The sequence below is a fragment of the Chrysemys picta genome, chromosome 1, assembly GCF_011386835.1.
Source record: "Chrysemys picta bellii isolate R12L10 chromosome 1, ASM1138683v2, whole genome shotgun sequence".
Classification (NCBI taxonomy): Eukaryota; Metazoa; Chordata; order Testudines; family Emydidae; genus Chrysemys; species Chrysemys picta.
This window is the reverse complement of record NC_088791.1, coordinates 301,887,937-301,960,025: the sequence shown is the minus strand read 5'-3', so window position 1 is coordinate 301,960,025 and position 72,089 is coordinate 301,887,937. Positions and strand designations below refer to the sequence as shown.

The window sequence follows — 72,089 nt, the reverse complement described above, 5'->3', positions numbered from 1 at the left end:
AGATCCATCAATGGCTATTAGTTAGGATGGGCAGGATGGTATCCCTAACCTCTGTTTGCCAGAAGCTGGGAATGGGTGACAGGGGATGGATCACTTGATAATTGCCTGGTCTCTTCATTCCGTCTGAAGCACTTGGCATTGGCCACTGTCAGAAGACAGGATACTGGGCTAGATGGACCTTTGGTCTGACCCAATATAGCCATTCTTATGTATTTGTAATAGTTTATTAATGCATTTAGCAAAGTCACAAACACTCTAACCCAGCAAGGTAGATGGAGATAATACAGAATGTACATCTGAACATCCATATACTCACACCATCCCTTGAGGAACAACCTGACATGTTAGCCGTTATCTTCCTCACCACCATCACCTTCCTCATCGGCATCAATGGCCATCATCCTGGCACCTCTCAAGTGTTACATCTCTCTCTCTCTCTCTCCCCTGCACACAGGCTGGGCTACAATTTTTATAATATGTTACACTGGCATCACTATGTCTAATGCATATTTAGTAGGGGTGTCTCCACTGTTCCTTATTTGTATTTCCTCACCCTACTAATGTTGGGGTGCCCTTCTTCTATAGATTAGGATATTAATTATCTCAATTTATTATCAGATACGTCAGTTCATTGCCATAGCACTCGTGTGGTCAGACATTTGCAGATGTTCCTATCCTAAAATATGCAAAAGCTGGTGTTAGCTCATGTTCCTGTGGTTGGCTGGTGTCGGTCTGGATAAACTTCCCCCTTAATCACTCTATTCCCAGGTCTCCAAAATTTAGGGGTGACCGTTGGGCCATTAATCTGTGCCTGGTTGTAGTCAAAGTTCATAGGCCTCAAGCCTTATGCTAACTGCTGAAGCCAGTGTCTTATAGGATACCAGTCTGTAGGTTCCTTGCATTACTGCTGAATGTTATAAATGCTAAAACTAGCTCTATATGTACAGTTTAAGGGGAGGGAGGATGACCCACTAGTTGGGGGCACTGGCCTGGGACAGAGGAGACCTAGGTTCAATTCCCTGCTTGGCTACAAATGTCCTGGATGACCTTGGGCAAATCACTTAGCTCCCCTGTACCTCAGTTCCCCATCTGTAACGGGTTGCAGGGTAAAAAAAAAACACCCATTGAAACATTATGAAAAATGACATCCCTGTGACTGACTTGGCTATGAGATACGTAGACAAAGGATAGTTGGAAGTTATACCTATTATACATACCAGGAATACCTATTAGAGAGAGAGATTATTTTTGCCACAAAGACAAAACAAAAACAAAAACAAGTTTTGAGGGGATGCAGTATTTCTCAGTGAGTGTTTCTTTCCCCAGCATGTTTTCACTTTGCATTTCTCTAATTATAACCAAAATGCATTCAAGAGCTGAAACATTTACAGTGCATTGTCTTGAGCAATAAATGCATTAAAAATACAGCTACCCCTCTGATAAGTAAATTAGTGTGTTATTCTGAATCTGTAAAAAGCAACAGAGGGTCCTGTGGCACCTTTAAGACTAACAGAAGTATTGGAGCATAAGCTTTCGTGGGTGAATGCCCACTTCATTGCGTCTTGCGTCTGATAAAGTGGGCATTCACCCACGAAAGCTTGCGTCTTGCGTCTGATAAAGTGGGCATTCACCCACGAAAGCTTATGCTCCAATACTTCTGTTAGTCTTAAAGGTGCCACAGGACCCTCTGTTGCTTTTTACTAATTTACTTGTTTTCATTGGAAAGCCTAGAAGGGATTAAAGCTTTGAAACAATGCTTTAAATTCATAAGTATTTGAATTGCTTATCTCCTACAATTAGAAGAATGGCAGCCTTGTCCGAAAACATACCTTATTGAACATATCAAACAATATTCACAAATCCTGCCCCCACTGACATCAGTGGATATTTTGCCAATGACATCAATGTGGGCAGGATTTCAATAAAGTTGAAAATTTGCCCTATTTCTCACTCGGCATATTTGGGAGACCTCTCTCCAAGAGAACTCTATGACTTTCTAAACACCTTCTCTTAAAGGGGATATTCTACAAGAAACTCAGGAGGTGTTCCTCCCTAAGAGTTTTCCTGCCTTCCTCTTCCCCTCCCATAGGTATCTCTATGAAAAACAGGAATTTGCCCCAGGAATAGATTTTTTTTAATGCAATTTCTTAACTTGCAAGAATACTAGGAAGTGGCATTCAGACTTTTTTAAATCTCAACAAAAGAACGGAAACAAAATTTTATCAACTCTTCATTAAACAATCCCCACTTTCCAATCAGCTTTAGTTATCATAATCAAAAGACTTATTCTTCTATAAATGAAAACTTGGATTCTGGAGTACAAGATTCAGGCATCACAGGAAAGAGCCGGTTCATTGAGATACTGAAGCAAGCTCAATGCAATCCATGCCACCAGTTAAACTCTAGACTAGAGATTGTGAAATGAAATGACGGTATTTAATTTTCTTTAACAAATGTCAATGCAAATGATACTCAGCATCAGGGTAGTGACTCAAACCATGTTAGAAATAATGCACAGGTGTTATGGGGCCTGATTCACCACTATGTTCTTCTAGTTTTCCACCAGTGTAACTCCATTGACATCAATGGAGTAGCACAGTGGTGAATCTTGAGCATTGTCTATAAAGGATCAAATATGGTGGAGAAGCCTGGGCAACACCAAGCATTGGAACTGTATTATTTGTCCCTTTGTACAGTCATAATAAGCATTTTAACATCACATTATAAAAGATACTTGTATGTGCCATATTCACAGAGAAATAGGTAGTTACATTAAAGGAAAATTCTTGGTGTTATATTTTTACTGCAGAAAAGTAAACATACATGAATTTAAATCTGGTCTATGTGAAATTTCATATGTTCAGTTCTTGGTACAATCAAGGAAAGAGATTTGGCTTGCACACTTTATCCCTCAGTTGTTTTATTAATTTTTACTTGTAATTTTCACTGAAGTATGTTCCTACTACAAAAAATAATCTCCTCTCCCGTGGATTCTAATGAAAGATTGTGTGCAGCCTAATGGTTTATATTGCAAATCCAGTGTGTTCAAATCTGATAGGAGGGGGTGTGATTTTCTTACAATTTCTTTGTATCTTTTATTCTCTCAGAATCAAATGGCTTACTAATGCACTTAAAGCTCTATCCTGTTGAAAATATCTGTGGCTCTAGCTGTGAAACAAGCCAATCCATTCAGTAGGGAGGTTGTCCTGCTCCCACCTCTCACACAATGCAATACTCTTTTATTCCCAGATGAATCTATATCATTTTTCTGAGCACATACAGCAGTCACAGAAGTAAGAGCTCTGGACCCTTTCTTGGCCCTAATACGTAGCAAGACAGATTAGTGTTCAGACAAAGGAATACCTGGAGAAGCAGGTTCTTCATTTCTGTAAATCTGTCCTATAATGCAGAACCATCAAAGGGCCAAACTTTATACCAAATATGAAGATGAGGAAACTGAGGAAGGAAGGTGCGGCAGGGCACTGCTAGGAAAGCCCTTAATTAGCTCCTGCCACCCCAGCCCCAATCAGGGGGAATGGTTTGGGGCTGGGTAAATAGCCGGTGCTTGCCTGGGAACTGCCCGCACCTGCCAGCCTCATTAGCAGGAGCTAAAAGGCTGGGAGGAAAGGTAAGGGGGGACCAGGAGGTTCAGGGAGGGGTAGGAGCCCACTATTCTGTTGCTGACCAGGCCTCTGTTAGGCCAAGCCATTGTAAATAGCCTTTATATAGTAGGAAACTGGTGGTGGGAAATTAGGGTGACCAGACTGCAAATGTGAAAAATCGGGACGGGGGTGGGGGGTAATAGGAGCCTATATAAGAAAAAGACCCCAAAATCGGGACTGTCCCTATAAAATCGGGACATCTGGTCACCCTATGGGAAATGGACACAAATAAAGAGCACGGGAGTTGTACCAGCTTGGAGTGTCCCTGAGTCTGTGAGGAGCTGGACCAAGGGGCTGGATATACAGGGGCATAATGGACACCCTGTTACATGTGGGGGCTTGTCTGGGATTTGAAGCCACCACCAGGGAATGGCAACCTGAGAATGGAGGGAACCGGGCAGTGGCTTGCAAAGCAGCCAGAGGAGCTGTAGAAAACCCTGCAAACTTTTCAGCAGTCCCACCAAGCCGAGAGACAGGCCTTACTCGCCTGGCAGGCTGAGCTACAAAAGACCCTCCAGGAATTCCTCTGGGAGCAGGCCAGTGTACAGCAGCAGCTCCTGCACCAGTTGGTGAGTCCCCCAGAAGGTGATGGAAACCATGCACCAGGGCTGGTACTCTGTAAAGTGGGCCCCGCTGATGACCCAATGCCTTCCTATGTGCTTTTGAACGGGTAGCTATGGATGCCAGATGGGATAAAGCGACTTGGGCCCTAAGACTGGCCTCCTATCTGGCCGGAGAGGTGCAGGCAGCCTACATAGCCCGAAGTAACAAACAGGCCAAAGATTATGAGGCGGTGAAGGTGGCAGTCCTGGACCAGATGGGACTGTCTGTGAAGAAGTACAGGCAAAAGTTTCAGGCAGCCCGGTGGACAGGGGGTCTGTGGCTCCGAGCATTTGCCCAAAAACTTACTGACTGGGCCACACGGTGGTTAAGGCCAGATACCCAGACAGTGGGAGAGATAATGGACTGGGTGATTCTGGAGAAATTTGTGCAGGGCCTTCTGGAAAACCTGCAAGTCTGGGTCCAGCGGCACCAGCCGAGTACGGTAGAGGCCGCGGTTAAATTGACCGAGGAATACGCCAAGATGGACTTTCCTCGAAGGGACAGGCGGACAGGCCGGGACCTGGACTCGGGGAAGACATTCCAAGAACCGCCTCCCCCCCACTTTTGGAGGAACGCAGAGAAAAAGAAGGAGGAAGCTAAGGGAGCCCCTAGTCACCCGGGCCAGTTGGTCTGCTGGCGATATCAGCGTCCAGGACACAAATGCAGAGATTGCCCAGACATGGAGTGTGGGCTAGCCAAGTTCTGAGGTTGGATGAATGGTGGAGGGAGGAAGCAGGCGGAACCTCCAGTAAGGGAGAGCCAGACTCCCCTGGGGCCGGACAACTGTGCCTGAGGACCTGGGCGGCCGGGGCGAGGTCCAGACCCACCCGGCTTCCCTGCCAGATAACAAAAGGGAGCAGCCAGTAGAGCGATTGAAAGGCTGTGACTGGTGCAAGAACTAGTGGGCAGCTGTAGACCTGTGGGGCAGTCCACCCTCTTCCCAGTGTACCTTTCGTGGCTGGGGGACAAACAAACCCCATGAGGAAGACCCCAGGAACCTCCCAATGGGCAGCAGTAGGCCTCCCCAAAGCAACCTCCGGGCAGGGGGAGAAGGGACCAAACCAGCCCCCCCCCCCCCCCGACAGTCTCTTAAGGCTGGAGGTGTGTGGCAGGGTGCTACTAGGAAAGCCCTTAATCAGCTCCTTCCACCCCTGCCCCAATCAGGGGGAATGGATTGGGGCTGGATAAATAGCCATTGCTTGCCTGGGATCTGCCTGCAGGAGCTAAAAGGCTGGGAGGAAGTGGAAGAAGGGGTGGAGACCAGGAGGGAAGGGAGGCTCAGGGAGAGATGGGAGCCTGCTACTCTGTTGCTGACCGGGTCTGTGTTAGGCCAAGCCATTGTAAATAGCCTGTATATAGGAGGAAACTGGTGGTGGGAAATGGACACAAATAAAGAGAACAGGAGTTGCACTAGCTTGAAGTGTCCCTGAGTCTGTGAGGAGCGGGGTCAAGGGCTGGATACACAGAGGCGCAACAGCACCCCATTACAGAAGGCCAGTATCCATATGCCAGCAGACTAGACAGATAGATAACTCTTTCTCTGGGAGACTATGCTCCAAACCCTACTTATGTGGATTTCCCAAAGTCAACTTCTGACAAAGAACTTGTTCCAAAGAGATCCTATGATGACAATATTCCCAGAAGGTAATTGTCACAGGAACCAATTGGAGTTGTTCAAATGCAAGGGAGGGTTATTGAAGCACCATCTTTCCACCTAGACTTTGACGAGGCAACTCCAGATAAACTGGAGAGAATACATTGAAAAAGGGGAATTCCTTCTCCAGGTATGAACTGTATTGTGAACATATCTTCAGGTTACCAATAGGAGCTGGCTGGAGGATGACTGTCTTTTCAGACACAGAGCCAGAAGAAGTAGTTTTTGAGGATTTGCATTCGACATCTATATGAACTAATGGTCAAATTAATCACTGAAGAGCCTGACAATCTTTATGCATCACTAGTAGTAATTCTTTGAAAGAAAAATAGAATTTTCTTTAAATGGTTATGGACTACTACATGCTTAATCATATGACTTGACTTATAAAGATGCCTATCGATTTCCGTGAATAGAGGACGTATTTGCCCTGGTTTCTTGTTCTCAATGGTTCCCATCTGGCATGGACCACTGTTACAAGACAGGATACCGGGGTAAATGGACCATTGGTATGGTCATTCTTATGGTTTTCTGTCCAGAATTTAAAGGGTGATTTACTACAATGTGAAAGTGGAGAAAGTATGCAAGGACAGCCTTATCTACACCTGTGGGGATCCAACAATTCAAGAGGAAGCCCCAGTTATTGACAGATACTTCATCATGTTTTGGAAGACAATTAGGGTAAGTCATGAGTCTCAAAGATGCAGTTACCTCCTGAGGTGACTCACTCTCTCAATAGTGGAGGAACATAAGGGTCACCTTGTGAAGCAACTACCCTATCATGTGCTGAACTTCTCCCCTTCAAAATGCAAATTGTTTCAAAGATCTGTCAAGTTTTTGGAACATACAAACTCAAAAGACAGGATAAACAAAACAGCTGTGACAGAGGAACGGCTAAGGTTTATTATGTCCAGAATCTACTCTCCTTCTTGGGATTTGCCAGACACTACCTGTATTTTACCCTGAAGTCTCCTACCATTGCAAAGCCGCTGAATGCCCTGCTGGAGGGACTAAGCTGTAAAACAAAAGGAAAAGGCCTGAGGAAGTGCATCAAGAAAGACATCATAGGTTTCTGGACAGTGGAATGCTAGCAGGCTTTCAATAAATACCTGGAAATGAAGTTAATCTCTACACTAGCACAGGCATTTGGAAGTTGCCTTATCCTGCATACTGAGGCAAGTTTCCCAAGATTGGAAGCAGCATTTCTGTCAGATTCAAGAAAGCAAGTTTGCAAGTGTAAGACGTGGGCTGATCTGAAGTGAGAAATTATACTGTCCAAAAGTTCAATTTCTTGCACAGAAATGGGGAGAGAAATTTCATGTCTTACCTATCTTATATGGTGTAGGATTTGAAGTAACCACTGACAACAGTTCACTAATGTAAGTTCTCACGATAGTTGAGTCAGATGCAGTGTGCCATTAATCGCTAGCAGCATTCTCAGTTTTGTTTTGACATCCAATGAAAGGTTGGGATCCAGAATGGTGATTCAGAGAGTTTGTCAAAGATCCCACAGGGGATGTATGAAGATGACTATGACTCAAGAAAAGTGAAAGAGAGGCTATGAAGGATGATCGCCACAGCTTGACGACAGCAGGAGAACTATAAGACTATAATCACATCACCTTTTGTGGTTCTCATAGATTTAAGTGTGGTACGGGACAAAGTTTTGAGAGTGACAACCTAGGATCAGGGTTAGAAGAATTTCCCTGAAGAAAATACTATGCTAGAAGAATACTAAACTCCAGAGAATAGCCAGATATCCTCTTTAGGTTACCTGAGACTCCATCTACTGAGTGAAGGCAATTCCAAAGGAAGGACAAATACATCTTAATTTTCAGTAATCTTGTTATTCTTGAAGTCCGGAAACAGATGAGAAATATGAACCCCGTGACATGCTCTTGTAGTGGAATGAGAGATGTTATACTGGATAGTCAGTGAGGTCCAACAATTTGGTCCAGCCAGTTGTGGTGCCTCCATATGCATTATAAACATTCCTTTTATGGAATCCATGATGCCACAGGCCATCAGGGGGTGTCTCTTATCACCAAGAATTGTTGAGGTGAGGTTCTCTGAAATTCCACCCCAATCTCAGTTTGGGGGTAATAAATGTTCAATCCAATGAGCCATTCTCCTTCAGTCAGCCAGGGAGGATCCTGCTTTTTGAAACCATTCCATTATTGTTGATTGCTATACAAGACAATCAGAGAGGATGGAGTCTGAGAGTCCACCACTGGCAGGGCTTCACAGAGTCCAAGGCTAGAAGGGACCACTTTGATCATCTCTAGTCTGACCTAAGTATAACACAGGCTAGAGTATTTCCCCCAAAATAATTCCTTTTGAACTACTATCTTTTAGCAAAACATCTAATCTTGATTTTAAAAATGTCTGTTGGAGAATCAACCATGACCCTTGGTCAATTGTTCCAATGGTTAATTATCCTCACTGTTACAAAATTGCACTTTATTTCTAGTCTGAATCTGTCTAGTTTCAACTTCCAGCCATTGGATCATGTTCATAGAATCACAGGACTGGAAGGGACCTTGAGAGGTCATACAGTCCAGCCCCTGCCTCATGGCAGAACTAAGTATTATCTAGACCATTCCTGACAGGTGTTGTCTAACCTGCTCTTAAAAATCTCCAATGATGGAGATTCCACAACCTCCCTGGGAAATTTATTCCAGTGCTTAACCACCCTGACAGTTAGGAAGTTTTTCCTAATGTCCAACCTAAACCTCCCTTGCTGCAATTTAAGCCCATTGCTTCTTGTCCTATCCTCAGAGGTTAAGAAAAACAATTTTTCTCCCTCCTCTTTGTAACAACCTTTTACGTACTTGAAAACTGTTATCATGTCCCCCCTCAGTCTTCTCTTTTCCAGACTAAACAAACCCAACTTTTTCAATCTTCCCTCATAAATCATGTTTTCTAGACCTGTAATCATTTTTGTCACTCTTCTCTGGACTTTTTCCAATTTGTCCACATCCTTCCTGAAATGTTATACATTTGTCTGTTACACTGAAGAGTCCATTATCAATTTTCTGTTCCCCATGTGGGTACTTATAGATTGTGATCTTAATCTTTTCTTTGTTAAACTAAATAAATTCAAGGTGCTCAATCTATCATAATAATGGAGGTTTTTCTAATCCTTTAATCATTCTTGTGGCTCTTTTTTGAACCCTCTCCAATCTATCAACATCCTTCTTGAATTTTGGACACCAGAACCGGACACAGTATTCCAGTAGTAGTCACACCAGTGCCAAATACAGAAGTTAAATAACCTCTCTACTCCTACTCGAGATTTCCCTGTTCATGCATCCAAAGATCACATTAGCCCGTTTCGCCACAATGTTGCATTGGGAGCTCATGTTCAGTTACTTATCAACCATGATTCCCAAATCTCTTTCAGTCACTGCTTCACAGGATAGAGTCCTCCATCCTGCAAGTATGGCATACATTCTTTGTTCCTAGATGTATACATTTACTTTAGCCATATTAAAACATTGTTTGCTTGCACCCAGTTTACCAAGTGATCCAGATCGCTCCGTATCAGTGACCAACCCTCATTAATTGCCACTCTCCCAAGTGTTTTGTCATCTGCAAAATTTATTGGGGATGATTTTATGTTTTCTTCCAGGTCATTGATAAAAAAGGCAAATAGGGTAGGGCCAAGAACTGTTCTCTGCAGGACCCCAATAGAAACACACCTGAAGTGAGTGACTTTGTAACGCTAAAATGTACCAATAATTAAGAAAATTTGCAGCCTCTTACATAGTTACATTTTAAAGAAAATTTTGTTGCACTATGAATAGCAAGGTTATGACTGATGTAACTGATGCTTTAGTTGTCTTTCATATTTCTTACCCCCAAAACTAACTAGTGCATAAAATCTAATTCTCATTCAGCTACATAAGGAAGTTAATGTAATAAGTCTTAGGTCTGGGTTGTGGAAGCATTGTTTAGCTTTCTCCTAAATTATGGTGCACCTATCATACTCACGCAATTGACACATACGTAACAGTATGAATCTAGGCTTAAATATATGGTCCTTGAGTTTGCAGAAGATGTAAGCAATGCCCCTGAGAGTAATGCGTCACAAAACTGTGAGTCACAGTTTCTTGAACTCTTGTGATTAAATCCCATAAGGGTTCACAAGAACCCTTACTATAGTTGCCCCTTAGGTTAGTTCCTCACTGCACATCTCAAAACATCCATTAAAGAGCAAATATAAAATAAGCATGACAAAAAGAGTAATAATTCTGCAGATAAGGCTGCCTGGAGGGGAGGGAGAGAGCGCTTTTCCAACAGCCAGTAGAATTGTTGAAACTGAAAATAAGGTGAGTGGGGATGGGAGAATCAGTTTGGATAAAATAAGAACTGACCAGGACAGATTTTTTGAAGTTCAAAGAGGTCAGTAATGAACTTATTTTAAATTGATTTCCTTTTTGCATGCCTCAGCATTTCCTGGCTTCAGATGGAAATGAAAGTGCCAAAATTCCAACAAATAAATCTATTCTGGAGGTATAGCAGGAAGCAGGAAATCTAATGATATAGCCAGTCTTCATGAGATTTTCATTTCAGTTTTGCATACCCAAAATGTTTATAGAAGCATACAGATCTTTATGTGCTTGAATGAACCAAACCTCTTGTGATACATACACACAGGAGGGCAGAGTGACATTGGGACTTGTAATTGCCTTACTTTTGTGCACTTAATGCAACAAATGGGTGGTATTTGAATATAGATATGGCTGTTAACTTTGTTATCTAGGTCTTATTTAAGCTTTGCCTAAAAGGCATATGAAACTGTATGATGAATTCTAGAAAAAAGAGACTTATTATTATTAGACAGGAATGACAGTAATATACATTATAAAAAACGGTAGAGCAAAAAGACTTGCAGCATAAAAACTTTTACTATCTTTCATTTAATTGCATGTTTGGGGATCTGATCTTTCAATCATTTAAACATTAATATAGTAGTTGTGACTTAGATCTTCAGTGCCCACAGGGAGTTCAGTGTTCTCACAAGCCATCCCATATCTAAACATTCATCATTTGGAGTCATTACATGCTGCTGTATTATAAATGTGGACTGGAGAAAAGCCAAACTCCTACAGCAACTCACTTAAAGTCATCCCAGTTAACATTTTCATTGTTATGTTGCAGCTCAATTAGGGAACAAGCTCGTTTAAAGTTGTGCAATGTTCCCTTCTAACGTCGTTTGGCAGCTGCCTGCTTTGTCCACTGCTTGCAGGAAGAGCAGCCCGTTGCAGCTAGCTGGTGGGGGGCTTGTAACCAGGGTGGACTGGCAGCCCCCCATCAGCTCCCCGCTCCTCTAAGTTCTCTGCGCTGCAGCCACGCAGCAGGCTAGCAATTGCCGGGCAGTTCAGCTGTCCCTCCCCACACTGCCATGTGCTGCTCCTGCCCTCTGCCTTGGAGCTGCTCCCAGAGACTCCTGCTTGCTGTGCAGGGGAGGAAGGGGGGGGTTATGTCAGGGTGTCCCCTCCCCCCTGCTCCTGCACCCTGCTTACCCCCTCCATATAGAGCAGGGAGGGGACACGGACGGAGAGAGAGAGAGAGCTTGGGGCAGCAGCTGCTGTCTCAACTTCCTGATCCACTTAAAAAGACAATGCACTTCAGAGTGGGTCAGCTTACTTAAAGGGGCAGTGTGCATCTCTCTGTATCTCCCACACACAAGGTGTGTGTCTGTCTCTGTTTGCTATGCTGTCTCCCCTCCCTCGTGTTCGTGCTGCCTTGATGAGAGGTTAACAACGTGTTAACCCTTGAGTGCTCAGCCAAGTGCTAGTTCATCATTTAGCAGCAAGGCATTCCCTGGGAAATATCCCTCCCTCTTCCACCCTCTAACTTCGCCACCTCAACCAAGCTTCACAATCATCATAGCTGTGAACAGTATTAAATTGTTTAAAATGTATATTGTGTGTATATCTATGTAATATATAGTTTTTTGTCCGGTGAAAAAAATTTCCATAGAACCTAACCTCCCCCATTAACATTAATTCTTATGGGGAAATTGGATTCGCTTAACATCATTTCGCTTAAAGTCGCATTTTTCAGGACCATAACTACAATGTTAAGCGAGGAGTTACTGCATTTCCATTTTAGTAATATGCACCTTTTAGATTAGGCCTCAACAAAATCGTGCCTCGTGCTTTAGTTATTTGAGAACTTTTTAAAATCTCTTAACCTAAACAAGTCTCTGAAATATCCAAACTAATAATCTTTCCTACTATTATTAACGTTTAATCTCTAGTCAAATTAAATATTGTCAGTGATAAGGACACACCCATGTCGCTTTGTGGTTATATATTCAGCAAGCCTCTCAGCAGCATCATTTTTACTGATTCGTTCACAACTTAACACAACTGTCTTACCCATGTTCAGAAGTTTTGCCATAATCAAACTTTTTTTAAAGGTACAAACAGCTCAATTCACTAAATGAATGGCTTTTGCCGCCACATTAAGAGTACAACTTCCACCTGCTTTTGTCTGTTTTGAACAGATGCATTTAATATTGTCACTTGCCAATCTATTTTGGATAAATCTAACTTGATGTGGGACACATTAATCCTTGTGTAGGAAGAAACCAGGTCTAAGAACCTAGGGGTCATACTTTTCAAAGTCTTAAAGGTAAATCCTGTAATGTTGAATTTGAGGTTGGAAGGATGCCAGTGAAATTATGTATGAGACAGTGTCAGAGAGGAAGAATATTTTGGGTGCAATATTTTAAATAGACTGTAAAACTGAGAAATCACCATGGCATGGACCAGGATTGTAACCGATAAAACAAAGAGGAATGGGGTAGATTTTTATAATGTAAAGGTGCAGTATTTGGTGAGAGCTAGGACTACCTGGGAGGAACAGTGAATGACAGAGAACAGTCAGAGATGACCAAAGATGTGAATCTTCATGAGGGATAAGATAGTTCAATGTTTAATGGTGACTGAGAAGGCATAGGAGATAAGGAAGCCCAGATTTGTTTTATTTAATCTGAAATAGCATTGGGTTATCAAGGCTGAGATACCTGAGAGGTGGGCAGTGCTGTGATAACGGTCAGATGCAGAACAATCCTAGGGAGAGCGCTAGATCCTTAAGTTGGCAGCAGGCTGTTGTAGTGGTAGAGGGGCTGAGACCATAGGAGTGGGCGAGATCACCAGAGGAATGGAGGTGAAAAGACAAGGATTGCCCCAACTTAAAATACAGTCCTAGTCTCACAAGTATCCCTAAAAATGTGGTGTTCCATATCTGCTATCCTCAGTGACTTCCATATTGAAATTTCTCAGCTGACAAGTAAAGAGATATTTAAAAAAATGTTCAACCCTTTGGTTAGCCTTATTTTGGTTGCATAGGTTTAACTGGGAGCATAATATGGTCTGCAGCAGCTTTATTCCTGATGATGATATGCAGGAATTAAAATGATAGTCATAAAAAATTTGATTTGCAGAGCCCAAGACTAGTTTGCAAGGCTGGCATTTAAAAGTATATTGTAAATTGAGAAAATTTGCTATGAAAATCATTGAGAGACAACAAACAGACTACCACAATACAAGTTTTATACACACTTTTGAGAGCCAGACTCTAATTTGTTACAGTTGTACACTGATGGCACACTACCCTTAAACTGAGTTTGATTCACTAATGTTGGTGAGTTCAGTGAAATAAAGTTATCATAAATTAGTAAGTCATTAGTCAGTACAATGCCTAGCAGTAACAGATCTACCCCTCTGTATTCATAAGTGTCTAGCATGATTGAATATATGCAGTCTAGTACAACTAGATTAAAAATTAGAGTATTACATGTAATAAGCCTCCTGGGTAACTAATACATTTGCTAATGTTTGAGTCCTATTGTTTTAAATGACAGAATTTCCCAAAAGGTCTAATCCCCTGATGGATATTTAATTGGATGCCATTCATGGATTTTCTCAAAATATGTTGGACTATAATTTAATAACTGATTCTTGTGGGACTTAGTCTGACTCTCACAGAATACTAATTGTAATTTGCAGTGTAGCTGCAGCCATGTTAGTCCCAGAATATTAGAGAAACAAGGTGGGTGAGAGAATGTCCTTTATCAGACCAACTTCTGTCTGTGAAAGAGACAAGGTTTTGAGCTTATACAGAGCTCTTCTTCTTCAGAGTAAGCCCAAAAGCATGTCTCTTTCACCAAACAGAAGTTTGTTTAGTAAAAGCTATTACCTCACCCAATTTTTCTCACAAATAGAATACTAAGTTTCTTGAAGATTTAGATGCTCTCTTTCAAGCAGATGTTTATCAAAGTGTCAGCCTGGAGTAGACTAAATAGCCTACTAATAATTATTATTTTATTTTATCATTCTATACAGTAGAACCTCAGAGTTCTGAACACCTCAGGAATAGAGGTTGCCCATCACTCAGAAATGTTCATAACTCTGAACAAAACATTATGGTTGTTCTTTCAAAAGTTTACAACTAAACATTGACTTAATACAGCTTTGAAACTTTACTATATAGAAGAAAAATGTGGCTTTCCCTTTATATTTTAGTAGTTTACATTTAATACAGTACTGTACTGTATTCACTTTTTCTTTTTTTGTCTCTGCTGCTGCCTGATTGCATACTTCTGGCTCCAAATGAGGTGTGTGGATGACTGGTCAGTTCGTAACTCTGGTGTTTGTAACTCTGAGGTTCTACTGTATTGAGTTTCTGATACATTGAACCAAATTCACAAAACAGGCAATTAGGTGTCTGAGGCCAGATACTCAGCCCCTCTAATTCCTCTTTGCACCACTCCAGCAGTGCAAGGGAGACTTCAAGCTACTCTAAATGGGCAGTTGCAGAGACCCTGGAACAGGGAAATCCCCCAAATGAGATAAGGACAACATAGCTGGCTCTGTGACACCCTATGGCACTGGCGTAGGGGCTATGGGTGGAGTACACTTCACTTCAGCAATTGTCCCTCGTGTCATGGCCCTTAAAGAGCCATTAAAAGCAAGCACAACTTAATGCTGCTCTAAGTTGTAATGGGCCAAAAAGACACCTTTGCCCCAACGTACCAGTTCTGCTGATTGTGACTTTGATACAACTGATGAGCTGATGCATGGCATTTGTGTCATGAGAATCAATATATGCCATTTCTACTTTCAGTTACTTTTGAATTTTCTTCTTTTATTTTACCAGCTATTGTAACAATAGGAATGCAAATCTCATGCTCAGTGACGTACGTTAATATCCATTTATACTCAGTCACACCTACATATTTGCACAAATAAATATTTTGCTGTAGGTTTGACAGAACTCTTTTAATCCTCTCACAGGACTGCAAAATAACTTGGAAAAAACATAAGCTTAATCCCTCATCCAAAATAGAGTCGTCTCAGTAATATCCCACATATTCAATATCATCAAGTGGGAAAGGGGAAATTTCCAAATATAAAGATTTTGTTACGCGCTTAGGGGAGACTGATTCACTACTCATCCTGGAGTCTTAGAGTGAACTAACTTTTTATAGTCTTTAGTTTAAAATAAAGCAATGGAGGAAAAAAACCTGCAATTCCTACCTTATTTTTTAATATATTACAGTAAGGCTTAGAGACTAAATGCAGGGTCTAGATCGTCATCATTCTAGGTGTCTAGAAACAGGTAGTGAAATAACAGTGCCTGCCCTAGAGCTTACAATCTAGGTTATTGATGAAACCAAGAGGTAGGGGTGGGGATATGGAGGGGATACGCATGACAAAGTAACAATCATATGACCACATTTTTAGGTAGACTAGCTGTGCACACACAATAGTCTACCACCTATCTAATTATCAACTGGCAGTGTTCTATAGGTATCAAAGTAGACATGAGTCTAAAGGAGGGATCTGATGGAAGATAAGGGCATGGCTTTATGGGGGAGGCTGTGCCTCACATAAGGGGCAGCATGGGAGAAAGCGCAGAGATGTGTATAAGAGAAATGAGTCAATAGGCAGTAAAGGCTGGCGACACTGGCATATACAAACTAAATTAAAACAATAAAACACTAAAATAAAGCAAATAATTGTAAAGCTATTTCCCCTACACTTTACATAAGAATTAATAAACTGGACAACTCCCAAGTTTAAAAAGCTCAACTAGGGACATAATTAACTATATGAAAGTAATCTGTATAGTCAGTAAACTTGTACCTTGAGACTATAGAGTGACATTTTAAAAAAACTAAAGTGACAGTAAAAGCCACAGCTGCTGATTATGATTCAGAAGATCACTGCAACCAGATTCAAGTGCCACAGACTAGAATGGGAGACTGGAATTGGCTATGTTGAGAGAGAAGGGTTGTTTGGCCGCAATTATTTTACATTTCAGGCACCTGATATATTAGTTTGAAAAACTGCTGATATTGTATCTGAGCATTTTGACACAGTTTAGTATGAAAACACATCGTCTCATAACATAGCCAAATACGAAGCAGTGCTATAAAGCCCTTTTGGTGTGATGTGATGTGAAGACAGATGGAGAATGCTGTGTGCAGTTTTAGCCGGTGATATGCTATGCCCGCCAAAGTTCAGGAAGTAGCTTAGAACCATCGCAATAATAAATAAATCTCAGCGAGGCGAACAGCTTCCCCTCAGTCTTGTTATACCCCCTTCAACTTCTCAAATTTTAGAATGCCCCTTCCAACATTGTTTGATGTCCCCCATCCTGCAGCTCAGTAAAATAATCACAAAAAGGATTACTTGTTCCTCTTTACATTGAAATGTCGTCACTTGCTCTTTATTTTGACATTTTATTGAGCAATACAATGACATCACCAAAAGAAATTACTATCTTCATGTTTATTTCAGGTGCATTAAGGAGGACTCTAAAATGACAGGCTGTCTCAGAAGCCAAGCAGTGGGACAAAAAGGAAATGTGTCAGAATCGTGAATAGTCTTGGTGAGAAGGTGGATCTAATAAGCTTAAGGCTGGGTGCATCAAACTTTTACTAGGAATTTGCTGGGTAGTGGAGTACACATTTGTCATCTTTTTTTTTTCCCTAGCATCTCAACAGTGCTTTCCAACAGAAGGGACATAAAAATATATATAACTGCAAATTGGCACTGGCTCCGGTTTGGCTGATCACTTATTCCAACAACACATTTGTGTATGTCTAAGGACCCAGAGGGTAGTGTTCAGAAAGTGCATGTCTGCCCTCTGGGGTCTCTTTTGGATAGCCAAAATGTCCTCTTATCTCATTGCTATGTAATGTATAATACAGGCATGATCAGTTGGCAAGAACAAATGGGACATATGCCCACTTTTGTCTAAAAAGTGGGGTATGGAGGAACGTGTGTGTGTGTGTGGGGCGAGCAGCAATGCCAGCCCCGCATGGGGGGGACGGCTTGAGTGGGGGGCAGGCAGGGTTCAAGCGAGCAGCAATGCTAGTCCTGTGCAGGGGGAGGGAGGGAGAGGGGCTCGGGCGAATGCTCGGGCCAGCCCCACGCGGTGTCCCATTTTTCCTTTGGGGTACATGGTCACCTTAGCTATGCCTTTCTTACCTCCAGCTTGGCTTATCATGATGGATTCTACTTCAGGCTACATCCAAAGACCATTTTGAAGTTTAAGGCAGCACAGGACATGGCTCCCCATTTTCAAACTGGGAGCATATAATATTTGTGCTCCATAGTCTACACTGACTTCCAATTTCTATTTGTAAATTAAGATGTTAGTTTCCGTCTATAAATCCCTTTACAGTGTGAGTCCTGGGTACTTTTAGGCACCAATCTTCTATCTGTGAGAAATGCATGATGTTGAAGTAAACCATATGTGTGCCTAACCCATTGATGGTATTGTTCTCTAGCAGTTCAAAAATTGCTTCGCAATCCTGCCACGGTCAGTGAGTCCTTAAAATATCTGCCAATGAAGCCAGCCTGTAGATGAGGGGGAGAATACAACTCGATGTCTGAAATCCAGTTCCTCTTGTAAAAATCTTTTACTCAAGCCCAATTAAAAAAAAAAAAAAGCCAAATTGCACTCTCAAGACATTCAACTTTTTAAAATTTTGCATAATTGTGCTATATCTTTTTCCCCACCCTTGATCCATTGTCCTGCACTTTGTTTTCATTGTGTCTGTTCATAATATATATATATATACACAGCTATGCAAGACCCAAAGTTCAGGTTGCCATAGTCTCATTTTATCAGACAAGATGCATGTAATCTACTGCTTTTCCAATTTAACTATCTGTAAACAGAACATAAAATTCAGTCAGAATAAAGCCACAAAATTGTTATGCAGATAGTTGATTTAACTAGTCAGTATATTTAAATGAATATTCACTACAATGGACGGTGGCACTGCATTGAGATGAGGCTTGCTTTGGGAAATGAGTGGTTGGAAGGAATTAGGTCCAATTAGAACAAATCTGCTTCCCTCCCCCACCCCCTTTGTTATGTGTCGTCTACACTTAATCTAGTAGGTAAATATTTTTTTTTGTTATATCCCCTGACCCAATGTTTTTCTTTCCTAGTGGTATGGTTTATATAGATGTTCAGCTCTTCCGGCTATCAGAGAAGTTACCATGCAGAAAACACAGTTTGTAGTAATGTGAAGAATCCATAATACAACGTTTCATTAAAATTCATATCAAAAGGCACATATTATGTTTGATTACCTTTCCATGTGTTAAAAATATCCTCAGGGTGATTAATATGTTTTGGTTTAATCCAAAAAGGTTAGAATTAAAATCGTGTCCACATAAAATTAATCCCTTTCCCAAAATTCCCAGCTAAAGGTCCTTGCTTACAAGAAGAAAGACATGTTTTTGTCCAGTAGTTGGAGTAGTATCATTGGATAAATATTATAGTAGTTAAACACACACTACTGTCCACTTATATGTAGGCATGTTTAGGAATCCCAAGTAGAACTGGGGAATTTCATTCTCTCTGGACATTTAACCTTGGCCCCTAATATGGAAGGAAAAGAAAGTTGGCAGGTAGGTTATGAATTGAATTACTCTGAATGAGATGTGAAAACTGGCCCAAGGATTTAGTGTCCATTAATTATATGCCAGGGTGTTGTCTCAAGGGGAAAGTCACAATGAATGGAATAAGATTAGGCACAAGAGGGAGTAATTTAAATGCCTAAGAATACACAACACTTACAAATGTTTAACTAGGCTATATCCACTTTATATATTCCTTTCCAATGTCAACAGCCAAGGAACTTTTTGAATAACAATACTATAAACTGCCACTTAGTTTGGGGCTAGATTGTACAGCCCTTATTCTCCTCCGTGAGCACTTACTCACACTGGAAACCCCACTGCCATCTTAAGTAAGGGGTACACTACTCCTCAGTGAACAGGAAATTAGCTATGCCATGTTTGGCTCTAGATTTACTTCAGGTCACGATTATGAGTGCAGTTACCAAATCTCTCTAGCTGCTTAATGATATTTCAACTGCACAGAATACAGAATGAGAATGGAAGGAAAAAAAATATTTTTTTCTGATCATTCACCTAATCGGACACAAACGTGAAAGGGAAAATTCAAATTAGAAACAGAATTTGGCCCCTCTGTAGAGGAAATGAAATAATTTAGAGTAACATACAATAGTGTGAAGTTTTCCATCTAAATCATTTCTCCTTCAGAACATTAGCATTTACACAGTAATGCGTTTCATGAGCAAGCTGTTATATTGGTAAGCAGAGGCATGTGGTGAGATCAAAACAAATGAACATAGTCTATAAACACAGGAACATAGTAAATTGCTGCACAGGATGTTCAATCTCTCTTCTAAAATGTTGCACATTTTCCAAAATAAGCACAGTCCCTACCCTTCACTTTAAAATATATACCGGTACTCAAAATTAAATAACAAATGTTTTGAAGCAGGGATGAAGGACCAGATTTTAAAAGGTATTTAGGTGCCTAAAAGATGAAGATAGGTGCCTACTGGGATTTTTAAAAGTGCCTAGGCACCCATTCACATCCTTAGGGACTGTGATGGGGTGTGCACCCCATACTGGCCCAGCAAGAACTGAGTGGGGCCAGATGGGCCCAAGCTACTAATTAGGCTGCAAGCCAGGAAGCTAGAGGAATGGGCTCACCTGGGCCAGAACAGGTGTGGTCTGTAGAAAGCCGGATATTTGGCTACAGGGTAAGGGGTGGATGCTAGGGAAGAACAGGCAATTCCTGGAAAGTAGGAGGAGTGTTTGAGGCTGCAGGAAGGCAGGTTGCACGGACTCCCTGAGAGGAGAAGCTGGTGAACCCAGAGACAGGGGGAGTCAGTTAGGTAAGGAAAAAAGCCCAGGGAAAACAGCAGCAAGGTCAAAGGCAGTATAGGCCTTGGCTGTGTGTTATAGGGTCCCTGGGCTGGAATCTAGTGTAGAGAGTGGGCCTGGGTTCCCTTACCGGCCAGTGGGTCAGGATGCTGGAGGTGACAGCTGGTATGAAAAGACTGATTTCCCCAGAAGGTGGGTGACTTCGTGAGCTGACTGGAGAGCCAAGCCATGGACCAGAAGTGACAAGAGCAGGAGAGGCCACATACATAGAGAAGATGGGTTGAGAGACTGAGCTAATCCCCAAAGTGACCAGCAGGAGGTGCTATGAATGGAGCGGAAACACCATCTCAGGTGCCCAAATATATTTACAAACTTGGCCCCAGGTCTTTGTGCGTTTTTATACAGTGTCTAGCAGAATGAGGCCCTGATCCTTATTGGGATTTCTGAATGGCAAGATAATGTACTAAATTATTAAAATGTATTAAATAATTAAGAACATAAGAATGGCTATACTGGGTCAGAGCAATGTACCTGTCTTCTGACAATGGCCTCCAGGTGCTTCAGAGGGAATGAACAAACATGCAATCATCAAGTGATCCATCCCCTGTTGTCCACTCCCAGCTTCTGGCAAACAGAGGCTAGGGACACTCAGAGCATGGGGTTGCATCCCTACCCATCCTGTCTAATAGCCATTGATGGATCTAGCCTTCATGAACTTATCTAGTTCTTTTTTGAACCCTGTTATAGTTTTGGCCTTCGCAACATCCCCTAGCAATGAGTTCCACAAGTTGACTGTGCATTGTGTGAAGAAATACTTCCTTTTGTTTGTTTTAAACCTGCTGCCTATTAATTTCATTAGGTAATCCCTGGTTCTTGTGTTATTTGAAGGAGTAAATAACACTTCCTTATTCACTTCCACCACACCAGTCATAATTGTATAGGCCTCTATCATATCTCCCATTAGTCATCTCTTTTCCAAGCTGAAAAGTCCTAGTCTTTTTAATCTCTCCTCATATGGAAGTTGTTCCATACCCCTAATCATTTTTGTGCCCTTCTCTGTACCTTTTCAATTCCAATATATCTTTTTTGAAGTAGGACAACCAGCTCTGCAAGCAATATTCAAGATTTGGACATCAATCATGGATTTATACAGAGGCATTACGATATTTTCTGCATACACTCTATGCTGGCAGGAGAGAATTCTCCCACCAACATAATTAAAGCACCCCAATGAGCGGCAATATCTGTGTTGGTGGGAAAGCGTCTCCCGCTGACACACGAATGTCCACACCAGCACTTGGGTCAGGGGGTGTATTTTTTCACACCCAACAGACAAAAGTTTTACTGACAAAGTGCTAGTGTAGACAAAGCCTTAGGGTCTGATTTTCTGCTCCACTGCTGCACATTGACATAAGTGTTCTACCAGATTCTTACATTTAGCGAAGTACATTAGAGATCTTGTCTAAAAAAAAAAAAATTGTCTCAGGCCACCAAAATATGTGTTATGAGAACCGCTGAAAGAGTAGACACAGATAAAGGATAAAATGTGATGTAGCTTGAAAAAAATAGGCATGGTGAACAAGAAAGGCAGCTGCCTGTATCCTGGGACTCAGAACTATGTTTATGCTTCAGGTGGGTGTTACTCCAAGAAGACCGCTAGAATTTCTAATCTAAATTTTAAAGTGTGTATGGCAAAGTTTGTACACAGACTTTGTTGAATCAGACTTGCAGTTTCACCTGAATTATTGTAGTTATCCAAAACAAGCTAATGTAGCCCAAGGTCGCAAATTCTCTCAATTATCTGATACCTTGCTTTTTCAGGACTTATTCATTGTCCTCTTTGTCAAAAAATGAAAATTACATCCCATTTTTTAATCAGATCTACAGTTCAATGAGAAAATTGAGGATGAACAATATCTTTTTGGTTAGACAATTCTGGCTTTTTAACCATTTTTACAGCCTCCTAAATATCAAGGGTGAAATCCTGGCTCTACTGAGGTCAATGGCAAAACTTCTATTGACTTCATTGGGGCCAGGATTCCTTCCTCTAGTCTCATGCAGTAGCACTGTCTTGAAGATTCTGTTTATATATGCAATGCTAACATATGATTTATGAGATTAAGAAGAATTTTCCTAAGTAACCTCTGGGCAATATCTATTCTGTTATAAAAATCACAAGTTTCTAAGCCCTGATAGATTAGAGAATCATTTAACAAAAGTAGAGAACTGCCCTACCATACACAATTTTTATCTAGCTCTTCAGTTTGCATCTTCTCTTCACCTTCCTACTGCCCTCTGGTTAATCATCCCAATTTTATTAATATGTTCAAGAATCTTTTGTGAATCTTTTTGCTTTCCTTAGTTACAGCAAACATTCTATTGAGACAAGCAGATATTTTAACAACATATATGCGCATATTGGAGTGTACATAAACTACCTGTATGATTAAGAAAATTTAACAAATCTCTTCACTCAGCTAAAAATATATCCTCTAGGTCATAATTTTTGTTTTATATATGCTTCAAATGAGCTATAGTATACATTAATGTGTAAAATTCAAAGATATGTCTTATTACTGCTTCTCCTACAAATGACATGATTTATGGATATGAATAGAAGTGTTGCACATACTCAGTGTTGTTCCTTTGTATCACAATAACTCAGAGCATAAAGAACAGCAGCAATTAATTCTATAAATCTATAAAGAAAAATGAACAGTGCACAAGTAAGATCAATATAACATTTACTCCTCGGGGAATTCTGCACCCCAAAAAAAAAAATCTGTGCCAAAAAATTAAAAATAATGCAAAATTCTGCTGTATCTGTATCTCGGGGAATACCCTGCACCCCCATGTTCATCCTTATAATACAATTGTGTGGTATCCAATGCAAAGTTTGTCATGTTGGAAGTCTTTGGAAGGCTCATGATGCACTGAGCATTGTTGTTATAGTAATGTTATGTTATAGGTTGTAATTTCATGTATATAGTTATGAGGCTGAAAATGTCTCCTCATAGCTTAAAACAAACCCAGGCAAAACTCTCCGGGAACAGAGGGGCAGTTCACACCTCATCAGGACATGTATGGGACAAACCCAGCCCAGCCTCACAAGAACAAAGGACATTGGCCTAGGCAGTAACAAAGGATCTGTTGGACTCTCGAGTGAGTCACCCCGCTTCCTTTGGTTAGTTTAGGACTACGATGAGGTAATGCTCACCTGACCCTTAAGGGGGGGGAGTAAAACCAAGGGGGAAGAAAGAACATGATAAAAGGGAGAGACCTTTGCCATGCTCTTCCTCTCTTCTACAAACACCATCACCAAGCGACTGAAGTGCTGATCAAAGGGAAGAGCTTGGCTGAAGGGCAACCAGCCAACCTGTGGTGAGAAGCATCTAAGTTTGTAAGGGCACTGAAAGTGTTAAGATCAGCTTAGAATGCGTTAATAAATTTGTTTGTTTATTCTACCTGAAGCAGTGCATTTGGTTTGAAGCGTGTCAGAGACTTCTCTTGGGATAACAAGCCTGGTACATATCAATTTCTTTGTTAAACTGATGAACTCATATAAGCTTGCAGCATCCAGCGGGCATAACTGGACACTGCAAGATGGAGGTTCCTAGGGTTGTGCCTGGGACTGGAGATATTGGCTAGTGTCATTAGGTTGCACAATCCAAGCAGCAGCTGGCCAAAAGTGCTCATTCACGTAGCTGGGAGCAGTTTACATGCCAGAGGCCCAGGAGTGGGGGTTCTCACAGCAGAGCAGGGTAAGGCTGGCTCCCAGAGTCGAGGATTGGAGTGACCTAACAGATCACCGATCCAGATAACACCAGAGGGGAATGTCACATCTGCATATGTTGTCAAATAAAGCAATACAATCACGCCAGTCTCAATTATGTTGGTAATTTATTTACAAACAATACAGGAAAAAAAGGCACAATAACTATTTGGCATTTCCTAAACACATGAAAGTTAAGTTACAGATACTTGCTAACCAATACCCTGCATTCCAGTTATAATCCTGGCTGGCTACTTTTGGAAGTGCTTGGTTCTACTGTCCTGACATTTTATCGATTGATTGATAAACATTTTATTTGCTCTCAAAGTCTTTTTTCTAATGGGTAAGTAAAATAGATCCTGAGCTGTAATCTAACCTCTTTGTGCCTCTCTGGCACAGGAAAAATACAAGAAAGCACATAGATCATCCTAGCTGAGGATTCCCTTGCTGTCATTTACACCACTCTGGCAATGTAAAGGAACCCTAAAACTTTTAGACCTGTTTTATGCTCCTGGGGGAATTCACTAAGAATGGGAACAATTAACTAACAACAATAGGACCAATTAGACAGGCAGGCTGCTACATTTTCTGCTTTGCTTGCGGGGACAGAGCCTGCCTCGTGCTTACCTCCAAACACTGAAGCCCTACCGCTCCACGTTGGGTGCACCACAATAGCGAGCAAGAGGGACAGTCTCTCTCGCTTACACATGCAGCTCCACCCCCGATGGTAACTGCCATCTCCCCACGCACATCTCCACCAGCTACTGCGAGCACTCGAACAGACACGCCTGGGCTGCTGGGGAAGGGGCGCATGTCCTCCACTGATTTCTTCACTTCCCCATTTTTCTGTGGGGAAGCAAAGAAATATGTGGGGAAAGTGAATTCTGAGCACACTCAGTGGCGCAGAATTCCCCCAGGAGTAAACATTATGTCGACTACAATACACAGCACATCATTTTGACTGTAAATTACATGACTATTATATTCCCCAATTTACTCAGGATGAGAATGTTCCTTAAACACATTAGTATAATTCAACCTTCTAGTTCATGGCTAAAATGTTTAAGCTAATTTACTATGAAATCAAGAATTTTCATTGACACTTAAGGTTTTGTCTATAAAATTTAACAAAACAAGTTTTGGACTGTAACTACTTAACAGTGTCCCTGCAAGTTACACAGTGGTGGTAGTCTGCCAATCTATAGCTCTCATGCCTTGGATCATATTCAAATTAAGAGACAGTGGGGTCACAGACAACAAAGGAGAGGTGATCCTGTAAAAATGAAAATCCATTGCCCAACAGAGAAAATTTTATACATTCTCATGTCAAGAAGCTTTAAATTTTTAAGTTGATGCCCAGAGGTCACAACCAAGACCAGGGCCTCATTGTACTAGGCCCTGCACTAATACATGGTCCAAAGAACTTACCAGCCTACCTAGACAAGAGTGGGAGAAAGGAAGTGTCATTCCCACTATGCTGATGGAGAACAGAGGCACGGTGAGATTAAATGATTTGCCCAGGATCATATGGAAAGTCTCTGGCAGAGGCAAGAATTTAATCCAGAACTCCTGAATCCCAGTCCAGGGCCTAACCCCCAAACTTCTTTTCTAGCTTTTTGGAAATTGATTAGCCTAATTATTGTTTTCTGACTGCTGCCACATGAGCCTTTCTAATAAAAGCCATTGCCTCTAGCATGGCAAACGGGGGCCATACTCTCAGCAACACTGACCCGAACAAATACTACACCCATGTGCCTATTATTTGCGGAAGCTTACCCCCACAAAATAGAACTCCTGGGTAAGGAGTTCCTAGCCATTAAGACATCCTTTGAGGAGTGGTGACATTATTAGGAAGGGGCTCACCATCCAGTCCAACTGTTCGCTGACCACGGAAACCTGGAATATGTACTAAAGGCAAAGACATTAAATCAACGGCAGCTCTGGTGGGCTCTATTCTTTTCATAGTTCAGCTTCACTATCATATGTTGCCCCAGAACTAGAAAAGCAAAGCTGACGCTTTGCCAAGAGCTTTGATACTGAACCACATGGACCTAGCTGGGAACTGGCCCACATCCTCGAGCCCCACAACTTCCTGAATGCTGCTCCCTGCTAGGACCTAGTTGCACTGATTTGTTCTGCCTCTGACTCAGAAATTCTGTCCAGCGAACTAGCTGCCATCAACAGGGAATGACATGACACTCAGGAGGGGATCACGTCTGTGAATAATAGCATTTACATTCCTCCAGGTCAGGCTAGAGTGGCAGCCTTACAGTTATGACATGACTTCAACTGGCAGGACACGTGGGTTGCAATTGATACCTGGTCTTTTCTGGTGGCCTCGAATAAGCCCCAAAATACAGGCCATCATACCATCCTGTGATGTGGCTTGAGCCAAGATGTCATGCCACAAACCCTGCAGTATAAGTTTGACCTCTAGACACTCCATCCCGACCCTGGGCCACTATGGCATTGGAGTTTATCGTGGAGCTCCCTGAGTCCAACAGGTTCATGATGATCTTGACAGTGGTAGACCACTTCACCACAATGGTCTATTGTGTGCCCTGCACCAGGTTACATTCTACCAAAGAGACACCCAAGGTCACAATTTACAGCTCAAGTTTGGCGTGAGGCCCTACATTTTCTGGGGGTCCAGCCTCACTACTCCTCCACCTACTATCCTCAGTCTAATGGCCAGATGGAAAGGATCAATCAGATTTTAAAGCAATACCTACAATGTTATATTAACCACCATCACGAGGATTGCTCCGCACTACTACCCTACGTGGAATTTGTGTACAATAACGCAGATCGCGCATCCACAGGAAAAAAAAACCCTTTTCTGCCAACTATGGGTTCCACCCCTGATTCTACCCACAATTACCTATGACCTCTCCTAACTCCATCACTTCAGATTTAGTGCAGATGATTCATCAAATTCAGGAAGTAAGGGGCCACCTTGAAAAAAAAAGTGAAAGCTAACTACAAGTGACATGCAGACCAACATCATCAACCAGGTCCCACCTATTCAGTGGTACAAAAAGTGTGGCTCTCAAAAGAACACCTCTGCATCAACAGACCCCCTCGCGCAAGTTGGACTTCCAGTACCTTGGCCCTTATGAAATCCATCAAGTTTATCAGGTCACCACTGAACTACACCTACCCCAATCTCTCAAGATTCACCCGGTATTCCACATATCCCTCCTGAAACCCTATATCAAGAACTCATTTTCACACAGGACCCAACCACCTCCCTTGACAGTGTGTGTATAAGGCCTCAAAGAATATGTCATACATGAGATCTTGGATTCTAAATGCCAGCAGAGTAAACTTTTACACCTTATTGATGGGAAGATTATGGTCCTGAGGAGCATATGTGGGAGCCAGGGAAATACATTCATACACCTGCTCTAATACAATAAGCCTTCAAGAAGAACCACCCTGAGAAGCCCAGACCCACAACACCCAGAGGGCACTCCTTGGAGGGAGGGGGTGATATCAGGCCCTGCAGGTCTCAAACCTGGGTGCATAGATGTCCTGGAAGTCATCACATTCCAATTCTCCACCCAGCAGCTCACAGACAGCACCTAGGACTGAGGTCCATGAAGCCCAACTAGACCACAAGACTTGCCCCTACACTCTGATTGGGTGAGATCCAAAACTCCTTAATGGGCGGCAGCCTCTATTTAAGTCAGAGGAAGAAACGGGAAGTTTTCTGTACAACTGGGTCTCATCCTGCCATGGACTGCTAGTCTGGTGTTTACCTGTTCCTGCCTTCTGATCCTGACCTCCTGGATATTGACTGTCGATTCTGATCTCCTGATATTCCAACTTAGTCTCATTCCTGGTAATTGGCTTCTGGACCCTGAGCCCATGCCTGACACTAACCCCTAGGCCAGCCTGCCCATGCCCCAGCCCTGACCACTAGATTAATAGATTATAAAGCCAGAGGTGACCAATGTGACCATCTAGTCTGACCACATGCAGAGAAGGTCTCTTTCTTCCCAGCAATCACTTTTTTCTTGATCCACAAAGAAGAGGAGTCTCCAGGTCCATCGCTGAGCTCCCAAAATATCAGTGTTCGCTCAGTGAGCTCTGGAGATGGTCACAGGGCTTACTTCAGAAGTGTCAACAGCAGGACACCCAGAGCATGAACCCTAATGTTAATAGTGGTGCACCTGAGATTAATACACACTACATTTAGAAGTCTACACATTTTTAAAGCCTTGCCAAACCAAAGTGTGCAGAAAGTGGCAGAAAGTTGTCTTAACCTGTAAACGTGTTATAGAAAGATTTCAGTTGAAAGCACGTACAAAATCAAAGGAATCATGTGGACTGAGTTTTAAACTAAAATATAATATAAAAATGCATATCTCAGGTTCTTCTCGGACATTAAAAGGCCACTTTCTACTGTTTTTTAGATATTATTTATTACCTTAAATTGTTTGTTACTCTTTAAAACTTAAAAAACATTCTCTGTGCCAGTATATTAAATTTCTACTTACCAAAAACATTTTAGCACTGTAGCATTGCATTAGAGGAGGTGACTCATTTGCAGACATGTTTCCCAATTCAGAACTTTTCCACTAAGCTTCTAACTCCTAATCCACAGAAAAGAGAGTTATGAGGAGTGGGTCTTGGCATTGTACTCAAAGAAATTAGAAGCTGAAGTCTGATAAATACACAATCTTAAGAGTTTTTCTGATGTCTTCTGCTGCAACAGGTTAGAAAGACCTGTCCTGGATGAAGAAAATAAAATATCATATTTATTTTGCTGCCAAACAAGGGCTTCAGCAATTGAAAACCTCAGATTTCACAAACACAATGCAGGTTTTCTCTGTAAATTGCAGACACATGCTCTATCCTATGCTGTCTCAGTAAATCTCTCTTTTACACTCTTCAGAAACACTAGATTACTGATCTGCATAACTTCACTTCCCTGACAGTGAAAACAGTCCTCCTGCAGCACCACTTGCAGACTTTACAAACCCTTTTCTGGGCTTGCCATCAAAGAACATAAAAAGAGGAATAGGAGAGTAATGAATGACAGAATAAAGGAAATGTACGCCCACTGACCTTTTTTAAAGTACTGTGATGGTTATTTTAACTGACATCTTGTATTCAGTCTGTCCTAATCAACCTTCCAGAAGCTGACATTAAATTCTTATTATATAGTCCAATTCCTGCTATTTCTTGAAGTAAGAAAATAAAACTAAATCAATATTAACTATGAAGTCATTACAATAAACTAAATTAACTGCAGTAGAAATGTAGTCCTAACAGCATAAGCACTTCATGAATAACTGAATTACAGCAACAGTAGAAATAGGGCCCATACTAGTTTCTCTAGCATTGCCCTAGATTGAGAGTGAAATCTTGGTGCCACTGAAGTCAATGGCAAAATTCTCATGGACTGTGTGGTAGGGCCAGGATTTCACCCTGAATATACAGCAATGCTCTACCGAGAACCTGAAGTAGAAAAACTGTGAGAGGGTCCCATTAGTTAGTGTTAGAAATCAGGAAGCAACTTGGTCTGGAATAATGTTAATGTTTTCCAAAAACAGAAAGATACTCAGACTGCAATAAAAATGCACTCAGACTGAATTTAAATCTTTCTACCCTGTTTTGTTTTACTGTATGAGCCTGTAATGTCTGTGCACATTGCCTGATTCTCTGAGTCATCTTGTAAACAAGGTCATTTCATCTCCATTAACAAGCCAATCTACAGTATTACAGTGTATAAATAAAGTCAATTATAGCATTACATGGCCTGATTATGGAAGTAGGGGAATCAACCCAGAGGCAAGCTTAATAGGTAAGGCATTCTGTATAACTGGATGAAACTACTTCCTTGAACTATGGAGTGTGATCATATAAGGATGATCTTTTGCATTTGCTGGTAACAGTAAATGACCCCAGCAGTAAAGAAATAAGCACCCATGCGATTAAATTGTACCAACAGAGCTACAATCATATCACAATTCAACAAAGCATGGGCACAAAGGGTAGGATTCATGAAAGGACTAAGGTGTTGCAATGTTGAGTGTCATGGCACCTAGAAAATTACAAGAACAGCACTGCAATCCACAAAGCCGAGTTAGGCGACTAGGCTCTCCATATAATGAATGAGGTGAGATAGGTGCCTAAAAATGTGATCCACAAAACCCAGCATCCTAGGCAGGAAGCCACCTAAGCCAGCCAATGGGGGATGCTGACAAGAGGTGGGTGTGCTAAGCCCTGATCCGCTCTTGGAGATAGGCACCTAAGTCTGGGCAGCAGGAAGATGCCTATCTCTGCTTAGCAATCCAGGAATAGGAACCTGATGCCTGGAGTCAGGCAGTTTAGGTCACTAAGGGGTTTCTTGTGAGACTTGGGGCTGGTCCACACTAACCCCCCACTTCAAACTAAGATACGCAACTTCACACGGCAGGCAGGCTCCCCGGTCGACTCCGTGTACTCCTCTCGCGGAGCAGGAGTACCGGCGTCGACGGCGAGCACTTCTGGGATCAATCCGGGATCGATTTATCGCGACTAGACAAGATCCCAGAAGATCGATTGCTTACCGCCGGACCGGGAGGTAAGTATAGATATACCCTAAGTAAGGAGCTAGCAGTCAGTGGTTAACACATTCCCCTGGAATTTGAGAGACCTAGGTTCAATTTCCCTCTCTCTGTCAGAGGAGGAAAAAGGATTTGAACAGGGCTCTCCCACCTGTCAGGTGGCTACCCTGACTACAGAATCATTCATTCATATTCTCCCTTCCCCCATTCTTGACTACTTAAGTGTTTACCCATTATGAAACAATCACTGGTGCCAGAGAGAAAATGACTGAGAGGTGGGAGATCTAGGATGCAGTCCCCCTGCTCCAATCATTCTTTCAATGTGCTGTGACATTTTTAATTAGGCATGCAATTCTACACTTGCATACAAAGTGGCATCCTTCATGTACATTCAGGAGCTGGACAGAATCACCCCACGGGCACAGCCAGCCCTGGGACATGAGAGGCATGCATTGTTTAGACAGATGGCACACCATTGCTCTTTCATTATGTATACACAGTGGAACAGTTTCAATAGGATTGAGGGAGCCCTCACATCAGCATATTCCATAGCTCAGTGATTAGAGCACTCTCCTGAGAGGTGGGAGATCCCCCTTTCTCTACCTTAGGTAGAAGCAGAAATTGAACCTGTGTCTCCCACATCCCAGGTGAGTGCTCTAACCACGGGACTAAAAGTTGTATAGTGGGCAGCAGCACCATCTCCTCCTCTGGCCTGATTTTGAATGACACCCAATCTGGTTGGCATGCCAGAGGTCACCTACCAGTTCGGGCCCTGCATGTGACTTAGGTGGCCAAATGCCTGTCTTTCCCTAGTTCATGAATTGCTCTGGGGCTTAGGTGGGAGACAGGCATCCAGATGCCGAGTGAGACAGCAATGAGTATGCCCAGAGACAGAAATTGCAACACTGAAACCCCTTGGCAAAGAGTCTCCTGTTCTTTGCAAACTCCTCTCAGCTCATACCTGGCAAACTCACCACACCAAACATGTCTTACAGGATATTTATCCATAAAGAGTATCCTGTAAGGTATCTACAGAAATCTTGTAACTTGTCAAGATTCATAATCATTGTGAGGTGGAAGTACGGGCAATATTTAAGGAATTGTGTATTTATATTGAAGGTATGCTTTACGGACTTAGAGTGAAAAATATTCACCAGGGATAATGTGTTTCACTGATGCCCATTTGAGCAAAGGAGAGTTGTCACCGCACCTTGGGGTTAGCCAGTGAAGTGTCTAGCCTTGCTTGCTCCCAAGATTATCAATTGAAAACCACCAGAAACAACTATAAATGATCGAAACCTCTAGGAGGTAAAAGAGGAACTTTACAACAAGACAGGAGCTTACCCTGTCTGTGAATAGAAAAAAAAGATTGTTTTCAGTATAACATAGAGGAGGGAGAAGCACTCTGTATTCATTCACTCACGAAAACCCCTCATGGAGGTGGATGCTTTCATGAACATTTGGATCCTGTTTTTTGTGAAACCAACCAAATCTTTAATAGCCTGAATTTTGAGGGGAAAAAAGCCTACTTTATTATATAGGAAAGGTAGGTATTGATAAGTGTAGAACCAGATTTACACTTTATGATTTTGTTTTGTTTTGTCATCAGTTGTTCCCATCATTTTCTCTCACTTCTAGGTAAAACTTTATTCTTAAAAAACCCACTTGTTTTATTATAAGTAAGGCTACAATTTAGTCATGGGTATTTTTAATAAAAGTCATGGGCAATAAACAAAAATTCACGGCCCATGACTTGTAATATAAATACGCCTGACTAAATCTTAGCTGGGCGGCCACTGTCTGAAGGTTCTGGGCAGGCGCTGCTGGGAGGGGCCCCTGGGGGGAATGGCTGCTCTGCGGGGCCTCAGAGGGACGCTGCTCGGGGGAGGGAGGCAGGAGCTGATGCTCTGAACGGTCCCCGGAAGCCACTGCTGGGGGGGAGGGACTGCCCCTGGGACTGCTGCCAGGGGCCGTCAAGCTATGACTACTCCCGCTGCCCCCGAGGTCCCCAGGGCCAGCCACACCGGCCGTTGCTCAAGCGGTCCCCAGGGGTAATTACCTGGGGCCACCTGAGCAGTGGCTGATCCATCTGGCCCTGGGGCAGCTCCAGCAGCAGCCAATGTGGCTGGCTGTGGGGCTGCCTGAGCAGCTGGTGTGGCCGTCCCTGGGGCCTGCTGCTTGGGTGGCCCTGGGATCAGCCATGCTGGCCACTGCAGAAGCCATGGAGTTTGCGGAAAGCCATGGAATCCATGACTTCCGCAACCTCCATGACATGGAGCCCTAATTATAAGTACTCACAAGTGCTGTTTAGTTTACAGGAGCCATGGTTTAATAATAAACTAGTAAGCAAGTATACACTGCATCTCTGAGTGCAACGGATCTGGAATTTCTGTGAGTAGCCAGTGTCAGGAGCTTGATATCATAGGGGAAAGATTCAAAGGGACTTGAGTGTACCTACTGTTAACATGCCTGCCCGAGGAGAGTGCTTGAGCGGCTGAAGGGCTGGCAATGCCAAGGAGCCGACACACAGATGTGACAAGAAAGGCTCCTTTTCCCTGGAAGCGGGGAGTAACAAGGTCACTGGCAGTCCTGGGCACCCCGAGAATTGTCTCAGAAACTCAGGCACCAAGTGACTTTTGGTGCCGACCACATTTGGCAAGAGTTTTGTATACCATTCATATGTTCATCTGTTTTAAAAACAAGCATGCATATATATATATATATCAAAAGAAAATATTATGTACACTAAGTATCACTGTCAAAAATGTCATAGTGCTCATCATACATGAGAAAAGAAACATGAATCAATCTGGGACACCTGGAAAATTACACAAAATAAGTGATACTTCATAAAAATGCAGGAAAAAATGCCTTGGTCCCTTTATACTCTTATGGTGGCTTTGTCCTTTCATTAGAGTTAAATTTCTGGTCCCAGTTCAAAGACATCACAAATGAGATCACAGGACTACAAGTTCCACTTGGTCCAGCCATTTTCCTTGTAGGATGCTAAATATCCTTCTGATTCATTTTTTTAAAATCTCAGTAATCAACTTCTCTTAGCTAAAAAATGTTACTGGCCACATGTGGAAAAGAGGACCATCATCTACAACTGATGAATGCATTCAGTATTCTTGCTTTGGAAGAATGTAACTGCTTGCTTGGCAGCCAAGTATCAGAACTATATATGTATGTGGACCGCCCTTGTATCAATACATAGAAAAGAAATTTTGCAATGTATGAGACCTAGTCTATGGGTTTGTCTAACGCACAGCTGGCCTGTGGCAACTGACTTGGGGGCTGTTTAACTGCAATGTAGACATTCCACCTTGGGCTGCAGCCTGGGCTCTAGGGCCCGCAAGGGTCCCAGAGCTCAGGCTGCATCCCGAGCCTAAACGTCTACACCACAACTGAACAGCCCCTTGGCCTGAATCCAGAGAGTCTAAATCAGATGGTATGAGCCACCACAGGTGTCTAATTGCAGTGTAGACACACCCTAAGATTCTCCATTATGTGCTCTTGGAAGGATTAGATTTTTATTGGTAAATGTCGGTTAACCTCGATTTCACTGTACGTGCACAAACCAATGAAAAAACATTTTCATCAATAATTGAAATTTACAGATAAGCAAAGTAAGAAAAATGCTGCTTGATAACTTGTTAAAGTTTGATTTAAGGATATTTACTTTATATATTTTGACATGTGATGTTGACATTTTGTGTTTTAATGGTTATAAAGCTTTAATTTTTGAATCTCAATGTCTACTTTCATTAAATAATTGTCTGGCCCCTCTTACTGTCTGCCCCTACCATAATTTCCCACACCTATGAAAATGTAAATCAATGACCATAAAAATTCTTATAACCCCATTTTGCACAATTCTGTACATTTACATTGATAAAAATTAAAATAAATGTTCAAAAATAATTATTCATCAAAATAATTTAAAAAATTGAATTCTACCAACCCTAATTATGACTGATATGATCATTATGACTGTCTATTTTGTTTGATTTGACAAACTATTTTTGTACATTATTTCTAACTGGGAGAACTGTAAGGATAATTTTAATCATGTTTTGCTAAATAAAGATTACTGAGATGTATTCATTCATATAATATTCCAAAATACGCAAATGAAACCATTGTGTTTGATCTTGTTTTGATTGTGTCTTATTTTGAAGAGACACAAACACTTTGTGCATGGCCATTTTTGTTTAATGTGCATATTTAAACATATATATACACACACAGTTATATTGTGTTTGCTGTGATCTTTCTCTGGAAGATGAGGGTAACTTTTTGTCAACTGCGTCATCTTCTAGTATAGAAGAATGCCCAATTTTATAATATAACTGGGGAATAAAATCAAACAGTTAATTGAACATCTCAGAAATACAGTAAATGTGGTGCATCACTTTCTTCTCGTCCTTCAAACCAATCCAAAGTGATTTAAGGCATCGAAATATGAGGAGATGTCGAGTTGTTCTTTAACCAACATCACTTTCATTATGTGATTTATTTATTTTTCCATCAGGAAAAACAGTTCATATAACTGGTCATTCATAAGATTAGTGTTTGTAAAACTGAGGGTCTACTGTATAACAATGAATAAAATTAAAATTACACCCTTAAAAAAGGCATTTCTCATCAGCAACGGCAACAAAATATGAAGTTTCTAGGCCAATACATTTTAGACAGATCATGAGCTAAAAAACTGTTGGAAAACTTTTCAAAAAGAAAGCTACAGCTGCATTTTCAAAACTCCACACTATGGGCCAGATTCTTTCCTGTGGTCAAGCTCTGGTTAGTGCTAGAGTAATGGGGAGGAATTAGGGAGCTGATTATGACTTCCTGGTTCGGAAGACTGGTCTGCACCAGTCCTGACCTGAATTAGATCTTCTCTAATTTATGCCACTTGTGTAGCATTTTAAATGGACAACACACCAATGGACGATAGGTGTTGCAAAACTCTGCTACTCCATGTGTGATATGACTAATACACCCAGGTTGTGAAAGGAGATAGTGTAGCTGGTGCAGGTACAGCCTGTCAGTTTTGTGGGAGCATGGAGTTCTACACCAGGGAAATTCTCTGCTGGCCACTTACAGCTCAAATCTAGATCCATAATTAAAAAAACCCTTTAGGTGCAATTCTCCACTGCTTTCTACCTTGTGTAGACTTATTTCTGGGCAGCAAGTTTAAAATGCTACCAAATCAGAATAGTAACCTCTTACACCCACCTGGCACATGGGTAAATAATTAGTGGAGGATTGCAAACAAAGGATTGTTATAAGTTATGGGATTGGCTTCTGGCCTTAATGGCCAGCACGGAATTGCCTTAATGTAGGAGAAGGCCCTGGGGTCTGATTTATTGAACCAAACTTTCCAGAAAAAAAATTCACCCTGGGATGAGATGCAGCATGTAAAATTTCAGGAAGAAGAGTTTCTTTTTGAGGAAGGGAGGGCGGGGCTGAAAATAATACAGCTCAGTGTAAGTTTAACATTAATAAGTAGATTTCAATAACGTAAAAATTTTGTACCTATCCTATTTTTATTCTACTTCCTTATTGTCCTGTTTAATTTCCTTTTCAACACAGCAAAAACAGGCCTATTTGGGTGGATATCTTTATATTACAGACAAATTAGAAGAAAAGCGCCTTTGTTTTGCAAGCTTTAGAAGTAGCCTCCCTCTTTCTGCTTATTTTTTCACACGTTAATTACAACTCCAATTATTATTTTAAAGTACTGCATCGGTTTTTTTTTCTTTAATTCAAATATATTCACATCATGCTATTCAGAGGGGTATTTCTGTCGTTTTGTGGCGGGGTTTTTAAACTCTTCTGCCTAACACTTTCCAGTCTGCTGGTTTATTTCTATTTATTTGTTTGAATCTCTAATATTGCCTTCCAGTTGCTGTATTATAATTACACACTGCTAAAAATGATAGAAATGAGGCAGATAATTAACTATCACACAACACAGTCAATACCTCAATGGTGTGTAAATAAGAAATGCACAAAACAAATACAATAATGAACCCCCAAATCTAGAATTGCTGCCCCAAGTCTCACTCATTTGGGGAAAGAGAGGAGACTTAGTTAGGGGTAGATTTTAGGAAGTTTTGTTTACATTATCTCTGGAAATGAGAAGGAATTTGCTGTGCATAATTAAATTAGACATGTAGCATTCAGCTCTAGTCCATCCCTTGCTGGATCTGTATATGGAACAACTCAATACTCCCTGGTTGGCAAATTCAGATAATATCCACAAGCACTTCTCTGAGAACACTTTAGGTCCTGAATCTAATTTTAAATATCCCAACTCTGGGGCTTGCAACAAATGAGAAGATTATGCCACAATATAATAGATTTCACTATGAAGTTCTTTTGACATCTCAATGTTCCCTTTCTCAGTTTCACCCCATGAGCCCCGGTTCTTATACCTTTGTGTACCACAGTAAATTATTACCCCCTTGGTGTTTACATCTTTATAATCTGTTATCATGTCCCTCTGTTGTGTCATTGCTTAGCCAACTTGTACATATTTAACTCTTAATCATTCCTTATACATCTCAGTCATGGTTAACCACCTCTCAAACAATTCATCCCAGTTTGTGCCAATGCTCCTGAAATACCCTTTCTCTTTAGTGGGATGCATTGTGAAAGCCATCTACCTTAAAATTGTGTATTACTGCCTATGACCATACCCAGTTGCCTTCTGAGCAAAATATATTAGCAATAGCAAGTTCATGGAATCTCTGGTTCTTAAATTTCCAGTTTATAGAAACTCTATTTGAGATAGGGTTTTTTTTGTTTTGTTTTGTTGATGTAGAGGGCGCAGAAAGGGACCACTTGATGCTATGAATGTTCTGGTTATGGTAGAAAAGATTTATAAACCAGAAAGCTTGCACAGTGTTTCCTAAAGGTGGTCAGATTTTAGAATCATCTAAATTCCTTCTCTGGAAGTTCATTCTCCATCCACAGTCTCTCAACTCTCTCTTATCTTGTTGAACCCTATCCTTGGCTGAAAACTTGAAGTGACCAGAGTGAATGAAAAGTGGCAGAAAAAGATCATTTTAGTCTATAAACAGGCATGTAAAATTACTGTTGAAAACTCCCCCTAGGATGTAGTCAAACATATCAAACAGTTGTCTCAACTAAAAACTGACGTTTAAGGGTTTTTTAGGCTTCAAGTGATGCTACAAAATGGTTTTACTAAAAGACAGAATTTTTTGAGGACAAGAGGAAGTGTATATATAGATATGAACCACAAACTATTCTTTGGATGGGTTAATTTTGACAGGATAAAGTTGCCAACATTTTTGGACAGGCTTTTCTGGGGAGCACCTAGTAACTTGTTTACACCTGGCAGGGAGCATTAGCCATCACCACATTTCTGATCCTGAAAGATTTTTTTCTTACCATCCAGACAAAGAGAAGGAATCAGAAGCCATTTCATGGCTGTGTCCTGAGCCACTCCTGAGATGTGAAGCTAGGGTCCATTTTTTCCACCTCCTCAACATGTCAGTTTCCTCTTTCACCTTATTTCTGCTACATCTCTTTTCTTTTTGCCTTCTAACTAATAAGATTACAATTCAGCAAGCTATGACAGATTTAATTTTGCAACACTTTTGCTGTGACCAGTTTGGAAAGCAATAAACGATAACAAGCAGCCTAATCTGGAATGAAAAATGTACCTCTCATAAACCAGTGAGAGGAAAATAAAAGCAATTTAGCCAAAAATTTGCCACAAGAGAAAAGCCAAAATGCAGAAATGGCCAATTGGGTCCCAAGCTGTAGCCTATGATCTTCTAACAACTGAACAACAAACACCAGAGACAAAAAAGCTGTATTTTCTTATGTTTTCCTACTCTTTCACAATTATTGTATCAGTCTGTTTTGTCCCAAGAACAAAATGGATTGAATTTTTACAAACAAAAAAACCTGAGAGCTACTACCTAAAATTTATTCTCTTCTTCCAAGCAAGAGCATTTGAGACCATCCAGGAATGTCAGGCGAGGAGTTTACTTTTTCTATAGAGAGAACATGGGAATTGTTAAAATGAAGACTTAATTTTGAATTTTAAATGTTTTTAGTAGATTCTTTTTATTTTCTTCTTCTTTTGGGTTCATTTAATGAATGTTGAAAATTAATTTTTTGTTTGGGGAACAATCAAAACCAAGACCAAAGCAACCAAGACCAAATTACTGATAAAGTTTGCAAATGGCACAAAAATTTTAATGTTACCTGGGGTTCTTTCAACCCAAAGCTCTTGGTAACTTTTACTCTGTGCAAGGTGGTGTCAGGAAATAAATCAGGGGAGACACGGCCGTTAAACCGATAGATGGCTGGCACAAACAGGACAACACAAGAGTGGTTTCACTTAAAGCTCAACTTTACTTAGTCTCAAGCACTTACACACGTCCACAACAGGTTAGTAAAACACCCCCAACCCTCGATAATTACTAAGCTGAGCGTGGCTCTCGAGTGGCACAGCAGCAGCCTGTCTGCCGGTGGGGAACACAAGATGCATCCAGAGGGAGTCCAGTCCCGAAGAGTCCCACTACTTCAAACTTTTCCCCGCTATTTAGTAATAGAATGCCATGTCCCTTAAAGAAAACTTGTTAAGCAAGCCATTTCAATGGTCAACCAGGAGGTTTTCTTCTGATTATTGATTAACCAGGTGTGTTTTTTTCCAGAGTTTGTAGCCTTCAGACCCTGTTAGACACATTCCTGAGGGCACATCCTGCTCTTCTAAAATGCATGTATCAGCAACTTCAACACAATTCTTATCAGGAAGGATGTGGGGTCAAGCTGCCCTTTCTGTGGCACCCAAAACCTCCTCCTCTCCTTCCTTGGATAAGCTAAGCCTGCTGACTTGGCTGCTTTTAGCAATAAGCAATAGTGGGTTCAGGCACTTTATTGGTTTACTGACATTTCCCCATACAGTAGTAGTAAATAATGAAGAGGAAATGTCACTGATTCAGAGCAATCTAGATTGCTTGGTAAACTGGGCACAAGCAAACAATACATCTTTTAATACAGCTAAATGTAAACATCTGAGAACAAAGAATGGAGGTCATACTTACAGGATGGGGAACTCTATGCTGGGAAGCATAAGAACAAGAGAACAGACATACTGGGTCAGACCAAAGGTCCATCTAACCCAGTATCCTGTTTTCCAACAGTGGCCAATGCCAGGTACCACAGAGGGAATGAACAGAATAAGGAATCATCAAGTGATCCATCCATTATCGCCCATTCCTAGCTTCTCTCAAACAGAGGCTGGAGACACCATCCCTGTCCATCCTGGCTAATCTTCCACGTGTAGTGACTCTGAAAAAGATTTGGGGGTCATGGTGGATAATAAGCTGAACATCAGCTCCCAGCATGACACTGTGACCAAGAGCTAACGTGATCCTGGGATGATGAAACAAGGAAATCTCAAGTAGAAGTAGGGAATCTCCATCACTTGGGATTTTTAAGAGCAGGTTGGACAAACACCTGTCAGGGATGGTCTAGATAATACTTAGTTTGGCCTTGAATGCAGGGGACTGGACTAGATGACCTCTCAAGGTCCCTTCCAGTTCTATGATTCTAATAGATAGAATATCAGGGTTGGAAGGGACCTCCGGAGGTCATCTAGTCCAACCCCCTGCTCAAAGCAGGACCACTCCCCAGACAGATTTTTTCCCCAGATCCCTAAATGGCCCCCCTCAAAGACTGAACTCACAACCCTGGGTTTAGCAGGCCAATGCTCAAACCACTGAGCTATCCCTCTCCCTCCCTAAGTTATTCTGCAGCTCTATTTGGTACTGGTGCTACCGCTGCTGGAATACTGTGTCCAGTTCTGAAGTCCACAATTCAAGAAAGATGTTGATAAACTTCAACGGGTTCAGAGAAGAGCTATGAGAATGATTAAAGGATTAGAAAACATACCACAGAGTGATAGATTGAGCTTCTTGAGTCTATTTAGCTTAACAAAGAGAAGGTTAAGGGGTGACTTGATTACAGTCTAAAACTACCTACATAGGGAACAAATATTTAATTATGAGCTTGGCAAAAGAAGATATAGCATGATCCAATAGCTTGAAGCTAGACAAATTCAGACTGGAAATAAGCCACAAATTTTTTAATGATAAGAAAAATAAAAACACGTGGATTCTCCCTCAGTACAATTTTAAAATCAAATTTGGATGTTTTTCTACAAGATATGTTCTAGGAATTATTTTGGGGAAGTTCTGTGACCTATGTTATACAGTAGGTCAGACCAGATAAGCATAATGGTCCTTTCTGTTCTTGGAATTTATGAATTAATGTTGTGGAAGTGATAAGAGTAACAAGTAGGATAACAAGTTATAACATTCTTAGCTTTTTGTGAGTTTTTTTTTAATTTATCTCCAATCTTGCAATATTCCTGCTATCCCTTCTTTCTGGAAATTAGCCTCTATTGAGGGCAACCACTGCCTGGGCCCCACCCCTCTCTCGGTTGGATCCTTTCAGACTCCTCTCTTCCTTTGCCAGGCTGCTAAATGAGCTATTGGGCTTCAGTCATCCTTTGATCTAGCCTTCCCGACTCTACACTACTTGGCCTATTGGTGGCTCCAGCCCTCACCTGCTTCTCTGCCCCACCATCCCCCCTCCTTGTGGACTCACAGTCATAATCATAGAGCTTAAGGCCAGAAGGAACCACCAGTACAGAGGCCATTCGTCCAGTTATAAGCCAGACAGTCCAGAGTCCTCCTTTTGGGGTGGTTTGTCCCGCATGCGGTACCGAGATAAACCAGATGTGGGTTTGTCTGGTACCAGATGGGGCCCTCCATAAAGAGGGGCGCACTGCCCCAACACCACCTCACAGACACCATGGTAGCGGCATGATCTGTGGTGCTCAATGGGGTCACACTGGCAGGGGCAGGCCCACCCCGTTCCTGGAAGAACCAGACCGACCTCCCGCACCAGCACCTGCCCACTCAACCCCACGGCCAATTACAGCCAGGCGTCACCGCCCACAGGAGACAGACCCTTGTGCGCCATAGGCCGAGAAGAGGCACCGAGGGGCCCCGCCATGGCGGAGAAAGACTGAGACGCGCCCACAGCTGTCCCGGGCAAGTGACTCCCAGCCACAGGGAGGCGAAACCCCGCCCCAAGGTCCCCGCCAGCCTGGGAAAGTCCTTCCCGCCCCCTCCGGGCGGCTCCTGCCGGTTCCTCGCCCCCCGCCCCGCGTGGCCTTGTCCCCAGTCCCAGTATTTGCGCGGGCCCAGCAGCACAGGCCCCCTGGGCCACCACGGGAGCCGGGGAGGAGCCAGGCCCCGCCTCGCCTCCCAGCGGCAGGACCCAGGGTAGCTGCCCCGCCGCTGCCTGACGAGGACCCGCCCCTTGGCCCTGCAAGGTCTCGCTTGCTCCGTGGCGGTTTTGTTCAGGCGGCGGCCGGGCAGCTCTGGCGAGGCGGAAGCGGAGGCGAAGGACCCCTCGGCCGGCCGGCGCAGCGGCGGCTGACGTGTGCCTAGGGGCGGCGGCGGCGGTTCCTGGGCTCGGACCGGATCATGTGAGTGACACGGACACTCTCCCCCCTCCCCTACGCGCCCGCGGCCTCGCCCTGCCCCGCCGGCTCTAACGCTCTGTCCTCTGCCTCCCCAGGTCGAAAGTCACCTTTAAAATCACGCTGACGTCGGACCCGCGGCTGCCCTACAAAGTGTGAGTGACACCCCCCCCCGCCGCCTCATGCCGTGTGCGCATGCGCTGCCACATCCCTCCTCTCCCGCACCCACTGCGCGTCCTCCCAGGGGCACCACTGACTGCACGGGCAGTGCCCTCCCACCCCACACACCCTGTGCCCCCAGCCACCCCGCCCTGGGCACTGTCCTCTACACCAGCCTCCTCCTGCAGTCAACCCCCTATTAACTCTCCAGCTGCCCCACCCCCAGGCACTGACCCCTGTATGCCCCCATCCCGCCCTGCCCATGGGCACCCCCACACACCCTGTGCCCCCAGCCACCCCGCTCTGCCCATGGGCACCCCACACACCCTGTGCCCCCAGCCACCCCGCCCTGGGCACTGTCCTCTACACCAGCCTCCTCCTGCTATCAACCCCTATTAATCCCCCAGCTGCCCCACCCCCAGGCACTGACCCCTGTATGCCCGCCCCGCCCCTGGGCACCCCGACACACCCTGTGCCCCCAGCCACCCCGCCCTGGGCACTGTTCTCTACACCAGCCTCCTCCTGCTATCAACCCCCTATTAATCCCCCAGCTGCCCCACCCCCAGGGACTGATCCCTGTATGCCCCCACCCTACCCTGCCCATGGGCATTGCCCCCCCCACCAGCCCCCTGCCACCGACCTCCCTGCTACCAACCCCTATGCCTTGTCCATGGGCACCACCCCACACCAGTCCTGCAATCACCCTGACGACGACAGGTACTGCCTCCCCACAGCAGCTCCTCCCACACCCAGGCCACTGCTCCCTCACACGAGTCCCCTTGCCATTGACCCTCCCCACTCATGGGTATTGCCCCTCACCCCCCCCCCCAACTCCTGCTGCCCTGCCCATGGGCGCTATGCCCCCTTTCACCGCCCTGCCCACAGACACTGATCTGCCCCAGCCCACTGATACTGTGTGTAACACTCCCTGAGCTGTGCCCCAAACCCACCCATCTTGCCTACAGACACTGCCCATGAGCGCTGCTCCCTCCCACAGACTTCTCTGTCCAGACAGACACTGCCTCATGCCCATAGTCACAGAGTTTAAGGATAGAAGAGACAATCAGATCATGTAGTCTGATCTCCTCCTCATAGGTCACCAACATCACACACTAAACCCAACAACTGAAATTAGGTCAAAGTATTGCAGCCCACAGGAGACTAGACTGGTATATGCCACAGGCAGAGAACAGGAGGGACTGAACTGTACTGATGCCAAAGGGCCCTGAAAAGGCAGAAAATTGATTGAGATATACCCAGGTAATCTCGGTAAGTGACCCGTACCCCATGCTGCACAGGAATGTGAAAACTCCCTAGATTCACTGATCTGGGGGGAAAATTCTTTCCCAACCCCATATATGGTAGTCAGTTTGACCCTGAGCATGTGAACAAGAACAAGCCATCAAAGCACATGAGAGTGAGTGCTCATGCCGCTTCAGCTTCCTTCTCTTTCCATGTGGGTATTGCCCCATGCTTATAGCTTTATTTTCATTCCACGTGGGCACTGCTCATCTGCTGCTTCTTCTGTGGTTACTGCCCCACACCGACTCTTCTTGTGAACACTGCTCACCTAGCATGGCAAGATGAAGGTGACACGATGAGATTAAAATTAGTTAATGTGTTGCTCTATAGAAAAGTCTAAAATAAATGATGCAGTCTATTACTCCTAGTCCAGTTCTCTATACTAAAGATAGGGGCAAATGCAGTGATTTACAGCAATTTATAGGAAGTCCAATATAATCTGGAAATTTACAGCTCGTATTTGGGCAAAATTTGGTGACACAGTGGGAGATTGATGAACCTCTTCCACATAAACTATTCCCAAAGAGCCTCTTGGCATTGTGTGAAATTCATTTTTTTAACATACATTTTTCTGTAATTTTGGTTTCAAGAACATTAGTTTCAAGTGTAGCACGGATAGAAATGGTATTCTTGTGGAGCTTGTTTGTTACATAGTTATTTTAATTGATGTTTTTGTGTAGTTTAGTAAGGCCGTATTCACACGACACAGTTTTGTTGACATAAGGCAGATGATGCTAAACTAACTACGGAGGTATACACACTGCAGTGCTCCTGCCACTTTAACTTGCCTGCTACGCCTACATAATAAAACCACCTCGAGGAGAGACGTAAAGCTTAGATTAACACAGTGTCAGTGTAAACACTGTGTTGCTTACGTCACCATAAATGGCCTCCGGGAGGCATCCCACAGTGCCCACCGTGACAGCTCTAGTCATCATTTTGAACTCCACTTCCCTTCAGCCAGGTACACAGGTGAACACTCCTCCCCTGTTAAAGCCCTCGGAAGTTTTGAACTTGCTCTTCCTGTTTGCTTGGTGTGGAGAGCTCTCATAGCAATTGCCCAGATTAGCATGCCAGCTCCACGCAGCAAACACACTCCTGCCTGGAGGTGGTGGATCTCCTGGGTCTGTGAGGAGAGGAGGCTGTGCAGGCACAGCTCCAATCCAGCCGCAGGAACTTGCTTGGGGAATGGGGAAGGGCTGTGATAGGGGACACACAGCAATGCTGTGTAAAACTCTGAGGCAGGCATAGCAGAAGACCTGGGAGGCAAATAGTCACCTCTGGTGCAGAGCCACAGACATGTTGCTTCTATAAGGAGGTGGCTGGAGTCAGGGTGGTGGTGAATAGCACTCCTCCTCTCCCGTTGAGCTCCTCTTATAGCCTGGTGTTCATAACGCACAGCGCAGTACTGAAGAGCGGTGCAGGTTCCATGCTTTCTGACTCAGATGGCTGGCTCATAGGTTACCAGGGCAGTTGAACAGCAGCTGGAAATCTAATAGGATGCCCATGGAATGATTGGTTTGTGAAACCTGCGTCATGTGATGCTGAACTTGCCACCATGAGGCATTGCAAACTCTTCCCAAAACACCCTGTGGTCAACAGCACAGTGAGATAGCTACCCTCGATGTACTGCTTTCTGCGTCGATGTAAGAGCTGCTACTGTGAATGCGCTCTGCTGACACAAGAAGCATAGTGTGGACATGCAACAGCGATTTAATTACAGCAGTGGCTGTACATTGACTTAACTTTGTAGTGTAGACATAGCCTAAGTAATAATAATTCATATATGGTCTAAAATGAGTGGTATTCCTTATAACTAGGTAAAGTTTTAAAATGTGCAGAATGAGGGTGTGGTTCAATGATACTTGGTTCTGATCTGGCTGAATTTAAATTGTTTTAGTACTGTCACCTGGACAGTACTTTACAGATGCACAAAAGGGGAGCTCTTATCTTCCACATCATGCTGATGTGTTCTTTATAGATGGTATACAGCTTTATACTGCTCCTGATCTATTTATCTAGGTATCATCACTATGGGCTGGAATGACACACAGGACTCCTCATTAATCTGTATGATGTAGCACTGAGGTCTGCACTACAAACTTACCTGGGTATAACTACGTTATTCAGGGATGTGAAAAATGCACACCTCTCAGCAATATAGTTATACCGACTTAAACCCCAGTGTAGACAGCGCCTTTCTGTCGACATAGCTACTGCCTCTTGAGGAGGTGGATTAACTATGCCAACAGGAGAAGCTCTTCCGTCAGTGTAGTAGCGTCTTCACTAAAGCCCTGAGTTTGTAACTGTGGCCATATTACTCATCGTGTTGGTACCACAATATGGTTTTTGAGGTCGTATCATTAAATCCGTGGTACTACTCATGGTGTTAAACACCATCCCCCATAGTAAGTGTTTGCAAGATCAGGCTGTTGGTAGGGGAAAGTTGAATATGTAATCTCACATGCTCAAAATGGTATGGAGACTAGGTACTGGGAAGTCTTCCACAATTCTTATGTGGTAGACATGTTGACATCACTTCTTCTGGAATGCCTGTAATAATGTATTTAAAAATAAAAACTTCAGTTATTTTTTTGCAATGTACCAGTCTTTCTTTCAGTGTTTTAGGCCCTGATCTAGCAGAGCATATAAGTACATGCTTAACTGAAACTGCAGGAACACTCCCATTGATTTCAGTGAAATTATAATCAATAACTTTAGGTCCATTGGAATTGGTCTCTAATTTGGTCTTGAAATCATGTTTTCTATTAACTTTTCTTCGTTTCAGGTTAAGTGTGCCTGAAAATACACCTTTCACAGCCGTCTTGAAGTTTGCTGCAGAAGAAGTAAGTTTTGAATTGTGACAATGTTTACATCATTAACCAAAGAGTTAAATTACAAGACTCATGTACATTTTTGTGTGACATTATAGATGGCTGGGGCAAGAATGAGTCAAACTGGAAGTTTGCTTTTATTGAAAAAGCTAATTGGAATTTCATCAAGGCAATTACATATTTATTCTTTTTTAAAGTAATAAAAATATCTGATCCATACTTATAGCATGGGTGTAAAATGTGTGTGTGTATGATTTAAAAATATATAGAGATAGAAAATAGGAAGTAAGCATTAAGTTAATGAAAGAGAGAAACTTAGAAGGCAGTAATGCTGAAATTCTGGTAGTGATTGTGGACAACAAAATTTTGGCTTTTTTGCTATAACACATTCAACTTGTTTTGGGCTGCATATGAGCAAGTGCCGCATCACAGTTCAGTGGGGAAATGGTGTATCTCTACTTGGCTTTGGTGAATCTACACCTGGAATATTATGATATTTTGAACATTTTCTTGTTCAAGGGAAAATGATAGTTTGGAAGGATTTCAGAGAAAGTAAAAATGATGAAGGGGCTGGAGGAATAAAAGAAAGAGCAAGAGAAATGTGTATAAATTGCTAAGTGATGACTAAGGTGGAGGCATAGCTCATAAATATTTGAAGGGTATAAATTACAAGGAGTAGTGAAGAAGGATGGTCCAGAGGTTAGGGTGTCAGGTTGAGATTTGGGAGACTTCTTGTATGATTTCGAGCAAGTTACTGATGGTTTGCCATTGTAGGAAAGTTTATACCAGTATAAAGTAAGATGTGAATTTAGGCTGTGTCTACACTGCCACTTTCAGTGCTAAAACTTTAGTCATTCAGGGGCGTGAAAAAATACTCCCCTGAGCGGCAAAAGTTTTAGGGCTGAAAAGCGCCAGTATGGATAGCGCTTTATCACCGGGAGTTGCGCTTCCAGCAATAAAGCTACCACCTCTCATTCGGGGTGTTTATTTTTTATTTCTGGGAGAGCTCTCCCCCTTAGCCTAATATACCCTTAGGCCTGGTCCACACTAACCCCCCACTTCGAACTAAGATACGCAACTTCAGCTACGTGAATAACGTAGCTGAAGTCGAAGTACCTTAATTCGAACTTACCACGGGTCCAGATGCGGCAGGCAGGCTCCCCCGTCGATGCCGTGTACTCCTCTCGCCGAGCAGGAGTACCGGCATCGACGGCGAGCACTTCCAGGATCGATCCCAGAAGATCGATTGCTTACCGCCGGACCCGGAGGTAAGTATAGACCTATCCTTAGACTAATATAGTTATACCAGTATAACTCCCTGTGTGGACACTCTTATTTCTGAATAAGAGTGTCCACACAAGAAGCTATACTGGTATAATTATATCAGTTTAATTATACTGGTATAATTATATCAGTATAACTGGTAAAACATTCCTGTGTAGTCAAACCTTTATTCTCTCTATGTTAAATGGCTAAAAATAACAGTGTGGCTGCAGTGGCTCAGGCTAGCTGCTCAAGTACAATCCCACTTTACTCCTTGTAAAATGTACTAGAAGAAATAATAGTGTATTGGCAGAGGGAATGGACTTGATGACATAGGACGTTCCATATTAGAAAGGGTTTGCCAGTATAGCTGTTCAGGCAGATCCTCTTACTGGAGATGCAGTTTGCACCAGCAAAGAGTGCTTTTGCCAGTAGAGCTTATACCAATTCCCCAAACAAAATAAGCTATACTGGCAAAACGACTTTTTTGATGGTATAACTGCATCCAAAAAGTGTAGACCAGACTTTTATAGGTCTTTTCCATTTCTAAGGCTTTCATGTACCTAGCAGCCCATGCTTTAAAACAGCCATGTTAAGAAAGGATTAGTTATTAAAATGGTCCCATTAAACAAGATACAGTTTCAACTAGTGTGTATTTATGTACTTTGGATCATGCTTTTTGAAATCAATGGGAGTCTTTCTGTTGACATCAGTGGGCTTTGAATCATCCCCTTTGTGTAGGTTTACAACCTAAAGGGATAATTATAGCTGTTTTCAGGAGGCTTAGTGGGAAAATGAAGAACAATTGTTGTAGTGGGCTCTTGTACCCCACATATCATTAGTGTTCAGTTATATAAATCCACTTAGCGGGCACACAAAAAAAACATTTTATTTTTAAAAGATAGGTTATGATATTTTTATAGGTTTTTTTTTGGAGGCCAGCTATAATACAATATGACAATATTTAGCTCTTTCACACGCTGGTACAAGGATCTATTATGGGGAGGAGGAAATAGTGAAATGATCACTTTTCAAAATACTGCATTGTCTTTGGTTGTTATTATTTATAATATTTATTTGTACTACAGTAGTGCCAACGAGCTCTAGTCATGAAGACAAGACCCCAGTGTGCCAAGTGCTATACAAACATAGGATAAAAAGACTTTGCTTCCTTGCTTATTAGCTACATTCTTTGGGGAAGGGGAGAGGTGTAATTTAATTTTTAATTCAGACCACAGGTACTGCATGTATTTGGCATTGAAAAGAACAAGACCTGGTTTCTGGCTTTATAAATGGACTATACTCCTTGAACCACTTAATTTAATGTTAACTCAGTCATTTGAATAGATGAATCATTCATTTACTGTGGAGGGAATTTTTAAAGATAACATACAGAATATCTCGTAGCCCCTCAGAATAAACATGCTAGTGCTCTTTTAGAATGTAAAAAAAGCATTGTTTACGTGTTTCTAGAGGTAGAGAAGTAAATGATTTCTAAATTATGTTTTTACTTGGGCATGCCATCTGAAATATGTAGATATTTTGTTCAGTTTATTAAGGTGTTATCAATTATTAAATATGGTATGAACAGGTTTCATATGAGTAATGTTTTTAATACTATACCTTTTAATATTATTACCCCTTTTGACTGAGCTGTTAGCCGAATTTGGGGTGTTGCAGGTGGGAGGAGAAATTGATGGCAGAGGCAGGTATTTTCTTTGATGCAAGCTTGTTTGTTTACAAAAAGTATACATAAAGTCCTGTGTTCCTGAATACAATAGGAATCAAACAGCAGGAGACAGTTTCTTTACTTGCATTTCCATACCTGCCTTGCCACCAGCACTCTGTGCCCAGATAGTTTTCTTTCTTAGCTTTCTATCAGGGCCACATTACCAGCACTTCTGTTACTTTTGGCTTTCTTGCTGCTTCGGTCTCTGTCCTACTTCTTACTCTCGCATGTGCACATACACACACACACACACGCCCTTAAACAATGCCCAGCTGACCCCCAGTCCACATAGTTCATGTTCCTTAGTAGCTTGGATGTGCCTTTGTTTTGGCTGGAGACATGGGCCTGTATTTAGGGTGGAGTCAGCTTCATTGTTTCAGCCACCTGATTACAAAATAATCAAGTCATAGGCATCTCAGCTTGGGCACCCAAAATTGGTGGGTACATTTTACCTTACTGTCTCTGTGCCTCAACTCCCCATCTGTAAAATGGAGATAATTCCACTCTGTCGCCTCACAGGGATTTTGTGAAGATAAATTAATTTTATGAAGCACTCATGTATGAGAGTGATGAGGATCATAGAAAAATTCATGCAGATATCTTCAGAGCAGGGTTTGAATATTGTGTGTTTGTGTATTGTCTGTGTAAACACAGGTATTTTTGTCTGTGGCCACACCTTACATAAAAAAGATTAATACAAAGTATTGTATAGCTGTTCATCCAGTGCATTGAATGAGACAGGGATCTGATGGTAAAAAGAGTATGTGATCATGTAATTAAAGGCTGTGTAGTAATGCATATGCACAAGGGGGCTCAATTAAGGTTACACTGGAAACTTTAATTGAGGCATTTCCTAACTGTTACGTGTATGACTTTGCAATCTGAATGTTTTTTTAGTATAGTTTTTGTGGGTGTGTGTAACTTCCTATCTTTTTAAACAAGCAAACTGAACAAACATAAATTCCATCATGTGGCATCATATGGACACTCAATGATTCATCAATCGGATTGAATCCTATAGATCCACCATGCCAATCTCTGCCACCAGAGCTAACAAAGTAACCGATAGTAGTAGTAAATTGTCATCCTCTGTGTGGGCCTGCAGTAAATGGGGATGAGACACTTTGCCAATAGGTTTCACACATACTTTCAGACAGCAGAGGACTGTTGGGATAGGAACCTTGGGTTCCATTTCAAGCTCTGGAAGGGAGTGTGCTCTAGTGGGAACAGACTCTTCTTGTTTCCCCAATGTGATCTCTTATACCCCTCCCCCTCCAACCTGTCCCTATCTTGTCTTTTCCCCATCCCTGGCTCATTTTCCCAGTCCCTCTTCTCTTGCTTGTCCAGTCCGTCTCTACTCCTCAGGCTTCTCGTTCAAGTTCCAGCTTCCTTGTCCAGTTGGTTCTAATCTACCCCTCTGGTCTTGCTAGCCAAGTTCCAAATTTCCTCTTCAACATCCAGTCCCATTCTCCTTGCCAAGTCAGTCCCAGTCCAGCCCCAACCTCCCGATTCGATCTGTCTCTCTCCTCTCTCCTTCCACTGGCTCCCAGTTCTAGTCTCCCTCCCTGCATTCTTCATCCAATCCCAGTCTCTCACCTTCTCCCTAGTTCCTTTCCCAGTATCCCCCGCTGTCTTATCCCAGTCTCTTTGCCCAGAAAATCCAAGTTCTTTCCTCACAACCCATCTCCTTGTCAGATCTGTCTCCCCTTCCCCCAACACACACACTCTGGTTCCTAGATCCAGCCTCCTTGTTCAGCTTCCCTCCTCCCTCCACTTCCTCATCTCATGTTATCTCAGTGTCTTCGCACCCCAGTTCCCAGTCATAGTCTCTTTGTCCAACCAGTTCCAAACTGCCCTTCCTTCCTATCCAACCAATTAAAGCCTTCCCTTTCCCTGCCTACCACAGCTTCCAGTTCAAGCTTCCTCTCCCTTTCATTCCCAGTCACCTCCCGCCCACCCTGTTCCCTTGCTCAGACAATTCTCGTTTTCTCTGCCCCCTCCAGCCATAGTCTTGCCAGACTACTTGTCCGAATCTCCTCTTTTCTCTCCCCAAGTCTGCCTTGTGTTTGCTGTGCTTTTGAGTTTGGCAGTTTCCACCTTCTTACTGGCTGAGTTCCAACAGAGGTGTCACTGAGGGCACAGGACAGACTGGCTTCTTGCTCTCAATTCCAGTGCCCAGCCACACTGCAGCCTCTAGCAGCCGTTACAGGGAAAGTCCGGCCTCTCCTCTGTAGCCTTGGGCTGAAAGGAAGCATGTTCAGTCATTCACTGGAGATGGTGCATATACAGACCAGTCATATAGGAGATGTGAGAAGATGGGTGCTCAGTTGCTCTTTGGGGATAGCCAACAGTATCCTTTCCGTTACATACAGTTGGCGCATGAATTCAGGGGCTCCTTGGAACATTAGCAAATAATGAGTAACATTGGGAGCCCTATAAGCACTGATTACTGCTGCTTTCCTCTTTCATCCCATATATCATAGACTTAGGCCATGTCTACACTACCACTTATGTCGGCAAAACTTATGTCGCTCAGGGGTGTGAAGAAAACACCTCCCTGAGTGACATAAGTTTTGTGGCATAAGTGATAGTGTGCACAGCGCTATGTTGGTGGGAGAGCTTCTCCCGCCAACATAGCTACCATTGCTCATTGAGGTGGTTTTATTATGTTGACGGGAGAGCTATAGAATCATAGGGTTAGAAGGGACCGCAAGGGTCATGTAGTTCTGCATCTTGGCAAGGGGTTAGATTTGTTATGTCTAAATCATCCAAGAATGATAGTTATCCAGCCTACTTTTGAAAACGTCCAGTGAAGGAGCTTCCACGACCTCCCTAAACAGTCTGTTCCATTATCCTGTTGTTCTTACAGTTTGGAAGTTTTTCTTGAGATTTAATCTAAATCTGCTCTGCTGTAGCTTGAACTCATTGTCACTTGTCCTGCCTTCTGTGGCAAGAGAGAACAACTTTTATTATGGCAGCCTTTCAGCTATTTGAAGACCGCTGTCATGTCCCCCTCTTAATCTTCTCTTTTCCAAACTAAACATACCCAGTTCCTCCAGCCTTTGCTCATATGGCTTGCATTCCATCCTTTTGATCATCTTTATCGCTTGCCTCTGGATCCTTTCCAGTTTCTCCATATCCTTTCTATACATAGGTGACCAAAATTGGACACAGTACTCCAGCTGAGGCCTAACCAGCGCCAAGTAGAGCAGTACTGCCACTTCCCGTGACTTACATGCAATGCCTCTGTAACAGCATCGCATTATTGGCTCATGTTGTGGTTGTGATCCACCACAACTTCCAGATCCTTCACAGCAGTGCTGCTACCAAACCGGTTATCTCCTATTCTGTATTTGTGCATTTGATTTTTCTTCTCTAATTGAGGCACCTTACATTTGTCTTTGTTGAATTTCATTTTGTTGTCTATAGCCCAGTTCTCCCGTTTATCAAAATCTCTTTGAATTTGAGCTCTATCCTGCAAAGTGTTCGCAGCCCTTCCCCTCCCTCCCCTCCCCAGCTTTGTCCCCCCAATCCCCCCAATTTGAACAGGATGCTCTCTATTCCTACATCTAGGTCATTAATAAAGATGTTAAATAACTCTGGACCCAGAACAGATCCCTGTGGAATCCCTCTTGAGACCTCCTTCCAATCTGACATCATTCCATTCATAACTACTCTTTGTTTGTGGTTGTTTAACTAGTTATATATCCACTTAATGGCAGTTCCTCTGAGCCCACATTTCTCCAGCTTACTTATTAGGCTGTCATGTGGGACTGTGTCAAAAGTCTTGCTAAAGTCCAGGTATATTAATGTTCACCGCTTTCCCCCTATCCACCAAACCAGTTACCCTGTAAAAGAAGGAAATCAAGCTGGTTTGGCATGATTTGTTCTTAATATATCCATGCTTGCTGCTAGTGATTACCCCTTCATCCTCCTGGTATTCACAAATTGAATGTTTTATACATTGCTCTAGTAGCTTCCCAGGTATCGAGGTCAGGCTGACTGTACAGATCCCTGGCTCCTCCTTTTTCCCCTTTTTAAAGATGGGCACTACGTTATCCCTTCTCCAGTTTTCTGGGACCTCTCCAGTCATTGATGCATTTGCAAATATTATTGTCTATGTTTACCTAAATTTTAAATGTTGACCAGGACTCAGATTAAAAAAAGAAAAGGGGGCTTGAATCAATGTGACTTTCTCTGGTAACAGTAACCCTTTGTCCACACCTACTATTTTCTCCTGTACCTGATGTTAAGCATGATATGCGGAAGACCATTTGAGTCCAGAAACAGAGCATACTGGGTCAGATCTTTCAAAGATTTAAGCTTGTGAGTAACTTTATGGACCTGTGTGTTTATAGGATCGGGATGTTAGATTGGAAGCTCTTTGAGGCAAGAACTATATTTTACTATATCTTTGTACAGCACCTAGCACAATGAGGTCCAACTCTGGCTGGGACCTATGGACAGACTGTCACATAAAAATAATATCGGAGTCCATCAAAATTCATAACGATTTTCACTGTATTACCTTAATATAGCAAAATCAAGTAGCCTGAAGTGAGTGTTTCAATCCAAGAGACTTTTGAAAGACTTACTGAAAATATGGTCAGAAGTGCAGAGTAGAGACTATTTTCTATCTGGCCAGCTGTGACGTGTTTTTGTGTGTGTGTGTGTGGTTTTTTTTTTTTTTTAAAGGAGTTAGCAATTTATGAAACGGTTGTAAATTCCCCCACATAAATTGTCCCAGTAACAGACCATCCCTGCCCAGCCCCAAGTCAAGCCAAGCAGGAACTCTGCATTGTGATTCTGCTCATTGTGATCTTAATAAATGTTACTAAATATGCACACAAGTGATTTTACAGTTGCTCATGCACTGAAAAACACCATAGCTCTCAACACCAGGACTGTGTATGTGTCAGATTTCAGACTTCAGCCGTTTTTGCTATAGCCATGTCTCAAAAAAAAAAAAAAAAAAAAAAAAAAATCACCCTTACGCAAAGACCAAGGTTCCAGTCCTGCAAATGCTTTTGCACATGCTTAACTTTGTGCCCATGAATGATATTTGAGTAAATTCCATTAGATTGTTTATGTACATAAGTGTTTGAAGGCTTTATTTGGCCATTTTTATTCCAGAAGATTCTGGCATCTGTATTTGATCAATTTAAATGAAAGCAAATTATAAAACAAAATTGCATATTTGTTCCAGAAATGTATGCAATTGAGTAGTTACTCATTTTCATCAACATTTTTGGTGCTGCTCCTTACTGTATTATCAGAATTATTTTTTTCTGAACTCTTCAGTTAGCATAATTTTGACATTATTTCCAGATATTTTTTTCCAGATGATTAGATCTAATCAACTGTTTTAACACTGTGTACTTTATGTTCCATATAACCTCTTAGTGAATAATAAGCTTTGATTGTAAACAATTATTTTAATAGTTCTATAAAATCTGAAGAGGATTTTTTTCCATAATTATTCTTCCTACAGGCCTAAGCAGCTAAAATTACAACAGAGTTTAAATGTTCACTGTAGTGTTTTCCACTTCGTTGTCTGTCTTTAAAATTAATTTGTCATACTTTTGTTTCATTTAGTTCAAAGTTCCTGCAGCAACAAGTGCTATTATAACAAATGGTAAGAAAATAGTTTTTATATTATTGATTCAGTTAAGCTGTATTCCAGAAAAGCATAAGCAGGTTTTCTCTATAATCTAACCAGCATACAAACTGATGAGTGTCAAAAGTAATACCTCACTGTTCTACATAATGCTGGTGCATGGGGTTTTGCCATGAATATTGTATTGCTGTTTGAGAGGTTTTATTCTACAGCATATCTTGTGGTTCACTATGCTGAAATTTTTATCATCAGCTGTAAGTAATAAAGCTGACTAGCAATACTTTTTGGCAATAGGAAATTAATAAAGATTGATATTTAATAATTATTACAGTATATTGTTTAGAACCTTGAATATTTTGCATTCCTTTTAATGTTGTAAGTTTACACTACTAGATATTTGGATCTGTTTTTGTTTTAGCCCCCAAAATTAATAACTTTTTTTTTTTTTTAACTTAGATGGAATAGGAATAAACCCTGCACAGACAGCGGGTAAGTACTTATTTGTAAAGTCCAATTAAGAAAAAAACTGAATTATTTTTTATTCAGTTACGATGCACCACAGTGAATGACTTATGTTCTCATCTAGTTTATCCAAGTTTTAACAGCTTTTCAAGAGACCCAGAAGTACTGAACAAAGCTGAAAACTGCATCCAAAGCCTCACGTCAAACATCATTAAGATCATATAATTATTGCTCAATATTTTGTTTATTTAGATCTGTGAATCAACAGTAAGCGCCTAGCTAATATTCCAGGGCCCTCTCATAAATACTTAATATGATAAAAAGAAATAGCAACCCCATAATATATAATACTAAATAACCATGCAGGGAAAAAAACAAAAAAAACCTTAACTTCCCCTGTACATCACCCAGCAATATTTACTACTACTGCAGCCTTTCTAAAAAGATTTAGCAGTGTGCCCTGAAGGTCAACTGATTAAAGCTACTTTGGACTGGGTGAGAGAAACATTCCAAAGGAAAGGGATCTCTCACAGATTGCCCTGCCAGCAGTCCCCTCTCACTCAGATCGAGGGGGACCCAGTTCAAGAACCTCTTCTGATCTCAACTGTGGCAATGTGCCACAGAGAGAGAGGTGGTCTCAAATAGGAAAGTTTGAAGTCATCTTAAAATCAGTATCTTAAACTGCACCCAGAAATACACAGGCAGCCAGTGCAGATTTTGGAGCCCTGATTGAGTATGCTCATGGAAAGACTCTGTTTACAAAGTAGGCTGCTGCATTCTGCCCTAGCTTACCTTCCAAATAAATTTAAAGTGTAACCTTAAGAGAACATTGCAGTAGTCTAGTCTTCAAGTGACAAGACAAAATATGTTGTCAAGGTCCACTATGAAAAGAAATGGTCACAACCTTATAGCCAGACACAAATGATAAAAGTGGTCTTAGCTACTGCTGAACAGTGATCATCCAATGATAATTAGGAATCTAACAAGACTCCTATGTTGCAAATATGAGCAACAATTGGTGGACACACACCTTCAGTAGATGGAATGTATGTGACTTTTGCCATATCTTCTGATTGCTTTCCCCAGCCTACCAATATCATCTCCTTCTTATCTGGATTGAGCCTCAGACAGATCTAACTCATCTGTGCCCCATTCTCCACCAAACATTGTGGAAGACACACAACCACTTTGTTGGGATCAAAAGAGAGAGTAAAATGAAGCTGGGCGTTTTCAACACATTGGAGATACAGCCAGGGCCGGCTCCAGGCACCAGCTGAGCAAGCTGGTGCTTGGGACAGCAGATTGTTGGAGGCGGCATTCTGCCCAATCCTAGGGCGGCACGGCCGCTTTTTTTTTTTTTTTCCTTGTTCCGCTCCAGCCGCCCTGTAGGGGGTGGCAGCACGGAGAACCAGAGCGCCTTGCAGGGCAGTCCTCTTCCTTCCCTCCCCGCCGACCCTCGCAGCAGGCGGCAGGAGGCGGCGCAGTGGGAGGGGCCGCGTGGCAGCGCTGTAGCCCTGGCCGCCCCCTTCTCTCTCTCCCACCCGCTCCCTCCCCCTCCCGCCCCCCCAGCCTGTCCCCCTGCACCCGCGCTCCGGCTGCGCCTCAGGTTTTTTTTGTTTTTTTTTGGCTTGGGGCGGCCCAGAAGACAGAGCCGGCCCTGGATACAGCAACTCTTTCTTTCCACTAAGGCCCAGTCCCACAAAAGATTTAAGCACCTTGCTGAATCAGGGTCTAATCCACTAACATCCTCACACTGAATGAGAGGGAGGAGAGAGTAATAAGACTGGGACTTTTCAGCTTGGAAAATCAACGACTAAGGTGGAATATGATAAAGGTCTATAAGGTCATGACTGGTGTGGAGAAAGTATATAAGGAAATGTTATTTATTCCTTACTACACCAAATGAAATTAATAGGCAGCAGGTTTAAAACTAAAGGTAGCATTTCTTCACACAACACACTGTCACCTAGTGGAACTCTTTGCCAGAGGATGTTGTGAAGGCCCAGACTATAACAGAGTTTAAAAAAAAAAAAAAAAACTAGATCAATTCATGGAGGATAGGTCCATCAGTGGCTATTAGCCAAGATGAGCAGGGATGCAGCCCTATGCTCTGAGTGTCCCTAGCCTCTGTTTGCCAGAAGCTGGGAATGGGCGACAGGATGGATCAGTTGATTACCTGTTCTGTTCATTCCCTCTGGGGCATCTGGCATTGGCCACTGTCGGAAGACAGGATACTGAGCTAGATGGACCCAGTATGGCTGTTCTTATGAGAACAAGATAGCATCTTACAGAATCTAAGGCAGATGATAAATCTAATAATGCAGTATGGATACTCGAACTTCATCCATCACCACTAGAAAGTCATCTCGCAATGTTACAAGAGCAATAACATAATTGATAAGGGTCAAATAAATCAGAGGCATTTAGGTACCGAGAGTTCTCACCACAATCTTCTCATGATTCTTAGCTGCAAAAGGAAGATTAGACACAGGGTGATTGGAAGCCAGATTGTCAGCGTCAGGTGATGGTTTCTTAAATATGCATCGATGCTGCTAAGCAATGCTGGCACATTGCCCTTCTGAAAGTGTTGAAAGTCTTCACCAGCACTAGGCTCGGCACATTCACTCATATTTAGTCCCCCATGCTTCAGTTGTGATGGGTCATACGTTAACCTAGATGACTTATGTCAATAGACGTGGCATCATGTACTACACCTGGGGGAATTCTATGCCACTATGCATGCACAGAATGTATTTCCCATGCAGATTTCTTTGCTTACCCACAGAAAAATGACTTTCTGATGGGGAAACAAAGGGAAGCCACAAGAGCAGTTATGCGACCCTCCCCAGCAATATGTTTCTGGTGCCAAGGGCAGCCAGCAGAGAGATAAATCACTGTGGTGCAGGAGGCAGGACTGGGGAAGACACGGCTCCCTACACTGTGCCGGACTCAGCTATTAGTCCTGGCTGGGCTCGGGAGGACGGGACTTCCTCTTGCCTTGCACGGCATCTGGGACTGGGTCAGACCCATCCCCAGATTTCTCCCCCAACCACAGGAAGCTCTGCAAACTCCCCCATCCTCCTGCTTCCTGCACTCATCGCTCCTCAGCTGCAGAGGGAGGGATCCCTGTACAGGGAGCAGCTCCTCCATCCATCCAATCCCCATGCATCTAGACCCTCTCATACCCAGACCCTCCCACCGATCCTCACTCCCCTGCACTCAGAACCCCCCCGATGAGCCCCACTCCCCCTGCATCTGGACCACCCCAATGAGACACCCGCACCCTGATCCCCACCCCACCAAGCCCCAATCAGCTGCTCCCCACAGCCAGCCACACACACACACACACACACACACACACACACACACCCGAGCCCCAATCACTACACCTGGAGCCACCCTGCAGAGTCCCATTACCATTGCACCCAGAAACCCCCCAACAAGCCCCTGTACATCCAGATTCCTCCTGCACCCGGATCCCCCACTAAGCCGCCCGCACCCAGATTGCCCCACACAGAACCCTCTCAACCCATACCTGGAACCCCTCACACTAAGCCCCTCCACACTTGGATCCTGCGTTGCTGAGCCTGCCTGCCCACACCTGGTGCACCTGCACGGAGGGGGCCCAGTCCTTGTGCTGTGTCAGGGTTGGGTGCAGCCTCACCACTGAGTCCAGGGTGGGGGGGGCTGCAGGGTGATCTCCCACCTCTGTGCACCCCGTGGCCTGTACTCCCCAGTGCCATGCTCAAGTCTCTACATTTATTTGACACAAAAAATTGCAGAATTTTAAAATATTGTGCACTGAATTTCTTAATTTTTTAGTACAGAATTTTAAATGTTTTGGTGCAGAATGCCCTCAAGAGTAATCATGTACATACCTATTTACCGATATGCAAGAACTAGTGTTTTTGATATTTTCATTTAAAGTGCTTTTAGTGCTTTAAAATGTCATTTGTTTCAGTCTACAAAAACCTCAGAACATGAGGATCTATTGGAAAAAATGTAATGTTATCCCTGTGGATCTCAGGCATTCCATGAGAAGACACAGTCTTTCCATGCCGTTCCCTTGTCTCCCAACCCGAACAACAGTAATGTTATACTGCCAAAATATAATCTCTTCTCCATCCCCCACATTGACTCTGTTACCTCCATTTTGGGAGGGGGAGGTAAAAGGTGCAGAGCAGGAGTTAAAGCGATCCAACCAGCATTAACTCCCATACAGATTTCCATTTGGAAGACTCTCTGGTTTGGGGGCAAGCATGCCGTACCTTTTTGAAGAAAACACTGTTGCATTAATGGTAGAGGCAGGAAGGGAGGGGCAGGAGTGAGTGATGTGTGCCTGGGGGCAAATGTGGGCCTGTTTAAATAACATTTGTACATTTTTTGTCGGGTGCATAGTGGCACCAAGTACATTTCATCCAGATTAGCAGGTTAGTCCTCAGGGTATCAGATTAATTGTTCAAGCCCTAATGTGTGTTGTATATAATCTGCTTTATCTTCATGTCTCCTTGGCTTGGTGAGTAGCAGAAAATAATACAATAGCCATATAAAATCTTTCGGCTTTTTTATGCTTCAGCAATATATACTCCTGGCAAACCTCTTAAAAGTATATGCTTGTGGCAGGACACTCCAAGGGCGTGGATCTGCCAACCCTCGTTAGGCTGGACAAATAGAATATTTTAAATCACAGCCACTGTGCCTAAAGTGTCCCTTAGTTTTAACTTCAAGGGAAAATGGTAAATTTTGCTCCACTGTAGTGATAACTTGGACAAGTGTTAGAGATTTTGATCTGTCATGAAAGCAAGCACTTAGCAGAAGTGATGTTGAGGCTTCTGGGAGAGAACTTGTAACAGACATATTTTCACACATAAGTACCAAGGGATAAGTGCCTTAGATATTTGTCACATGTAGGTAGTTTTTTTGGGGGAATAGAGTTGAAATTTCTACAGGAAATATTCCCTAAATATTAGATATTTTTACTTAAAACTGCTTTTTCTTCCTTAAAAGCCTGTCACTACCAGCAGTATAGGCCTGCGATCCATTTAAATAGTGGTTAAGGTTATACAGAAGCTAGGTTTTGTTTGCTCAGTCATACTAGTACTTCTCAGTCTCAGGGCTTGTCTACTCTACCGTGCGGGGTTGATTTAAGAATAGCGTAGCTGAAGTCGACGTACTTAGATCTACTTACTGCTGTGTCTTCAGTGCGGTAAGTTGACAGCTGGCGCTCTCCCGTTGACTCCGCTTGCGCTTCTTGTTCTGGTGGAGTACTGGAGTTGACGGGAGAGCGCTCAGTGGTCGATTTATCGCGTCTACTAGACATGATAAATCGACCCCCACTGGATCAATCGCTGCCCGGCAATCCTGCAGGTAGTGTAGACAAGCCCTCAGCGTACTTGTGTTTTTTGTATTATCATTGGATTGGAACAGCTACCTAAGGATTGGACAGTGCTTCCGAAAATATGGGCTTACTCTCACCCCTTGTATTTCAATGTTCTCTGTCTTCCTTTCATTTTCTGTGTGGTCTCATCTCTTCACTACCGCCACCCTTTATGTCCCTTTATCAGTTACTCCCCCTCCACTCTCATTTTACTTTCTCTCTCATGTTATCTCATCTCCTTTCCACCTCCAACCTTGTGTTGTTGTTCTGTGTCATTCCCTGTCCAACCATTATTCTCTCTGTTTTATTCTCTCGCCCTACTTTGGTTTTCCTGATGCTTTGTTCCAACCTGTCCTGGTGTATTTGTGAGCATTAAAGTGAAATTTTACTAAATTCCTTATCTCTGAAGTGTACTGTCTGCAGGTTCTTAAGATATTGGAAAGTGGTCTTCATTTTGCTGCCCGCACAATACAATTGAAAGAGAGAAGGAGAAGGAAGGAATTAAAGAGGAGGAAAAGAGACAAGCAAAAATAGTATAGCATTTTCTGTTTTCAGAGGCAGAGACGAGGAACCACTGACAGGGCTAGAAGATTCATTTTTAGTATAATACATAAAAGTAGAGGAGTGCAACTGTGTTTTCTCTTCAATGTCCTGCTCAGGAAAGAGATTAAAAAGTATTGCTGCAGAGATGTAGAGAGATGATTCTTATAAACTTATAACCACTGTAATATATATTTCTTAAGGATCCACTAGATTTCTTTCTTCGTTTCATTTACAGTTTGAGCTGGTCATAATTTTTTAAAATAAAAAAAATGGAAAAAGTTTTGACTAAATTTTCACATTCTCCTCCCCCGCCCCCCACCAACCAAATATAGAACTGGTCAAAATATTTGGAAAAAGGGCAACATTTCAATATTGACCTCTTTGCCCACCTTTTTTCCACTCCCCCACCCCTCAACATTTTTCATAGCTCTATTTACGAACCAGGAAATCAAGATGACTTATCACTTTTTAATTTTTGTTTTCAGATGTATATTTTAATCGCCGTTTCTAACAGACAATTTGATTGACATTCACATTTGAGAGATTAAACATCCAATCAAGAAAGCTTTATTCATTTGAGGCTTTATTCCCTGATATGCAAATACCTGTGAACAGTAGTAACATATATAAGATATGTTGACAATAGGGTAGCAAATTTTGAAGGAAATCTGAGTTTAGTGATGTTTGGCTGATATGAGGTTCGTAGAGCACAGAATGGGTAACATTTACGTTAATTTAGGGCTATGTTTTGACATTACAAACTCCCCAGTGTAAGAAACAGGAGTCTGGAGGAGTTGAAAATCTACTTTCCAGCCTCCTGGCTGCTCCAGATTAGCCTAAATTGTCTCAAGTCTATACCCAGTGCTGTGGAATCTCCCTGATGTACAGCACCACCAAGGTTCATTTGGGTGTGTGGGAAAGAGCAGAGCCAAGATTCCACCCACTCCGCCTCCCCCACCCCTTCTGTGTATCTCTAGGAAAGGGTGGAAGTAGCAACTCTGCTGAACATGCTTCTCCCTCCATGTTGCTTCCCATGATGTGGGTAGCTGGTACAGAGTTTAAGGGCACCTTGTGCCCTTGTACATCCACCAAGAGATGTGTGTCTATATAAATTCATAGTAAGATCACCTTAGGCTTGGAGAACTTTAAAAACCAGTAAGAAGACTCAATTCATTAGACACCTGTGAAAAAAGTTCTTCAAAACACAAGCTAATGAGGGAGGAGTTGACTTTTCCTGCTTCAGTTTTATTCAGGCAAGATAGTACATTTATATTCAAAGATACAAAATATGTTGAGATAGTTAAGGTTGAGAGTATGTATCAGTGATGGTTAGGATTGCCAGGTGTCCAATTTTTGACTAGAACATCCAGTCAAAAAGAGATCCTGACGGTTCCGATCTGCACCGCTGACCAGGCCTTTAAAAATCCGGTTGGCATGGGGCTGGCGGGCTCCCTACTCGGCTCCGCGCGGCTCCCAGGAAGCAGTCTGCATGTCCTTCCAGCTCCTAGGCATAAGGGTGGCCATGGGGGCTCCACATGCTGCCCCCACCCCGAGCGCCGGCTCCGCAGTTCCCATTGGCTGGGAACCTGCCCCAGCCCTGAGCCCCCTCCTTGCACTCCAAACCCCATCCCGCATCCCTGCGCCAGCCCTGATCCCCTCCCCCACCCCCCGCACCCCAAACTCCCTCCCAGAGCCTGCACTCCCTCCCGTGCCCCAACCCCTTGCCCCAGCTCAGAACTCCTTCCTGCACCCAAATTCCCTCCCGGATCCCCTACCCCCTCCCGCACTCCAGTCCCCAGCCCATAGTCCCCTTCCACATAGCAACCCCCATGCTGGAGCCCACACCCCCACCTGGAGCCTTCACACACACCCCGTACTCCAACTCCCTGCCCCAGCCAGGTGCCCCCTCCCGCACCTTGAACTCCTCATTTCTGCCCTTACCCCAGAGCCCACACCCCCAGACGAAGCCCCTCTCCACTCCCGCACCCTAACCCTCTGCCCCAGCCCAGTGAAAAATGAGTGAGTGAGTGAGTGAGGGTGGGGGAGAGCGAGCAATGGAGGGAGGGAGAGGGAGGGGATGGAGTGAGCTGGGGCGGGGCAGAACAAGGGTGTTCGGTTTTGAGCACTTTGTTTAATTTTTGTGACAGCCAGCTAGACTATGCAACTTGATCCAGACTGTTAAAAACTCACTACCATGCACAATATATGGGATGAACAAAGCACATATAGCAGGCTGTACATAATGCTGGGAGGCCTTGAAAGCATATTGTATTTGCAATATCTTTGCTTTTTATTCTTTCCTTGAATTTTTGTTGATGTCATGTTTAAAATCATGGTGAAACTATTAATTTATATTGTTAACGAATGAGCTTAATATGTAACCTTGTGCCTGGCTTTTTTGTTTAAATTGCAAAGTGTTCATTAGACTGTGCATATATGAGAGGAACTGGAAAATATATTACGAAGCATACAGTCAGTTTCTCATGCATGAGAGAAATTTCGACTATGTAATTGAAAACTGAAACATGATGATATTATTGTTCCTAAGATCACACTTACACTGTTTGGTAACTGATTTCCTTGAAGAGCTCTTATTGATAACACATACCTGTATTTAACCTATAGGTGACCAACTTTCTCTTTTTTGTTTAGGAAATGTTTTCCTAAAGCATGGTTCAGAACTACGGATTATTCCCAGAGATCGTGTTGGGAGCTGTTAATATCTACTGAGTGGTTTTGGAATAAGTGAAATCACCATGCTAAAGAGTAAATGGTCATATTTATTTTGGATTTCTACAGTACAACTAATGAATCAGCCTGTTATAAAATTACTTACAATGACTACCTGGGATTTAAAAATTAATTAAAAGCGGAGTTTTCATTTTCTTTCCCTGTTAGCATTTAGCAAATCATAAGCTAGCCTGGCCCTTCATCTACTAACAGAAGGATGGTCTGATGTAATGCTATATTCTTGAAAGCAGGATGGACCTCTTTCTTTTTAGTAACAGATCCTCTTAGGAAATGTTATTGAAATCAAAAGGGCAAACCTTGTTAGTAGAAACATACAACTGTGATTGATAGATTAATAACAGAATCCTGTATTTAGAAGTTCATTTTGTGGAAGGAGAAGCTGTATTTGATTTTTTAAAAAGGAGACCATTAGGAGAAAATTCTTTCCTACTGAAAGCTAAAAAACATTAGTCTAACCCCTGAATTATGTATAGTGTACATTGTCAAACTCAAAGAAACAATTTTCCTCACAGTTAAAATTTTCAATCCAAATAGAAGGGGTATCTTGAAAACTTCAGACTTTTGTTACTGAAGTATGCAGAAAACTTCTAAGAAATGTAAATACTTGGCTATAATCATAAGGTACTGGAAAATTTTTAATTAAAGAAAAATAAATGTACTTTTGTTAAATCTTCATTTGAGCTTCATTGGTCAAACTAGCTTTTACAAATTTTCACTGATACTGGATTTAACATTAAATAAAGTGCCCTCAACTGAAAGGTGTTGTAAAATCACAAATCATGGGAATCCCATGCGCTGTATGATAGGGATTTATCAGTTGAATACTACATTCCTTTATCAGCAAACATATTTATTTGAGGAAAATGTCTTAGTTTGTTGCTACTGTATGTTACTTGGGAAACAGTGGTGGCATCACTTGCATGTTTGTATGTTCAGAAATTAAGCATTTTGTTTATAAATTGTCTGAAGTTAAATTGTTACATCAACCATGGACCTACATTGGAGAAACCAGTATGTCTTGTTTTGACACACAATGATATACTGTAGTTTCAAGATAGTATGCATTTTGCCAAACAAATCATCATTGTGTTTTATCTGTCCTCATACATTTAATTTATTGAGGTTACAAAAAATGGAACAATAAACGATAATACTTCATAAAAACGAGTATTTGTCATGTATGTCTTTATCTCATTCAGAAAACAAACCCAGAGGAGACTCAGAAAGGTGTGATGGTGGCTAATGCTATGCACAGGCACATGAGTCCCCTTCTTAGTGGAGATAAAGAAATGTGCATGTGGAGGCCCCCTACGTGTTCACATGTGAAGGAGGCATACAGGCTCCTGCATTTTTCAGCTCTGTCTGAACGGCTTGTATTTTGGTTTCCCTTTAGCAGAGTAAACAGTGTCCAGGAAGGAAGGGAGGGAGAAAAGAAAGAGTTGAAGCAACCTGTGTTCATCATTTTCCTAATTAGATTGTGGTAATAAATTAGAAATTGTGCCCTTACACCTTTTATTCAATATACTCTGAAATTCATTATAATCGGAGAGATCCCTATTACAATAAATGTTATGGTATGTTGATTTAAAGGGCAAAGTGCATAATTTCTGTTAATCCGTTGCCACGATATAATTAAAATGAACAGAATTAATTGCTTCTAATTTTTGTTTTCAAGACTGTTTGGCTGGATAGCTGAAAACCACTTGCCATCAGAGCATAAAAAACAAACATATGGCGTTTCTCTAATCAAGAAGTTTTCTTGTCTGTACAAAGTGCTATACATCTTAAAGCCTATCAGATTTTAAGGTCACTTGAAAATCTTCAAATACACTCAAGTAATACCTTGACTATTTCAATAAACAGATTTGACATATTTCAAATTGTAAGTAAGAAAATTGAGTAAATACTGTGAAAAGGATCTCAGCAACTTGAAACAATGAATGATCACTTAGTATTGCATGTGTGTATTCTTGCAGTACATTTTTTTAAACCTGGGCATAACTCTCCTTACCATTAAAGCAAATGATGTGTTTGCTTCAGTAGTAAAAGACTTGTTGAACTCTTTGTGGGTGTGCAATCTGATCTGACGTGATTTTCCATTTTGTTATGATGAGCATTCATAGTTGAGGTGAGATTTTCAAAGGAGCTCTGTATAGAGCTCAGCATCCACAGTGGTGCGCACTTTTGCAATCTGGCTACTTATGGAAATTGAACTCTTCATAAAATCTGGCTCTGATTGTGAGTGTTGAGCTCTTTTTGAAAATCTGCCCCTTAGGGTCTGATCCAAAACTTACTGAAGTACTCTCCTTGACTTTAGTATGTGTTAGATCACTCCTTTGGTGAACAGACACATGAAACCAATTCTTGGGCTGGTTTGTGCATTGAGTAGGTCTCAAATATTCTGGCAACTAATTTTTCAATGTAAAAAGTGTGATTTGTCACTCCCCCTCCCCCCCAAAAAAAGTCAGTATTTGCATGTAAGAGCCAATGTTATAATCCATGAAAACCTCTCCACCAAAGATGTCAAAGAGCTTTGGTCAGTCCTTAGATTTGTAAATTGATGCAGAAAATTTATTCCTAGGGCACATACATTACTAAAGCTCTTATCAAAGAAATTTGCTTGGGAGTGAATTGCACAGAGACTGGTAGATTATGGGAGAATTGAGCAATTCTAATCTGCTGTTAAAATTACTGTCAGTAGTATCTCACTTGCTATTGCCAGTAGTGCTGTCCTCACTGTTTCTACCTCTGTTACTAATATTCCCAAGCCACAGAGTTGAACCATAACAAGAGGCTTATTCAGGCTTTGGAAAGCAAAAGACTTTGGGGGGGGGGGAGGGGGGAGTTATCCTCTTGTGGCTGAAAAATCACTGTAAAAATTGGTGATGACAGCTCCCAGTGTTGGATGTTTTCTCAGAGGGAAGACAGAGATTTTTAACACCTGCTTCAGTGCTTAGCCTCTGCCAGTACAAAGGATACAAGATGCAGTCAGGGTGAAAGGAGGAATGCTGTTGGTGTGACTAAAGACTGGCAGTGGCCGTCGAAGATTATGGATGCTGCAGCCCTTCATATGGCAGCTTGTAGATTATGGGTGAACAACTTAATGAGCAAGATGAAACAAAATCCTTGAATCAGCCTAATGTTACTGTTGCGATCACATTTTAACAATCTTGTCTTTAGTTACATGCTCCATCTGGGTGAAATTCACCCATAAGAACAGCCATACTGGGTCAGATCATAGGTCCTTCTAGCCCAGTATCGTGTCTTCTGACAGTGGCCAATACCAGGTGCTTCAGAAGGAATGAACAGAACAGGTAATCATCAAGTGATCTATTCCCTGTCACCCAATCCCTGATTCTGGCAAGCAGAGGCTAGGGACACCATCCCTGTCCATCCTGGCTAATAGCCATTGATGGACCCATCCTCCATGAACTTATCTAGTTCTTTTGTGTACCCTGTTATAGTCTTGGCCTTCACAGAAATCCTCTGTCAAAGAGTTCCCTTGGGGGGGGGGGGGCAGCACAAGCCCTATGCCCTATATTTCATGGATTTAAGTTGTCCATAGTCTTTATACTAGTGCTCTATAAAACAATAAATTTCATTCACTGCTTCCACCAACTCCCAGGAGGCTGGAACAGCAAGAAGCAGATATGTTCGTTCTATTTGCAGGAAGTTGGGAATGGTCAACGGGGATGGATCACTTGATTACTTGTTCTGTTTGTTCCCTCTGAAGCATCTGGCATTGGCCACTGTCAGAAGACAGGATACTGGGCTAGATGGACCTTTGTTCTAACCCAGTATGGCCGTTCTTATGTTTATAGTATTCAAGTACTGTCCTACCTACCCATCTAGTGTTGGATCTGCATGTATGTTTAGTGTAGCAGGGCATATGAAGCTCCCACGGTCCAGTTTGAAGCCAAAATAATAAAAGGATCTTATTTTGCATGTCATTTCTTCATCGTATAGCTATATTTGAGCTCCCCCCTTTCAATTTGTTTGCTGTAGTTTTAACAACAGACAGCAGTTGCCAAATTTTACAATTGAATTTGTCATTTAAAATTATTTTTAATGTATTTCCATCTGCAAGCAAGCAATACACTCAAGTATCAGAGAGAGGAGCTACATTCCTTTTACTGCATTTCTTCTCTGTATATTATTTACTTTTTTTACCTTCAGTGACTAAAAGGTCCCTGTAAAGCAATGTGAAAAGCCCCAAATACACATGAATATTCAAGATACAAGTACAAATAGTAGACCTCCTGCATAATGCTGTTCATTACTAGAGAGCAAATTCTGTTCCCAATGCCAAGTGAGAATAACTGGTCTGGGTGTTGCAGATCTCCCCGCAGGACCCAGGGACAAATCCTCTTGCTCTGGGTTTGGAAAGGCAGCAGAGTTGCTCTGTAACCACTGCTCCAGCCTTAGAGCAGGATCCATTTCATGTGGATAAGTAGGTTATAGATTCACACAACAGCAGACCCACAGACCTTGCTCCAAAATAAACTTTTATGGACAAGCAGGGAGACTGTAGAGATAAGCTTGGTGGCATGGAGGAAGTGCAGACCTTGAAATCTTCTACCAAATCTAGACAACTGACCTGCCGTGTTGACTGCACGCACAGAGAAAAGGGCAGGATTTATCCCGATGGGATTTTGCATCAAAGGCTGAATACTAATTGAAGGATACAGTGCATGTATTTTCTAAAGAAGACTCAGACAAGCATGGGAGCTGTCAGAACTAAAGAAAAATAATTGTGAAGAACGTGCTTCGTCTTATACCTCTGTGCATCTCAGTCATTTTACAATCCTAGGTTTTTCTACATCAGCCTTTACTAGATATGTGCTACCCAGACCTCTATGATTTACCTGATTTATAAATTATAACATTGCTTGTGAGACGGTGTATATGAGAGAGAGGAGTACCTCAGGTGGCCTATCACCTCTTACTGTACATTGAATTATTTATTGTGGTGTAGTGTCCTTGTACTATATTGCTTTACTCTCTTTATCATTTAATGTCAGGGCACGTTACTAGATTTATTTATTTATTTATTTATTGCAAGGATCAGGCATTTTGAGGCAATGAGTTAAAGTTCATGAGTGATAATTACCTTAAGTTTCAGAGTAGCAGACGTGTTAGTCTGTATCCGCAAAAAGAACAGGAGTACTTGTGGCACCTTAGCATAACTTTGTTAGGATTTCTGTAGCCACTCAGCATAACTCAAATGATAAGCTAATGTTTGCATTAAAAACCATTTGACTTTTTATACTAGAATTCCTTTTGAATGTTCAGTGATACAGGGTTTGAGTTATCCAATGCTGTTGCTTTGTAGCACTTGTCAAACAACATCTTTGAAAACATCCTAGTACAAATAAAGAGTTAGAAGATGTGACTTAGACTACCCCGGTGCAGGGGAATAAAAAAGAGTAAGAACACTCCCTATAGCCCTAATTGAGCATACAGGGACCTTAGGTACACATGCATGTGAGTAAGTGGGGGCATGCACCTATTTATTCCTCCCTGAAGAAGGGGGCTAGGGAATGGAGGGAGCCTCCTTTTGCCTCCACTCACTAGCTAGAGAAGCTGAGCCAATGCAGGTGAGTGTAGGTAGTGATTTGCTGATGATAAAGGCCTTGGAGCTAGAAGGAAGAAGATGCGAAATTTGAGTCAGAGATGTGTATCTGTAGTCCTAGGCCTTCTCTTGGGGCAATGCAGCTTGTGCAGTACCTTTTGCTCAGGGCTGGGCCCAAATAAAAAATCTAGCACAAAATATAAGCACTTGATCATGCAATGCTTCCTCACGTGAGTTGCTTCATTGGAGTCAAACAGATTACTTCCCAGTGTAGGGATTCTCACATGAGCATGGGGTGCACAATCTGGCTTGATTGGAACAACTGACCCACCCTTTGTTCTGGAATAACCATTAGAACAAGTTGCAGATATCAGGATATCAGCCAATATAAGTTTGTCAGTGAATATGGCTCTAGAAAAAGAAAGAGCAATTGTTTTCCCTGAACATTTAGCTGGGACTCCAAGTCTAATTACAGTTGTCAACAGCAGTTTCCTTACTTTAAAAATTTACATTTTCAAGGAAAATACTCCCACAACTTTTTGTTCTGATAATTTGTTGCTATGTGTCTGTACACCTCATACTTGCAATGCAATAAATAGGCTATATTGCTGATCATCTCATAATTACTGTATTGAAAGGAGACCAAAGTTGAACTGATGTATGCCACAGATATATATACATATATTTTGCTCTGGAGCCATCAAGACAATGACACGTCATCTGAATCTTTTGATATTGGAGATTTGATTTTATCTCTTCATACAAAGTAATATTTCAAAGGCTATTACAAAACATAATGAGTGTTAGCTGGTTGTTAGGCGTCAGATGGAAAATGCAGCCGTGTTGTTTGTCTCTTTGCCCATCTCACAAAATTGATGCTGAGAGCTCTGTGCAAGCCTACAAATGCCTACTGAACTGCATCGCTACTGTATTCTAAATGAATACTTGGGAGATTAGAATTTGGGCCTTGGTTAAACTAATAGCTTTTATAACCAGTTAAAAAATTGAATTGGCACAGTAGATTACTAGTAAGTCTCTTTTGCTTGAAATAAACTCTGTGCTTTATTGGTGAGTGAAGCTAGGTGAGACAGCATATAAGCCAAAAGCTTTATTATAAAATTTGTGCACTCACCTGAATTTTCTGTTTTATCAGATACAAGTCCCAAATGAGTTGCCTGTCCTATGTCATAAAAGTTCTAAATAAATATACAGTCTGAGGGGCACTTTTAAGTGTAGCCCAGTCATATATTAATGATTCTTCAAGCTATAATTTCTTTGAGAGTTCCAAAATTAAACTGTCAAAGAACCAAATTCTGCCACCTTTACTCCATTGAGTAAAAATGTGAGTAACCAACTGCACTAAAATGAAGGCGGCTATGTATGGAGCATGTTGCTACTCAAGGTAACTAAGGATAGTAGACTATGGTCCTAAATAATGACACACTTTAAAATAATAGTTCAGTTCCACATTTTAAATTTAATCTTCATTATTTACTTAGATTGGGACAGGGCAATTTTTTGTGTGTGTTTGTACGGGGCCTAGCACAATGGGGCATCAATCCATGACAAGCTCGTAGGTGCTACCTCAGTACAAATCATTATCATCATTATAATGTTGATGAATTATCAGTGACGAATTTTGGAAATTTCTAGAAGCAGGAGATCATGCAAAGGCCTGGAAGTTGCAGACCAAGGTAAAGATTTATCATAGCATGCATGTATATATCTATATAAATATTCTTGTGGAACTGATCATGTAAAGAATGATATTTAGCAGAACTTTGATGTTACTAACATAGCCCACAATCCTGCCTTTGGATCCACACAGGTGCAGGGATCCTCACTAAAGTAGTGAGGAGGACTTTATACTAGGTTCGCCGGAGGATGGAGACCTAAGCCCTGAGGTAAGTGAGGAAGTGGGATACCAGGAGGAAACACGAGGAGGGTAGGCCTCCTGATTCATACTGAGACAGTAAGGCAATCAGCTAGTTATCTTAGGTGCCTGTACACGAATGCAAGGTGCCTGTACATGAAGCCTGAGAAACAAGCTGGAAGAATTGGAAGTCCTGGCACAGTCAAGGAACTATGATGTGATTGGAATAACAGAGACTTGGTGGGGTAACTCACATGACTGAAGCACTGTCATGGATAAACTGTTCAGGAAGGACAGGCAGGAGAGAAAAGGTGGAGGAGTTGCACTGTATGTAAGAGAGCAGTAGGATTGCTCAGAACTCCAGTATGAAACTGGAGAAAAGCCTGTTGAGTGTCTTTGGGTTAAGTTTAGGGGCGAGAGGAACAAGGGTGATGTAATGGGGGGCATCTGCTATAGACCACCAGACCAGGAGGATGAGGTAGACGAGGCTTTGGACAACTAAAAGAAGTTTCCAGATCACAGGCTGTAGTTCTCACGGGGGACTTTAATTACCCTGACATCTGCTGGGAGAGCAATACAGCCG

At 42.3% G+C, this 72,089-nt stretch overlaps 1 protein-coding gene and 1 long non-coding RNA gene across 2 annotated transcripts; one reads left to right on the top strand and one right to left on the bottom strand.

Annotated features, from left to right (window-relative positions):
- Positions 1-24,042: 24,042 nt before the first annotated feature.
- LOC135980887 (uncharacterized) lies at positions 24,043-29,420 on the bottom strand. Its single transcript, XR_010597806.1, has 2 exons — positions 28,434-29,420; positions 24,043-28,199 (listed from the first exon to the last, which is right to left on the bottom strand). It is a non-coding gene; the product is annotated as an uncharacterized LOC135980887 (long non-coding RNA).
- Positions 29,421-41,153: 11,733 nt separating this feature from the next.
- On the top strand, positions 41,154-65,225 carry UFM1 (ubiquitin fold modifier 1). The gene is made up of 6 exons (XM_005305606.5): positions 41,154-42,030; positions 42,123-42,179; positions 46,274-46,331; positions 54,907-54,946; positions 55,385-55,417; positions 63,963-65,225. Coding segments are annotated over exons 1-6 (258 nt in total). The 5' UTR covers positions 41,154-42,028; the 3' UTR covers positions 64,031-65,225.
- Positions 65,226-72,089: the final 6,864 nt, after the last annotated feature.

Coding starts and splice junctions, on each gene's coding strand:
- UFM1 (XM_005305606.5), top strand. Junction 42,180..46,273: donor CCGCGGCTGCCCTACAAAGT/GTGAGTGACACC, acceptor TCTTCGTTTCAG/GTTAAGTGTGCCTGAAAATA. Junction 55,418..63,962: donor AAACCCTGCACAGACAGCGG/GTAAGTACTTAT, acceptor TTTTTTGTTTAG/GAAATGTTTTCCTAAAGCAT.